We start from the raw sequence: 72,089 nt of genomic DNA, 5'->3' as shown, positions 1-72,089 counted from the left end.
TACTTCTGGGGTTGCAGGCTGCTTTCCTCCCCTTCTCAATGCAGACTCTGAGGCCGGTGCTTCTCACTCCACACTCATTCTGGTGTAGTAGAATTCTCTTACCACCCATTCAAGCTGTTGCCAGTGATCTCTGGGCTGGGCTGGCTGGGCTGCGCTGCTCTGTTGCTGTGGCTTTTTTCCAACCCCGGATCCTGGTGAAACATACCTTTCCCCCAGAAAGGTTCTAAGTTATCTTGGACTGGGAAAATGTATCACTCAGTCATTCTGTGGGTTCTGCCCCTCTAAATTTTGGCTAGAGTCATCATTTATTGGCTTTTGGAGTGGGGGCGGGAAGGAGTGCTCAAGAAATGCTGCCTTCATGCCACCATCTTGGCTCCACCCCCTAAATTAAGATCTTTTACAAGTCTCAGTTTGACTGAGGCAATACTTATTTAATAATTTAGGCTAGATAAAAATGAAGGAGAGAATGGCCTCTATTATTGAGTCAAAAAACAAAAAAAAATCAATCAGGAAGGGTAAGACTCTCAGGTTTCTAGACAAAATAGAAATCATTGCTATTTACATCCTGGGTCCAAACAATGACCAAATGGGGCTTAATCTGACATCTATTTTTGGCCAGTCAATGAGAGGCAGAGTGCTTTGGTTCTAACATATGTCCTTTAAGAAAGAAATGTAGTCAGTATAACCCAAGATATCTAGCCAGGTTTCACTGATCAAAATTTACATTCCTTAGAACAGAGTACCTGCCAGTAAACATAGGCTACCCTATATGGACAGAGGGAAGGGAAAGGAAAGAAGGAAGCAAACAAGAGAAAAAAAAGGGAAGAAAGGGAAAAAAGAAAAAATGAAGGGAAGGAGAAAAGGAGGGAAGAAGGAAGGAAGGAAGGAAGGAAGGAAGGAAGGAAGGAAGGAAGGAAGGAAGGAACTAACTGTACTGCTCAACTGACCATTCCAGTTGGATCCCCAAAGGGGCAGCTTCTACTACTCACAGAGGTTGCTGTTTGTCTTTTGTTCTCAAAGAAGACTATAACATCAAGGAAGTGATGCCATAATGTGCAAGTGAAGATGGCTCCAGGAGAGAAAGGAACCATGACTTGCAGCATTTTTCATTCTTCTCTACTATAGGAAAAGTTGTCCTGATTCCTCCTAAAGTGAGAGGTAGAGTTCTGATTCCTCCTTCTGGTCTAAAGTTCCTTGAAGAATTGAGTATTTCCTTAGTATGTTGAGTGATTGCCCCTATACAATTTTTCATAAAAATGACTGAGGAAGTCTATCTACAGGCTCCTCCTCCCAGGAATAGTTAAGTAGTAGTTGACTTTGTGGTGGGGACCAGGTATTTTTTAATTCATTCCTACCTTCTTCCTCTCTTCCTGATCAGACAATTTACCTTCCCATCTACTGACTCTATACCTATGCATCCTCCTAAGACATTATGTATTTTAGTCATAGAAATAGGGATTTGGCTATTGAAAAGAGAATGCTTCCATTTTTCTTCTCATCCTAATACTATTTGTACCTCCTTCAGCTGTTCAGTCATATCTAATTCTTTGTTTTCTCCATTTGAAGCTTTCTTGGCAAAGATACTGAAGCAGTTTTACCATTTCCTTCTCCAACTCATTTTTACAGATGAGAAAATTGAGGCAAACAGGGTTAAGTGGCTTGCTTGTCCAGGGTATGATAAGTGATTAGGTTTCATTTCTACGTTAGTTATGGGAAACTGAGGAAAGAAGTTATAGTGATAGAATCTGGCTTACAGGTGTAAATCAAGCTAATTTATATATTACTGGGAACTAGGGGAATCTCTCTATAGAGAGGAAGGGGACAGACTGGCACAGGAAGACAAGGGACCAAAGAATGAGCAGTCTAGGTGAATTAGTGAAGGAAGTGGTGCTAGTAGTCAGGTTCATGCATCAGTGTTATCCTTTTCAAAGTCTGACTACCAGATTGTGGGGAAGGGGAAGTTTGATAAGGAATTTGAACCCTAGTGGGGTGAGAATTAAATGTTTCAGATAGGCCTTTGACCTTAGCAATACCCAGACAATTGGGGACAAGGGAGGGACTCGTGTTTCTAGACATGAGATAAAAGGCCCTGATTTCATGTACCACTGGTACCCATTTCTATTAGGGACACCCCTCCTTAAGGATGTTTTAATAAAGGATTCACTTTGGTCCATTTATGATGGTTCTGAGTTCTAGGTGAGGTGCTTGTTTCTTACACAGGGTCATACAGACAAGTGGCTAAACCAGATTAGAACTCAGGAGGAGACATGACTCCATGCCTGGAATTCTATCTATTACATCACCTAGCTATCCTTTTTCTACCTACCTCAGATTATTGTGAGAAAAGTACAGTGTGATGTAGTTATTGTTATATTATGAAGTCATAGGCTAAATTATAAATAAATATACAGTGTTTTGGTATAGTTTTCAAACTTTTATGACATAAAAATACTAAGATTTTTGGAACACCTATATTTGAAAGGCAGTGTGCCAAAATGGATAGAATGTTGGTCTCAAAGTAAGGAGGAAGACTAGGTTCAAATAGAATCTCTAACACATCACTTAATCTCTAAATGTTCTAGGTGCTCAATGTTCTAAGACTTTAAATTACAAAGAAAATGCCTAAACTATTAACATGAAATCTTCCTCTATGTATATGTATATAAATATAATTATGCCATATACATATTTATTTTTGTATATCTAGTTTGGTCATATGATGGGCAGTTCTAAAACATACATTTATACATGGATACACATATGTATGACACTTATCTATAGTACATATATGTCTTCCACTATGATGGGCAGTCCTTAAATATGCACACACAAGTATGTGTATATATTCATACATGTATGGTTCTGATATATATATGCATAAAACACATATATGTCTGTATGTATTTATTTTTGCAAACATTTATAGTTATAGTGATATACACAAACATAGATGTCTTCCACTAAAATCCTCTGCTGGTAACTCAGTGCCACGGAGATGACTCTTGAGTTCTTGTGTTAATAGAACCAAGATTGAAAAACTTGGATTACACTTCAGTGACCAACTCTAAAAGCATCATATGAGGACCAGATAAGCTGAATTTTTGAGAAAGAAGCATAGTACTTGGTTCACTCTAGATGGATACTTACTTAGGCTATGGTAACTTTCAGAACTGGACCTGTCAGAGAGGTAATTCTTAAAGACTATGATGTGCAGAGCAGGTGCTAATCTTTATTGTGAGAAGTTTGACACTACTAAAAAAATGTCCTCTTTAAAATCCTTTCCGGCATAGAGGAGCTGCAACCTGCCTCAGTTCCTATACTAACAGATTGTGGAAGTATCTAAGAGTATATATAGTTGTTGTTTAGTGTTTTCAGTTGTTTCTAATTCATGACCTTTGATTCATGACCTCATTTAAGGTTTTCTTGGCAAAGACACTGATGTGGTTTGCCATGTCCTTCTTCAGATCATTTTAGAGGAAACTGAGGCAAATGGAGTTAAGTGACTTAGCCAGAGCCACACAGCTAGTAAGTATCTGAGGCCAAATTTGAACTCAGAAAGAAGAGTGCTCTTGTAATTTGGGAAAGACTTTATGCATGCCACCATTGGGTTTAAATGGTTCAGGAAGAGATAGTGAGAATTTAATCTTTAAGCCAAGTTACAAGCATACTATGACATCACTTCCTTGAAGTCACTGTCTTCTTCAAGCAAGGGCAATTTATTATTATTATTATTATTATTATTATTATTATTATTATTATTATCATTATCACTATTATTATCAAATCCCAATCTGACCCCTTTTACCTGTGTGACTTTGGTAAGTAATTTTACATTTATGGGTCTGTTTTCTTTTCTGTAAAATGAGGAATTTGGATTAAATGGTCTCTAAAATAACTTCTAGCACTAAATCTGTGAGTCCATACAAGGTCCCTTCCATTTCTGCCATTCTTATGAAGTAGGGTAACTTTTGGACAGAAAAATGTTTTATAATTAATATCTTCCCTCTGTACTGATTATGTGCCTTTTTTAACCAGTTTTTTTTCTGTTGGGCAATGGAGTTAAATGACTTGCCTAAGGTCGCACAGTCAGTAAGTATCAAGTGTCTGAGGTTGAATTTGAATTCAGAGCCTCCTGACTCTAAGGCCAGGTCTCTATCCACTGCACCACTTAGCTGTGTTCTAACTATGTACCTTAAAATAACACTGCTCCCCGCACCCCTCATTCCATTGTCCAAGCTATGAGATTAGGTCAATGAACTTTTAGTAAAGTACCTAGCCTCTCCCTGGAAAAGACTGTCCCCAGGCACAAAACAAGCCTAACAACAAAACAATGGATCCCTGCCTTAGACTGAAAGGATTAAATCTTTGATTTATCACTCTTCACCTGCATATTCCTAACTTCCTCATCTCTGCTCTCAGAGTTACTGTTCCCATCAATTTATACCTATATTGTCTCATCTTCTTGCCCCTTTAAAAATTCACTCACTCCTCAGTTGTATTGCTTGTCTCATTTTGGGAGGGCAACCCACTCTGGGAAGCGTGATCCACTCAAACAACTTCTCATACCCTGATGCCCCTATTTACTATTTATCCTCTGATTGTTGGTCTTCTTTTGGGAGGGCAGCCAGTTCTGGGGGAACATGATCCCCAAAATAACCTTTTATTCCCCAATGACCCTATTACTATTTATTTCCTGATTTCTTGTCTTCTTTTAGGAGTGCAGCCTGCTCCAAGAACGTGATACCTCAATCTTTCACACTCCTAAACCTTTCTTTACTACTCATTCCCTGATGGATCTTCTTCCTGTGGGAGGGCAACCCCCTCTTGGAGAGCAAGATCCCCCAGGTCACCTCTCATACTCTTATACCTTTCCTTATTGCTCATACTCTCATCCTGGCTTAGGTTGCTTAGGAATCAGTGGCTTCCAACTTTAACTCTTCCTTTCCTTTGACTTCTGCTACCACAGCAATACTTACATAAACCTTTTTGTCCCTAAAATTTCTTCTGTATCAAAGTCAGTTTTTTACATGAATTCTTTCATGTTCCACACCAGCATCACTTTGACTCCATGGTGTGTAGAGGGGAGTGGAGAAAGGCGGAAGCACATTAGTGCCTCACCCCATTCCAACTAGTTCATAAATCATCAATTTGATTTGTGGCACAAAGACAAGCAGGGTGGGGCCCCTGGCATTCAGCCAGAAAGAAATGATAATTCTACCATTTACAGTAAGTTCAAATTTAGAACACATCCTGGACTCAACAGTAGCTACAATATAGAGGTTAGTCAGCAGGGAACTGGCTTTCAATAATACCTTCCTGAGGACCATGGTTAGGGACTAAGACTTTGTTTCTATGTAAAGACCCAAGAATGTGACTGAGATTAGGGAGGAAATTATAGGTTCTGAAGTAGTTAGAGTTTTGGGGTCATAAAGGAAATATTTGTAATCCTGGACCTCAGGTTTGAAAAAGTTGTAAACCTTTAAAATATAGGACTAAAATAAAATGACAGAAAATATAGGTTAGACATGAAGTTTTATTTTCTAGGATTTACCATGAAACCTAAAAGTGGAGGCCTATATGGAGTCTAAGAGAGACCAGGATATTTATACTTGAGCAAGGATAAACAAAACATCAAACCTCCCTAGAGTTGGCAAAATAACATCAAAAAGTATCATCTGTGTTACTTAAAATTGTAAAAACCTTAAAAATATAGGGTTAAAATAAAATGACAGAAAATGTTTGACCTTAAGTTTTATTCTCTAAGATTTTAGCTTTAAACCTTAGAGTAGAGGCCATTACAAAAATGCCTACACTTCAAATGGGAAAGAGTTGATCTTTTATGCAAGAAAAGATGATAGGAAAAATTATTAATTTCCTTTGGGTGACCTAACAATGAAATTTGCATAATATCTCTTCCCAGAACTATTCCTCAAAGACTATCATCCTTGTACAATACTATGTGATCTCTTCTTGTCTCTTCCTGGCAGGACAAGTCTTCCAGCATCCTGATCATTGTCTTCCTCAGTTTGTAATTAACATAGGGGAAGATACCTTGGAGTCTTAATTTCTTACTCAATTACTTAATTTTCTTACTTAATTTCTTACTTAATAGTTACCAAGGTGACTAATATGAAGGCTGAGTACTCTCTAAAGAAATCAATCTTTTTTTTTTAACCAGGATTATAGTTTTCAGAATCTTATTATGCTTAACATTACCCCCCAATTTTGATCACAGCTGACGTCATTTTCATTATGTCAGCTATAGATCAATTAAAGAAGTGTAGAAAAAAGATGAGTGACACAATGGAGGGAAAGATAGCTTTTCTTAGAGACCCAAGGTTACTAAAGAATGGACAGGAAAAAACATGAGGTCTGTCTATAAGGGAGGGCATAGGGTTGGATGACACATTTACAGAATCAATGGGAAAGGTATAGAAATCAAAAGGGAGCAGTCCCCTTTGATTAAATAACCCATACAAATAAACACAAAACAGTAAAAGGAGAGTTCAGGTCCATGTCCTCTGGAGCCCTTTTGAGGCAGTTTTGTGATTTCAGATGTTGTTCCAGAGTTCCTCTTCAGGGCAGGTTTCTTATAGGGAGCTTCCTGTCTAATAGAAGAATTTCTTATTCCAACAATTTTTTTTTTGTTTTTTTGCAAGGCAATGGGATTAAGTGACTTGCCCAAAGTCACATAGCTAAGTATTAAGTGTCTGAGGCTGGATTTGAACTCAGGTCCTCCTGATTCCAGGGCCAGTGCTCCATCCTCTGCACCACCATCTAGCTGCCCCTTAATCCAACTTTTAAACAGGTCAAAACTCAAATTTTCAACACTAGAAGATAAAATTCTGGAACTTCTTAGATCATGACACTTTACATTTTTATTTGCCCACTGTCATGTTGAAAATGCATAAAAAATTCATTTCAAATAGAAATTAATCTAGTTTTGTTTTTGTCATCTTATTCCATGCTATTCCACTTAACAAAATAAACTTCCATAAAAATGAAGATTCTGCAAAAGTGAATTCTTTTTTTTTTAGATTTTTCAAGGCAATGGGGTTAAGTGGCTTACCCAAGGCCACACAGTTGGGTAATTATTAAGTGTCTGAGGTCACATTTGAACCCAGGTACTCCTGACTCCAAGACTGGTGCTCTATTCACTGTGCCACCTAGCTGCCCCAAAAGTGAATTCTTTAAAGATATACTAAATTAATTTTGAGCACGTAACATACATATTTGATATTCACTTTAGAACAGAGAGTATCCAATAAGTGATTTACAAATAAAGCAGGTTAACCTTTTACTAAAAATCTTTAACTGTGAAACTGAGAGAAGGGGAGAGGAAGGCAGGGAGATGCTGTCCCAGAAAGGGAGGAGAGTGCAGAGAGTGACCAAACAGGACCTAGAGACATGACAGCAAGCCTACAGGCAGAGACAGTTGAGAGTTTGATTCTACCTGTATCACATAGAAAATTGACATCTACAAAATACATAAACTGAGTCAGAGAACATCTAAACAAATTTTCATAACAGAGGAGCCCAAGATTGTCTAGAGAAAAGTCATTTTGCTTTCATACCCCTAAACACCATTTATTAAGACCACTTACCTAGACACCCTATTAAGGTGTCAAAGATCTAATAATATATCAGGCCACTTTTCAAAACAAAAGTACCACACTTAGAGCTAGGAACAAGTGTGATCAAATAGGCAATTATCATTAAAAAGGGGTTTATCCCTAAAATCAAAGGTAAAATTCAGTTAATATTTAATTACTAAATAAAGCAATTGAGTTGAAAAAGTGGTTGCCTCACCTTACTTCAAGACCAGTTTTGGTTAGGCTCAAAAAAAAAAACCTATTAACATGTTCCAGTTTTTTTAGGCATTCTATATCCAGCATTTTTTTTTCTAATTGATATTTTATTTATGAAAGTTTGTCAACATTCAACCACATGCATATTTATGTTACATAATTTCCTTCCAACCTCCCTTCCCATCCTCCTCCCCTTAGCAGCAAGCAGTCTAGTGAACATTGGACAAGTACACTTGTGTTTAACATGTTTACATATAAATCAGGAATTAGGACTAAGGGAAAAGAAAGAAAAGCATGTGTTAGAAAAAAACATAGGAGAAATTTTTAAAAAGTGAGCATAGTGCTCTTTCAGATTCTGTAGTTTGGTTTTTTTTTTTGTTTTGTTTTGATTTCTTCATCTGGAAATGGATAACACTGTCCATAACAGGTCTCCCTGGGTTGTCCTCTATGAACTTTTGAGAGGTCCTACATCCATCAAAGTTGATAAACTCACAATGTTGTTGTTAATGGGTACAATGTTCTTTTGCTTCTGCTCCCTTTGTTCAGCACAAGTTCCTATTATTCTTTCCATGTTTCTCTAGAGTCCAATCATTCATGTTTTCTTAAAGAATAGTAGTACTCCAAAACATTTATATACCATAACTTGTTCAGCCATTCCCTAAATAAGAGGCATCCCCTCAATTTCCAGTTCTTTGCCATTACAAAAAGAGTGAATGAATATCTTGGAACATGTGGGACTTTTCCCAATTTTTTATGATTTATAGGCCTAGTATTGGTATGCCCAAATGCTGGACCAAAGGGTATGATCAGTTTTAATTGCTCTTTGGGCATAGTTTCATTTTATTCTCCAGAATGGTTGGATTATTTCATAAATCTCCCAACAGTATATTAATGTTTCAATCTTCTCACAACCTCTCAAACATTGATTGTTTTCCCTTTTTGTCATCTTAGCCAATCTGATAGTGTGAGGTGGCACCTCATAATTGTTTTAATTTGCATTTCTCTAATCAGTGATGATTAGGAACATTTTTTCATATGATTATGTATAACTTGAATTTCTTCATTTGAAAATCACCTATTCATATCCTTTGACCATTTATCAATTGGGAAATGACTTGCGGCCTTATAAATTTGATTCAATTCTCTATATATTTTAGAAACATGACATTTAACAAAACCCCTAGCTGTGAAAATTGTTTCTCAATTTTCTGTTTTCCTTTTCATCTTGGCAGTGTTGGTTTTATTAGTGCAAAAACTTTTAAGTTAATTTAATTGCAATTATAATGTATTCATTTTCTTGTTTGGTTATAAATTTCTCCCCTCTCAATACTGACAGACAGTATTTCTTGATCTGTTCATTGGTTTATGGTATCACCTTTTATGTCTAAATCCTGTATCCATTTTGACCTTATTTTGGTTTAGGGTGTGAGATATGAGTCTATGCCTAGTTTTTGCCATACTATTTTCCAGTTTCCTCAACAATTTTTGTTGAATAGTGAATTTGTATCCCAGAAACTGATGTCTTTGGGTTTCTCAATAATAGATTGCTATAATCACTTACAATTATCTCTTTTATACCTATCCTAATCCACTACATTACTCTATTTCTTTTTTTTTTTGCAAAGCAATGGTGTTCAGTGACTTGCTAGGTAATTATTACGTGTCTGAGGCCATATTTGAACTCAGGTCCTCCTGACTCCAGGGTCAGTGCTCTAGCCACTGTATCACCTTGCTGTCCCCATTACTCTATCTTTTAACAAGTTCCAGGCAGTTTTGATGTCAGCTGCTTTATAGTATTGTTTTAGATCTGCTAGAACAAGGCCACTTTTCTTTACATTTTTTCCATCAGTTCCTTTGATATTCTTAACCTTTTGATCCTCCAGATGAATTTTGTTACTATTTTTCCTAGCTCAGTAAAATAGTTATTTGGAAGTGTGACTGATATGGCACTGAATAAGAAACGTAATTTGGGTAGAAATGTCATTTCTATTATATTAGCTAGACCTAACCACGATCAATTGACATTTTTACAGTTGCTTAGATCTGACTTTATTTCTGTGAAAAGTGTTTTGTAATTGTGTTAGTGCAGTTTCTGGGTTTGTTCTGGGAGGTAGATTCCCAAGTATTTAATGCTGTCTGCAGTTACTTTAAAAGGAATTTCTCTTTCTGTCTATGGCCTTTGTTATTCATATATAGAAATGCTGATGATTTATGGGGGGTTTATTCTATATCCTGCTACTTAACTGAATCTGTTAATTGTTTCAAGTAGTTTTTTAGATGATTTTCATGGGTTCTTTAAGTATACCAATATATCATCTGCAAAAAGTGAAAATTTTGCTTTCTCATTACCAATTCTATTTCCTTCAATTTCTTTTCCTTCTCTTATTGCTAAAGATAACATTTCTAATACTATATTGAATAGTAGAGGTGATAATGGGCATCCTTGTTTCACCCCTGATCTTAATGGAAATGCTCCTAATTTATCCCTGTTATATATATTTGTTGATGGTTTTATATAGATATTGCTTATTATTTTAAGGAAAGATCCATTTATTCCTGTACTTTCTAGTATTTTTAATAGGAATGAATATTGTATTTTGTCAAAGACTTTTTCATCATCTATTGGGATAATCATATGATTTCTGTTGGGTTTGTTATTGATACATACAATTATGTTGAGTGTTTTCCTAATATTGAACCATACCTGCCTATCTGATATAAATTCTACTTGATCATAGTGTATTATCCTAGTAATAACTTGCAGTAATCTCTTTGCTAAAATTTTATTTAAGATTTTTTTAAGATTCATTAGGGCTATCAGTCTATAATTTTCTTTGTCTGTTTGACTCTTCCTGGTTTAGGTATCAGCACCATATTGGTGTCATAAAAGGAATTTGGCAGAGGTCCTTCTTCTTCTATTTTTTAAAAATAGTTTATGTAGAATTGCAATTAACTGTTCCTTAAATGGTCGGTAACATTCACATGTAAATTAATCTGAACCTGGAGACTTTCTTAGAGAGTTTATTGATGGCTTCTTCAATTTCTTTTTCTGAAATGAGGCTATTTAAGTATTTTATTTCTTCACCTGTTAATCTGAATATTTTGTATTTTTGCAAATATTCATCTATTTTGTTCAGGCTATCAAATTTATTGGCAAACAGTTGAGCAAAATAGCTCTGAATTATCTCTTAAATTTCCTCCTCATTGGTGGTAAGTTCACCCTTTACATTTTTTGATTCAGGCAATTTGATATTTTTCCTTATTTTTTTAAATCAGATTAACCAAAGATTTATCTATTTTATTTTTTGTAAAATTAACTCTTAGTTTAATTTATTACATCAATGGTTTTCTTGCTTTCAATTTTATTAATCTCTCTTTTGGTTTTTTCAGAATTTCTAATTTGTTTAGATTTGTTAGATTTTAATTTGTTCTTTTCCTATTTTTTTTAATTGCACACCCAATTTACTGATCTCTTCTTTCTTTATTTTATTCATTGAGCATTTAGAGATATAAAATTTCCCCTAATATTGTTCTGGCTGCATCCCATAAATTTTGGTTTTATGTTTCATTGTTATATTTTCTTGGATGAAATGATTGATTTGTTGTTTGATCCACTCATTCTTTAAAATTAAGTTATTTAGTTTCCAATTAATTATTGGTTTATCTTTCCATGGGCCTTTATTACATATAATTTTTATTGCATATCTGAAAAGTATGCATTTATTATTTCTGCCTTTCTGCATTTGATTGTAAGGGTTTTATGCCCTAGTACATGATCAGTTTTCATCTTGGTGCTATGTGCTGCAGAGAAAAGGGTATATTTCCTATTCCCATACAGTTTTCTTCAGAGGTCTATCCTATCTAAGTTTTCTAAGATTTTATTTACCTTAACTTCCTTCTTGTTTATTTTGTTGTTAGCTTTATCCAGTTCTGAGAGAGGGAGGTTAAGATCCCCCCACTATTACAGTTTTGTTGTCTATGTCTCCTTTTAATTCCTCTAGTTTCTCTTCTAAGAATATACTACAGGTGCATATATGTTTAATAATGACATAACTTCATTGTCTATGGTACCTTTTAAGAAGATATAGTTTCCTTCCTTATCCTTTTAATAAGATCTATTTTTACTTTTGCTTTATCTGAGATCAGGAGTGCTACTCCTGATTTTTTTTTTTTTGCTGAAGCATAATGTACTTTGCTCCAGCCTTTTATCTTTACCTTGTGTATATTTCTCTACTTCAAATGTGTTTCTTGTAAACAACATATTGTAGGATTCTGGTTTTTAATCCATTCTGCTGTTTCCATTTTATGGGAGAGTTCATCGCATTCATATTTACAGTTAAGATTACCAATTCTTTATTTCCCTTCATGTTATCTTTCTGCATTTGTACTTTTCTCTTTCCTTTCCTCTAAGTTTTGCTCCCTTTCCCCTTTAACTTTTCTTTTAAATTTTAACTTTAAGTTTACTTTCATTTATATCTTCACCTTCCCTTTTATCAGTCTCTTCTTCCCTTTACTTTCCTTTCTGCCCCCTCTCCCCCAACTTCTGAGGAAAGCTTTTTAAATTGGGAATGTATGTAATTCCCTCTCTGGGCCAAGTCTATTGAATAGGATTTACTCAGTATTCATGTCTTCTTTTCTTTCCTTCTACCATAGTAAGTCTTTGTGCCTCTTTACCTGGTGTTATTTATCCACTAATGCCTAAACTTCTCCTAGTATATAGTGCTTCTTTTTCTGTTTTTTTTTTTGTTTTAATCCTCTGTCAAAATATACTCCTTTTATCTGAACTGACAGAAGTATTATTCTCAAAGACAGATTGATTGATTGTTTGATTGAATGATAAGCAGCATTGCCTCAAAGTCACTAGCACCCTCTCCTCTTCTGTCTCATTAGAATTATACTTCTCAAGAGTCATAAATTAGATCAAATTATAGTCATTTTATACTTTATCCCCTTTTCAAGTACCCTCTATGAACACACAATCCTTATGAGTCAAAGTATCACACAAAGCCAAATAATTTCATGAACCATTTGTACCACCCTCCCCCCAAGCATACTACTCCAATTGTAACCAAAACAGCAAGCAAAGCATATTTCTGCATGATGTTTCCATGTCCAGTCCCTCTAAGTATATCTCTCCCTTTTGTCTCTGTAGCACTCCAATTATAGCCCTACAGCCCTTCTCAACCAAAGAATCAAGTACACTCTCTCCCACTATCCCATTTAACACCCCCAACCATGGTACTAAAACCTTCCGTTATGGATTAAGATAAAATCACTTCCTAATCACTTTATTTCCAACCCTTTTAAGTACTTCCCACCCTTTGCCTCTATGGTACTACAAACTTCTAAGTATCTAGTAATGTAAAGTCATTTCTGATTTAATTATATAGAGAGCCTCTAAGTACTGTAAGTACTGGACACCCTGAAGACTCTCTTTAAGAACTTTAGCATTAATTGTAAGACATAGAAGATATTGGCACTGGACCACTTAGCAAAGGGTGCCTTCATCAGAGAAAGTGCTGAGTTCTATGAGCAAGGCAGAATTAAAATAGTTCAAAGGAAGCATGAGATATATATTTAGAGTAAACATCCCATTTGTTTACCTAGACTATTTGTGCCCAATCTATGACAGAGCATTCTGAGCTTGTATTAGTCTGATCAGCCATGCTCAGTCACAATATAATTTGTCGCAAATATAGTGATATCATTTTGGTCTTCTTCAATAGCGAAGGATAAGAGTCAGCCATACCCATATTCTTTAAGTACAATCTCTTCAACTATGTTCAATACTTTAACTATCCTAAGAGAAATACAATTCTCAAGAGTTACAAGGGCTATCTTCCCTTGTAGGGTTGTGTACAATTTAATGTTCTTGACTATCATTTGGTTTTTTCCCCCCCTTTCCATTTACCTTTTTTATGCATTCCTTGAGTCTTTTATTTGAAGTTCAAATTCTCTATTCAATTCTGATCTTTTTAGCAGGAAATTTTGGAAGCCCTCTATTTCATTGAATATCCATCTTTTCCCCTGACAGAATATGCTGAAGTTTACAGGGCAATAAATTCTTGATTATAATTCAAGGTCCTTTTCCCTCCAAAATATCATATTCCAGATCTTCTGATCCTTTAATGTTGAAGCTGATAAGTCCTAAGAAATTCTGATGGTATTTCCTTTGTATTTAAATTACTTCTTTTTGACTGCTTGCAGTATTTTCTCCTTTATTTGAGAATTTGGAATTTGGCTATTACAGTTCTTGGAGTTTTTTATCCTAGAGTCTCTTTCTGGAGATGTTATATGTATTCTTTTAAGGGTTTTTTTGTCTTCTTCTGAGGGCAGTAGGTGGCACAGGGAATGGAGCACTGCCCCTGGAGTAAGGAGGATAGGAGTTCCAGTCCAGCCTCAGACACTTGACTCTAACTACCTGTATGACCTTGGGCAAGTCACTTATCCCTTACTGCTTCTCATCCAGGGCCATCTCCAGTCCTGTTTCATATCTGGGCACTGGATCCAGATGGCTCTGGAGAAGAAAGTGAGTCTAGTGACAGCACAGTCCCCCTCATTCAAATTTATTTCATGTGCTTGTCATGGCATCCCTTCCCTGAAGTCATGATCTTCTTCAAGAATGAAGGACAAAGATTATTATTATTTAATCTTCTTGAACCAGGTTGTTTGCTTTATCTTTTTGATCTAGGTTGTTTGCTTTTTCTAAAAGGTACTTTATGTTTTCTTAATTTTTTTCAGCCTTTTGACTTTGATGGATTCTTGGTGTCTCACAAATTTATTAGTTTCTATTTCTCTAATTCTAATTTTTAGGGTTTTATTTTCTTTAGTTAGCTTTTGTGTTTCCTTTTCCAGTTTGTTGATTTTATTTTTTGAAGTTACCTTCTTTTTTCCATTGGTTATTTTCACTTTTAAAAGGAGTTGATTTCTTTGGTCAATTTTCTTTTTCCCATTTTTCTTCTTCCTCATTTCTTTGATTTTTAAATTCTTTTTTAAACTCTTCTATGAGGTATTGGACTTGAGTTCAATTCAAAGACTCTTTTGAGACTTCCCATGTAGGTAATTTGTCACTGCTTTCTTCTTCGGAGATGGCATTTTTATCATCTCTATCTGCACAGTAGCTTTCTATGGTTAGCACTTTTTTTTCTTAAGAACAATCCAAGCCAGCTTTATTAAAGATACTTTTCATAAACAATCATGGTAATTCAGGCAGGACATGGGCTATGATCTGCAATGGCATGCAACAACTTTCAAACACCTCTCCTCCGTGGACTACCAAAACATAAAGTCACTATAAAACCCAATGAAGAGTCTTTATTTTATCCTTTAAAGAGGGAAAGTTTAGAGTGAGGGTAGACACTTTCACATTGAGCCTATGTTGTTTAACAACTTTTCACGAGCCTACCCTGACTTTGAGGAAATGAAAACTGCAGAATTCTTAATTGGAAAAGATCCCCAATATGAAAGGAACTGCGGCTCTTTTGGGGAGGCCTCCTCTGGGCCATAATTCAAGTCCAGATTACCTGAAAGACTGGTATCAAACACAATTAATTTTGGGGTAGGAAAAGGAGAGAAAAAGGGGCAGATCCTGATAGGCCCCTAGGTTTAGAGGAGTCAAGTTGATGCTTATGGCAGACAGGGAAGAAGTACAAATTTTTGAAGTTATCCATTGAGGGTATCAATGATCTTATCTATGCATCTGGGGTATGTGTGAACCTCCTCTTGGTATTCAAGAGAAGTCCTCTCAGAAACTAGGAGGGGAAAAACACCCCACCTATTTCAACCCAGCTTCTGAGACATCCTATCTGTAACATCTGCCCCATCCCCTCAAAACAACAACAAAGCGTTCTGTGTGCTAACACATAGCTTAAAAAAAAGTAAAACAAAATTCTGCATTTTTATAAAACTTGATAAAAAATAGTATTTCAAACTGTACAGTCACCAGAAGTACACAGTTATCAAAAATTCACACAATTCACTTGGCATCTCCAGCACCTTCAGCTTTCTGTGCCTGGTCTGTTTTGGCATCTCCATTCTCTGCAGGGTTGTTCCCATCCTTTCCCTTTGGGTAACTTCTCTCCCTTCTTTGCAGGTGCCTTTTTGGGTTTGGGCTCTGGCTTTGGAGGAGCAGGTTTGGCGGACAATCGTGCAGATCTCCTCTGTTCGTCCTTAACCTTGGTCTTGTCTCCCTTGGCATCTCCTTCGCTTAGGCATGGTGGTGGCGGTGGAGTCTGGGCGTGGGCTGCAGCGGTGGTGGCGGCCTGTCCGGGGGTCGCTCCTGTCTCCTCTTCCTCCCGTTAGCACTCTTTTAGGTTGGTGGTCTGACAAATGAAGGTTGCATTAATCTCTCTGTCCAAATCGGTTCCTCAAAGACTGTCTTCCTTGTACATTACTGTGTGATCTCTTGTTGTCTCTTCCTGGCAGGACAAGTCTTCCAGCATCCCAATCATTCATTGTCTTCCTGAGTTTGTAATAGCTAGGAGTCTTAATTTCTTACTAAATGCCTAAGGGAGAATGCATTCTTTCCTGGATTAAAGTATAAGGAGGGCAAGACAAATATTACTTTCTAAATCACTTAGAGATACCATTCCATTTCCCACAATAGCTAATAAATCAACCTTTGACCAGAAATATAGTTTTATACCTTGCCAAGGGTCACTCAGAATTATCTAATGCAGTGTCCCTCAAACTATGATGTAATGGAATTTCTGATCAATTAATCAAGAAGTTTTTGTTAAACATCAACTATGGGCTATAAAATCAAAGAATGAAAAAAGTTCCCACTGTCAAGGACTCACCTGTGTTAAGGAGTTTGACTTAAATCAATAATTATAAAACAGAGAAAAAAATCAGAACTTAAGGTTTTTGTTTGGATTTTCCATAACCACAACATCTCAATTAAGTTTATCTATTTTTTTTTTGGTTTTTGCAAGGCAGTGGGGTTTAAGTTACTTGCCCAAGGTCACAGAGTTAGGCAATTATTAAGTGTCCGAGATCACAGATTTGAACTCAGGTCCTCCTGACTCCAGGGCTGGTGCTCTGTCCACTGCTCCACCTAGCTGCCCCTTAGTTAGTTTATTAAATGACATACAACAGTATCTTCAAGGGGCCTTTTTTTCCTCTTCCTCTTCCTCTTCCTCCTCTTTTCCTCCTCTTTTCTTTCTTCTTCTCTTTGACTTTCTTCTTCTTTTCCTTCTTTCCTTAGAAAATAGAAAAAGGGAGACCAGTTTAAAAAGTGGCAAGCCTGTCATAATGGCATCTAGACTATGGAGATGACAATGGGAATGGAATGAAAGAAGAAGATGCAAAAGATGTGATGGAAGAATAAATAGAGCTTGGTAACTAGATGAAAGTGAAGGAGAGAGAAGAAACACACAAACCAGTCAGCTGCCTGCTGACCATATTGAGCTCCAGATTAGCTGTCAAAGACCTGCCTCTTCTGCTCATTTTTCTTTCCTGGATATAAGCAGCCCTGAGATGGGCATTTTCATCCTTAAAGGTAGATACATGAGTTTGAGAAGTCAAAGGGTCCTGGGCTCCTCAGTTAATGCCAGTTGTATGATATGATATAAACCCTACATCTTCTAGAGCTCTACTCAGAGATTGTTCATTCTTGAAGAGAACTGAGACATCAGGAAGGCAATGCCATGGCTTGCAAGTGAATTGAATTTAAGGGAGGGAAGGTTGTGCAAAGTCGCCAGTCTCATTTTCCTCTGGGGTCACATGGGTCCAGTGGAAAGATATAGATCAGGATGACAGGAGATGACCCCCCCTCATAGAAGAAATCCTTCTGCTATGTCCTGACTAATCGCCAAAAGAGAGGACCCTTGAAGGAGTTGTTGGCCCTTGTGGAAACAAAATGAAGTTGAAGCAGTTGTTATATAATGTTATAAAATGACTCACATATGTTTTCCATCTCCAAAGAGAGAGCTGACAGACTCTGAGTTCAGACTAAATCTTACTTTTCTTCTTTGAAGCATGGTTAATATGAAAATTTGATTTGCCTGACTTTAAATATCTATAACTGGATTTGTTGTTCTTTTTTTCTCATTGGTTTTGGGAGAAGAAGAATTTGGAAAGGAAAAATTCTTTTAAAAAAACTGATTTTTTAAAAAAGAAACAGTTCATGCTATGATTTTTATGATTTGAGATTTTAAATTATATCCTGTGATTTTATATTTTAGATTGCATGAGCAGAAGGAGAAGTGAGGATATACTGGGAAGAAAAAAAGTTTACTAACCTAGAAACTAGAATGGAGAAAAAAAAGAAAAATTAGAACCAGGCATTAAACAGTAATTGGGAATGAGAACTAAATGGGCTACCCAGGCTTGGGGTGGGGGGGGGAGAGGGAGAGAGAGGAGAGAGCCTTCCACTCTGGGTCATAAATAGCTTGAGGTTATGTTTTTGTCACAGATCAGTCTTAGTTACCTTTCATCTTATTTTTGTTCTAGGGTTTAAATATAAATCTCCTGAGAGAACATAATAGGAGCTAGGGTTTACTGTCTGATGCTTTAAGTCTTTGGCAATGACTACTTTGGAATCTTGTACTGTAGCATTTCTTTTGTGTTGAGGAAAAAAATAGATGTCCTATAAACTCTTCTACCCTGTACATTGAGAATCCTCGCACTAGTCTTTCTGGGGACTTTCTATAATTTCTCTTATGGCTCCGAGGCATAAAGATAAAAAATCAAAAAGTATGCTAAAAAGAGATCGACTCCTTTCTAGGAAGGCTAAACTCAATTTATATTCTAGAGCTCTAAACCAGTGCAGAGGGGAAGAGGGTGTTCCTCATTCATTAAGAACCAGTTGTCATTGTGATGCACACACATACATATATCTATACAATATACATATTACATACATGCCTGCGTGTGTGTACATATATACTGAAACTTGGAATCCTATGTGTCTTCTCTATGAATTTCTCCCAAAGCACACAAATCAAGCAAATTCAACCAATATTTTTGCAACAACATTCTGTGTATGCACATCGTGATTCCTAAGATGCACAAATCACTTTGTAAGGCATTGGGTTGCAAAGATAAAAAAAACAAAACAAAATGGCATAGATCCTACCTTTAAGCTTACAATCTATAAAAGCTTGAAGGGTCAGATTTGAGGAGGGGTTGAGGAGAATACAACCTGTAAATAGATGAATATAAAAGAAGATGGGGGCAAAGAGGAAAGTCAGACAAAATTCTCTAGGAAAAATTAGAAAAGGAAAACATTCTAAACAGGTAGATAATGTCCTGGACTTAGAATCAGGAAGACTAAGGTTCAAATATGATCTCAGATAATTAATAGCTATGTAACCATTGACAAGTTGCATAACTTTAGTCTGCCTCAGTTTTCTCATCTATAAAATGTGTATTATAATAATAGCACCTGCCTCCCAGGATTATGGTCAGTATATAAAGAGGTCATATTTCTAAAGTGCTTTGTAAACCTTAAAGCTTTGTATAAATTTTAGCTATTATTAACAAGATGGTTCTCTGAAGATGTGGCACCTCAGTGGAACTTCAGGATAAAGAAGGATCTTGAATGAAGAAGGAGTATATACTCCTAACTTGGGAGGCAGAGAAAGATACAGCCCATGTAAATATAAGGAGGCAGGAGAGATGGTATGTGAAGTTTGGGAAACATGTGGAATCTACTTCTCAGGAGCCCAGAATTCTACAGTCTTTTCATAGAAAGGGTAGAGTTTGGAGAACACCTGATATACTCACCTCAAGCATGAAGGCCAAGTGCTGTGTAGTCACCCCCCCACCCTTACCCATATTGGCTCCAACTTAACCCGAGTCTTTTGTCTCCAGCCTCCCTGGACAGAATTTGGAATGTAATAATAATAATAGCAACAACTCTAAAGGGTTTAATTTAAATCTTGTTGTTACTGTGATATATAATTATATTTGGCTTTCATCATCCTGGTTGGCTGACTCTCTTACTTTGTCTCTGAATCTGTCAAAATTACTTGTGCTTGGAGATTTGTTCCCTTTCTCAGTCTTGCCACACCTTGCTCACATTCCCCCAGCCCCAACCCCAACCCAGTTTGTTTGATTGTTTGTAGGAAGGAATTTGTGCTTGGTAATTACTATAGATGTGAATGAGCCAGGGGAAAGGAGATACACTGGGAAGAAAAAAAAATCGGTTAATGGGACAACAGAGACAGAAAAAAAGGAAAGAATAGGTAATATGAAATAAGGGGAAAGAGAAGGAAGAAAAAGGAGATAGAGTTAGAAAGATAGAGACAGAGTGAAAGAGAGAAAGACACAGAGAAATAGAGACAGAGATAGAGGCAGAGAGACAGAAACAGAACTTTTCATTCTAGACCTCTTTGCACAAGGATTCATTTTTGCTACTGATCATTCATAGTTACCTTTCATTTTCTTTGTGTTCTATGACTGGAAATTCTAATCCAGTGGTGAAATTATTCTTAGGTTATTCTTAGGTATTCCTTAGGTTAGTAATTCTCAATGTGTGGTTTAAGGGCCCTTAAAGGTCTTTAAGTCTTATCCAGGGGATTGTTCAAGTCAAAACTATCTTCATAATAATAATAAGACATTTTAATTTCTAATATGGTAAATATTGATAAATAAATCCCACAAATTTTTAAGGTTATTAAAAGTTTCTTGAGGAAAGGGTTCTCATTTTTAAAATTCAGTTTTATTGTAAATTTCAAATTTCCTCCCTCTCTCTCTCTCCCCTTACTGCTCCCTCATCTAATATAAAGAAAGAAAAATAAAACCCATTACAAATATGTATTCAAAACCTATTTCCACATTAAATGTTCCTTCCCCACCCAAAACCCCCAAAACAAGAAAAAGTGAGAAAGTAAGGGAACTTTGAGTCCATCAACTCTCTTTATATTTCTTCATGAGTCCTTTGGAATTGTCAGTGGGTCATTGTGTTAATTAGTTATTAATTTTTTTAAACTGATAATCTTTACAATATTGCTGTATAAATGTGTTCTGCTGGTTCTGTTCACTTCATATCAATTCATACAAATCTTCCCAGGTTTTTCTGAAACTGTTCCTACTTCATTATTTCTTGTAATACATAGTATTCCATTACATTCATATAGCATAATTTGTTCCACAATTCTACAATTGATGGGCATTCCCTCAGTTTCCTATTCTTTGGCACCACAAAAAGAGCTTTTATTAAAAAAAAATTGTACAAAGGTTCTCATTAATTTTTTTCTTTTCATTTGAAAAAAATCATTTATTTTAACATTTGTTCTTTTAAAATTTTAAGTTTCAAATTCTTTCATTTTATGGATGAGGAAACTAAGGGTCATAGAAGGTAAATAATTGGCCATGATCACAGAGGTAATGTCAGAAATAGGATTTGAATGCAGGTTTTTTCCATTGTAGAATCACTGTACCTCACTGTTTTCCTATTGAAGCAGCTCCATAGATAACTCTTAACCCATCCCAAGCAAGTTTTCCTTACTGTGAAAAGAAATTTTTGCATATTCTTGACTTCTAGGACATTTTTACTTACTGACATCTATCTATCAATTATCTGGGATCCAGACCCTACCAAAGTTCACAAGACAGAAGTTTGTTAAAGTAGAACATCCTGGTACCTCCTCAGACTCCAAACAAATCACTATAGTATCACAAGAAGTTAATCAAACTTGAAAGAGAGGTAAATATTGTCACAGACCCACATCCTCAGGACAAAAGATTAATTTGTTTGATATTCCAAGTGACTTTTCTGAAGTAGGCAAGAAAAAGCTGATCAAGTGAAATTAGCAGCCTAAGAAAGAACTAGTAAAGAAGGTCCAGCTCTGATATGAACAAGAAAATTTGTAAGATAAACTGGATACCTTTCCTATACCTGAAAAAGGACAAAAGAGTTAGTTAACATTACCTTTTCTAAATGTCAAAATAAAAATTAGTTCTAAAAATTAATTATTCAGATTAACCAATTAAAACAAACATGCTTTGGGTATCATTTTTTTTTTGACTGAGAGTCCAGTTTGCATCTTTCTTTTAGGGGTGTTTCTTGTAAAAAACAAAATCTCAAACTTGGTTAAATTCTCATATCAATCCTCCTTATAAATTTGACATTCTTCAAGAACCAATTTGACTTCATATTATATATTAGCAATTATAGTATACCAAAGGAAGAGATATGATAGCCAAGGACCATATTCATTTAGAATTCCAACTTATTTGTACAATTTTACAAAGGAGGAGGGTGGAAGATTATTTGAAGTGAAAAACTTGTTTGCAAAAATCTTGATGAAAGACTCAAGTAGGTAAAACCATCGAATCATAAATTTAGAGATGAAGGAATTTTTGAGACTAATAATGTAGTCTAATAGATCATTTTACATATGGGCACAATAAGACCTAGCAAGAGTACGTAAATAAACATCTCTACCCTCAGGAAGTTAACTTTCTATATATTGGTGAAAATAGTACGTATAAATTAAAAATTAATACAAGGTAATTTGTAGGATGAAAGCACAAGCAGTTGGTATGTCTAAGAAGTAGAGAGGAGAAATGGGAAGGGAAGGGGAAGGGAAAGAAAGGAGAGAAGTGACATTGTCAGTGATTAAATAGGAATATGAGTGAATTAACTACTAGATCTCTCATGCTATCAAGAGGCTTCCTAGTTGGATGAGAGCAAGCTAAAGATACAGCATGCTTAGCTAAAGCAAACCCCAACATGAAAGGACCTGGGGATCCTGCTTTCAGAATGAACCAGTGGCATATAATGCAAGTGTCCTAGTGAGATTTGGAGTAAATACAGACATTCTGTAACTCATTCCAAACCACTGAGCAATTGAAGAGACAGATTGCTGCATTACCAGAGCTAGAAGAATTCAAAAGATAGCAACTTGCCAAAGTCAGTATCTTGCTCTTTTTCTGCCTCTGTTCCTTCCTGGCTGCCATCCGGTGACAGAGAATGGGGGAAACCTTGGGTGCTTCCATTCCAAGACCAACATCTGACTGATGGTGAATGGAGCTCTCTGTTCTTTGTGTCTTTGCATTTGTACCATCCTATGTTTAGGTGAAGCAGTCCTGGAGATGGCTATTGAGTTTCCATGTCACTCTGACAAATTGGCAAAGATCAGGAAACTTGAGTTTAGTGACTTATTTTCCAACCAACAAGAGCCCCGATGAATGACCCAGTCCAGGAGTGGTTGAGATGAAGACTCATTCAGTTATATCATATTTGGAAGTGAATCTGATAGGGTGAATTCTGTGCAGAAATTGCACTAACTTGGAGTACAATCTCACCAGGGATAGAGGTGGTATAAGGGAAAGTGTACTCTCAAGTGTTGGAGGGGAAATACTAGTATTTCTGTTCTTGCTATAGCTTTGAAGTAATTATCCCTTTGTAAAAATTATCTGATATTAATAGATTAAAAGAAATGGGGGTAGTGAAATCACTGATCATTAACAGTGGGATGAACATACCAGAATAGAGATTTAAATTGACTTTCCTAATCCCTCAGATACACTGAAGGAGAAATATAGCCAAGTTTGTTTTGGACCTTAGATAAGGATAATGGAATGGGTTAAGGAGTTTGATCCAGGGTACTCACATGGGTCACTCCCAAATATTGGAAATATTGAATCTAAACTAAGAAGAAGGGATTATTTTCTGGGACCACAAGGCATGGTTCACCTAGCTGCCAAGAGAGGATGATGGGTCAAGTTTAGCCTAGGGAACCATACCTAGAAAAACTAGCTTAGGGAGTTTCAGTGCCATGAAAACAGGGACTTAAGTAGTTGTCGCAGCAGAATTTTTTTTATCTCCTTGAATTTCTAATGATATTAAACTAGTTGTTTATATTTGAAATTGTATATATTCTCTTTTTAAAAAATATTTTATTTGTTTTTCCAACTACATGCAACAGTAGTTTTTACCAATCATTTCTTTCTGTAAGGTTTTGAGTTTTACAATTTTTCTTCCTATCCCTCCCTCTGACAGAAAGCAATATCATATAAACTCTATATTTATCACCATGCTAAACATGGATTATATCATACATGTTGTGAGAGAATAATCATATCCAAACAGAAGAAAGGAAACATTAAAAAAGGGGAAAGAAGACATAATACCTAAGATAAATTTTAAAAATTGAAAATAATGAGCTTTGGTCTTCATTTATACTCCAAAGTTCCTTCTCTAGATATGGATGGTATTTCTATCACAAGGCTTTTAAAATTGTCTTTGATTATTGTGCTGCTGAAATGAATATCCATCATGGTTGATCATGATCCCATGTTGTTGTTAATGTGTATAATGTTCTGGTTCTGCTCATGAAATTATTTGTGCTCTTTACCCTTTTAAATAAACCTAGAAAAATTTACTTTTGTGCATTTGTGAGACAGTGTTAAAGACCAGCTGTGAGTAGGAATAAAGATTCAGAAATAATTCCTGAGAGAGTGAACCTTGTGCATTTTACCTCTGTCTGCTTCAGTTTCCTCAACTGTAAAATGGGTATTATAATAATATCATCTACCTCTCAGAGTTGTAAGAATCAAATGAGATAATTTTCTAAAGCACTTAGCTTAGCAAATGGTTATTCTCTTCTCTGTTCTGTGGTCTGGAGACAAGGAATGGGTAGGGTAGAAGGTAAAGAGAGAGAGAATAAATACAGCAATTTTCCACAATTATGGTGGCATCTGCAAAGATATGGGCATGGGTTATATGAGATGGCCAGGCATAGCTTAAGGCTATGCTAAGGAAATAACCATAACAGTGAGCTCACAGAGTCACCAACGTAGTAAAATAATCACAACAATGAAGCATCTTTCTACCAGTGATTCAATTAAAGATCCGACTCAAGGATTATTTATTGACTACCTAGTATAGTGCTCTATACTAGGTATAGTGCTCTATATTAGGTGCTGAGGAGAGACAAAGATTGAGACACAGCCTCTCTCCCTCACATAGTAAGGGTAGAAAACATAGGCATAGATCATTATAATTCACCACATGAGAAATGCATTAGAGGCCACTCCCTATGGAATATTTATGGAGGGACATAAACAAGAATTTCAAAGAATGAGAAAGCATGATTTAGTTGCAATTTGTACATTATAGAGAATGACCTAACAATGAGAAAACAGATTCATTAAAATGAATTAGAGAAGGGCAAAACAAAATATAGCAAGGATTTTAGGGTGAATTGATAGACATGTAGTCTTTTTTTTTTTTTTTTTTTAGGATTTTGCAAGGCATTGGGGTTAAGTGGCTTGCCCAAGGTCACACAGCTAGGTAACTATTAAGTGTCTGAGACCGGATTTGAACCCAGGTACTCCTGACTCCAAGGCCAGTGCTTTATCCACTACGCCACCTAGCCGCCCTGACATGTAGTCTTGATGAGATGATCACCCCTCTCTCTGTCTGGTAGTAGTTTCTTTTTATTATTCATTTTTATCATCTAAAGTTCTAAAGTTGCAAAAAAATCCCTAAAAAATAAAAAGTAAAGTTCTGAAGTAATTCACAGATATGTTTGTATATTTTTCCTAATAATTACTAAGATTGAAAACCCCCTACTCAGTTCACTTCCACTACAGACTATTAAATATTATCTATTTAATAAACTAAAGAAGTTTCTTTCCTAGGTGGGGTTTTTTGTTGTGGCTGTTGCAAGGCAATTGGGATCAAGTGACTTGTCCAGGGTCATACCAGCTAGTAAGTATTAACTATCTGAGGCAGGATTTGAACTTAGGTCCTTCTGAATTCTATCAACTATACTACCTAGACATCTTTCTCTAAATACAACCCCTAATTTTCTAGATTTAAGGAAACATCAAGTCATTGTCTACACAATTTGTTAGCAGTGTGATAAATAATAAAATAAATATATAAATAATTATTAACAATATTTCAACTGTGAGAAAGATGACAGCCAGAGTTAGCTATATAATACTATTCTTGATTTCTCATTTCTAGAACTCAGTTCCTCTATTAAGTTTTTTTCTGATTCCTCTATTAAGTTTTTAAAGTTAGCAGCTAGTCTTTTAATATTCTTTTTTTTCTTCATGGGGCAACTAGGGGTGGTACAGTGGATAGAGCACTGGTCCTGGAAACAGAAGGACCTGAGTTCAAATCCTGCCTCAGACACTTAATAATTACCTAGCTGTGTGATCTTGGGTTAGTCACTTAAACCCATTGCCTTGCCAAAAAAAAAAAAGAATGTTTTAATGTTTCTTCAGACAAAAGTTAAAATAATTCTTTCAGGAATTAATTTCTTGTCTAGTCTTAATTACTGAATGAGAGCTGCCTCAGACAAACTGAGACCTGATAAAGACCTTAAGTTAAAAAGATCAACTTCTCCCATTGCATCCAGGGTCAGCTCCAGTCTTCCTGATCAATCTCTTGTAGCTGGACCCAGATGTCTCTGAAGGAGAAAATGAAGCTGATGACATTGCATAGTCCTCCCTCACTTAAATCCAATTTACTTTCATGTCATGGCAACACCTCCCTTCTCTTCAAGAAAGGACAAACAACAACATTCTCTTCCTCTTCTTTCTCTCTGTAACAAGCTACCTTGTTATAAGGAAAAAGAAGATTAAAAAAAAACAATCATCCAGAATGGCAGACTCTCAAAAATATCTTACTTTGATATCTAATTTAAGATATCTAAGCAAAATACAATCTCTGAAGGAAAGGCTCATGAAGCTAGTATTATAGAAGTATAATATGAAGTTCAAGAGAAAAGATTGTTACCGCTGGCAAGATGGATTAGAGAAAGCTTCCTGGAGAAGGGTTGAGTTGGACTTTACAGAATAAATAGATACTCAATAAGCAAAGAAAAAGATAGAAAGTATTCAGTTCACAAAGTTATAGATCATTAAAACTAGAAAGCACCTGAGAGATCATCTAATCTTCATATAAAAAAACTATGAGCAATGAAACAGGGATAAGGAAATTTAGGGTATGTTCAGGGAAGAGAGAGAGAGAGGTATAGGTTAGCTATAGGTTAATGTGTGGAGGGGAATAAATATTGCAAAGTAAAGTTGGAAAGTTTGGCTAACACCAAATTATAGAGGACCTCGAATTTTAAAAAAAGGAATTTGAACTTTATTCTATAGGCTAGAACCAGTGAAAGAGTTACAATGCCAGTAAAGAGTACAGCAGAGTAGTTAGAAGGGTGGAAGAAAAACCGATTAAAAAAACAACACAACAGTTCATCTAAAATCAAAGAGGATAGAATTCAACAATAGGAAGTACTCTGCAGAGAAAGCAAGGAGAAAGGGGTCTGAAAAAAATCATTGAATTTGGATGGAAAAGTAGAAAGAGTGCTAAATTTGGAATTTGTTGTTCAGTTGTGTCTGCCTCGTCATGACCCAATTTGAGGCTTTCTTGGCAGAGATATTGAAGTGGTTTGTCATTTCCTTCTCCAACTCATTTTTCAGATGAGGAAACTGAGGCAAACAGGCTAAGTAACTTGCTTAGGGTCACATAACTAGCAATTAGTGTCTGAAGCTGGATTTGAACTCAGGAAATGAGACAGCCTGAATCTAGGTCCAGGTCTCTATCTACTGTGCCACCTAGCTGAACTAGTTTTAGAATATATGGATTCAGATACTAACTTTGCTGCTCTCTACCCTTGTGACTTTAAGCAAATCATTGTACTTCTCTGGGTCTCAAATATCCTTATTTGTAAAATGAAGAGGTTGGATTTTTGAGATTTCCTTCTGGGTCTAAAGCAATGTCCTTGGGTTCTTAGGGAAGCCTGAATTGGGATCCTGGTAGCCTCTTTTTTGTGTTTCTTTTCTGAGTCTAAATTACTGAACATACCCTGAAGAGATGATGAAAAAGGGTAAAAACATCACTTGTACAAAAATATTCATAGCAGTCCTGTTTGTGATAGCAAAGAATTGGAAATCAAGTAAATGTCCTTCAATCGGGGAATGGCTTAGCAAACTGTAGTGTATATATGTCATGGAACACTATTGTTCTATTAGAAACTAGGAGGGATGGGAATTCAGGGAAGACTGGAGGGATTTGCATGAACTGAAGTTGAGTGAGATGAGCAGAAGCAGAAAAACATTATACATCCTACAACCTTGATGGACTTGCTCATTCCATCAGTGCAACAATCAGGCACAATTTGGGGCTATCTGTGATGGAGAATACCATCTGTATCCAGAGAAAGAATTGTGGTGTTTGAACAAAGACCAAGGACTATTACCTTTAATTTAGGGAAAAAACCAAACTGATATCTTATTATGTAATCTTGCTATCTCTCATACTTTATGTTTCTTCCTTAAGGATATGATTTCTCTCTCATCCCATTCAATTTGGATCAATGTATACCATGAAAACAATGTAAAGACTGGCAAATTGCCTTCTGTGGGGGGTGGGGGAAGGGAAGCAAGATTAGGGGAAAATTGTAAAACTCAAAATAAATAAAATCTTTAAAAGGAAAAATAAATAAATAAATGAGTGAATTACTGAACAGTCATAGAGCCAACCTTGTGTTTTTGAGGGATTGGGAGCTCCTGAGTCCACAAATAGTGCCAGTTACATTTCAGGATATGCCTCTAGAAACTATAATACTTTTTAGAGAAGACAAAGAAGGATAAGCTTAGACTATCCTACCAGAAGACAAGGACCTGGAGTTATCTGGACAATGCAGAGTGGAGATGAAGGTAAAGTGTCGATTGAGCATCCCCACAAAGTGCTTCATGCTTTAATATTTTTCATATTAAACTCCGAAAAGAGTATAACAATATTAAAATGTTACTGAAGTCTTTTTTAATGTGTATTTGTGAATAATTTATTTAAGCATTTCTTTTGAATCTTATATCTAAACTTTAAGTGATTTTCTCTGCATTGGAATGTGATAAACATATGATGAATCTCTGCCTAGAGAATGTGATAAGGATGAGTCTGAACCTTCTCTTAGAGGTCAGTCTTCCTTAGTCCCAGTCATTTGCATGGATCTAGAAATGAAGGGCACTTTCTTAGTAGATAGGGATAGCCCCGAGGATTCCAGCAGCAGTAGGGGAAGAACAATGGCCAATGAAAAGGCTCTAAGTCTGAATGTGGAGAATCATGAGTGAGCAACAGAGAGAAAGCTAATTTCGTTGAACTAAAAAGCAGAAGGGGAAGTAATAAAACTGAAAAGACATGTTAGCACAAGTTGAGAACAAATTTAAAAGTTAAACAGAAAATTCTATATTTACAAGTAGATGAATTAGGAAGCCATTGACAACATCCAAGTAAGAAAGAGAAACAAGATGAATGAATGAAAATAAATGAAAAAAAGGAGACAAAAGTAAGATGTTTTAGGGGTAGAAATAAAAAAATTTGACAAATGATTCAACAAAAAGTTTAACAATAATTTATTATAAAAAAGTAAAGTTTAAGACATGTATATATATTTATGTGTATATATATGTAAATATAAAATGGTACATGGTGGGGCGGAGCCAAGATGGCAACAAGAATGGATCATGTCTTAGGTGCTCTCTCACAAAACTCATAAGCTAAGGACTCTAACTAAACTTTCGAGAGACAGAACCCACAGAGGGACTCAGTAAGGCAGTTCTCCTACTCAAGGTAACCTGGAAAAGAGCAGAAAGGCTCTGCTCCCTGGGGTCAGAGGGGCGGCCCCCCAGAGCCAGAGCAAAAGAACTTCAGCCTCCCGGAGGCAGCCCCAGAGTGCTGGGAGCCACAGATCACAGCAGTGGGGGAGTCTCTGGAGCTACACCCCGGGGAGCACGGGGCACAAATTGGGGAAACAGCTAGGGGACCTCTGCCAGAGGGAGCACGTGAAGCCCAGCCCTCAGGGCACACAGCGAGCAGCATGGCCAGCACAGCCCAGATCCAGGAAACAGAAGCAGGCTGAGCTGGTAAGCAGGAGCCCCCAGGGCATGAGCCCATTGAACCTAGGGAGACAGAGACTGCAGAGCTCTGCCCCTGGAACAGGACTCTGGGGCTCTGACCACATTCAGATCCTGATCGCAGTCTAGGCCCCCCCATAGAACAGCAGGGCCCCCCCACCTCAGTCCCATAGCAGAGTGGGGCCCATATGGTCATTCACAGACCAGGAGGGAGGACAGAGCCTCACACACTGAGAATCTTGTAGGAGTGTCCCAAAAGCTCAGGAAGCACCCCAAAAAACAGGTTAAGGCTGGGAAAATGAGCAAGCAGAGAAACAAGAGGAAGATCATTGAGAAATATTTTGCAAATGAGCCCAAGAAGGATCAAAATATTCAGTCTGAAGATGAAGAAGCACAAGCTCCTGCATCTAAAGACTCCAAGAAAAACAGAAATTGGGCTCAGGCTATGACAGAGCTCAAAAAAGACTTTGAAAATCAAATGAGGGAGTTAGAAGAAAAACTGGGAAAGGAAATGAGAGAGATGCAGGAAAAACATGAAAATGAAGTCAGCAACTTAGTCAAGGAAATCCAAAAAAATGCTGAAGAAAATAGCATGCTAAAAACCAGCTTAGGTCAAATGGATAAAACAGTTCAAAAAGTTTTTGAGGAGAAGAATGCTTTAAAAAGCAAAACTGGCCAGATGGAAAAAGAGATAAGAAAACTCTCTGAGGAAAACAAATCCTTCAGACAAAGAATAGAATTCAGGGAGATTGATGAATTTGCCAAAAAATCAGGAATAAATACTTCAAAACCCCAAAAAATGAAAAATTAGAAGAAAATGTGAAATATCTCATTGAAAAAATAACTGATATGGAAAACAGACTTAGGAAAGATAATTTGAAAATTATTGGAATACCTGAAAGTCATGATCAGGAAAAGAGCCTTGACATCAGTTTCAAAGAATTGCTACAGGAAAATTGCCCTGATATTCTAGAAGCAGAGGGCAAAATAGAAATGGAGAGAATTCACCGATTCCCCCCGAGAAAGAGATCCCAAAAAGCCAACCCCTAGGAATATTATAGCCAAGTTCCAGAACTCCCAAGTCAAAGAGAAAATATTACAAGCAGCCAGAAGGACACAGTTCAAATATCGTGGAGCTGCAGGACTTAGCAGCAACTACATTGGAAGCTTGTAGGGCTTGGAATATTATATACCGGAAGGAAAAAGAGCTTAGAATGCAACCAAGAATCAACTACCCAGCAAGGCTGAAAGTCCTCTTCCAGGGAAAAAGATGGACTTTCAATGAACCAGGGGAATTTCAAATGTTCCTGTTGGAATGGCCAGAGCTGAACAGAAGGTTTGATCTTCAGATACAGGACTCAGGTGAAGCATAGAGAATGGAGGAGAAAGGGAAAATATGAGGGACTTAATGATGATGAACTGCATGTATTCCTGTATAGAAAAATGACACTGATAATATTCATTATGAACCTTCTCAGTTAATAGAGCAGGTAGAGGGAGCTTTTATAGTTGAAGCACAGGAGAAAGCTGAATTTGAAGCTAAAATATGGTGTAAAAATGGAGTCAATAGAAAAAAAGGGAAATGTAATGGGAGAAAGAAAAAGGAGAGGGGGAATAAGCCAAGATATTTCATATAATAAGATTTTTCTTTATTACAATGAGCTATTGCAATGATATGGAAGGGGGAAGGCAAGGGGGAATGGGGGAATCTTTGCTCTCATCAGAGGTGGCTAGAGAGGAAACAGCATATATAACTCAATGGGGTATAGACATCTGGATTAAGAAGGAGAGGGGGGAGACAGGGGGAAGGGGGGTGATATGAGTGATGGAGGAGAGGATGGACCATGGTGGGAGAGTGGTTAGATATAACATATTTTCTTTTTTACTTCTTGCAAGGGGCTGGGATTGGATGGCCTGTCCCGGACCAAAGGGCCAGGTGGATGCTGGGCCTAAGGGGTGGTAGGGGGGCTAGGGGCCTCTTGGCCCCAGAGCCAGGGATCTGTCTGCTGCGCCACTCAGCGACCCTACAGCAGAGTCAGAGTGAAAAGAGAGAGAAAATGTAGTACATGGTAGTGGAGAAATACGAAAGGAGGGAGTTGCACTCAGCAATGGCAATGGTGGAAAAATATGGAAGTAACTTTTGCGATGGACTTACCATAAAGAATGTGATCCACCCATGACAGAGTTGTTGGTATTGGAACAAAAACTCAAGTACATTTTTTATTATTATTATTTTGGGGGGTACAGGGTGGCCTGCCCGGGGCCACATAGCAGGGTAATTGTTGGGTGTCTGAGGCCAGATTTGGACCCAGGTGCTCCTGGCTCAAGGGCCAATGCTCTGTCTGCCACCTAACCACTCCTACCATTATTACTATTTTATTTTATTTTGGGTCTTTTTTTTTCTTTCTTTTGTTTTTTGCAGGGCAGTGGGGTTCGGGTGGCTTGCATGTTCACACGGCTGGGTGTTTGTTCGGTGTATGGGGCTGGATGTGGGCTCGGGTGCTCGTGGCTGCAGGGCTGGTGCTCTACCCATTGCGCTACCTGGCCATACCTACAATTATTACTATTATTTTTTTAATTTTAATTTTTTTCTCTCCCCTTACTTTATCGCTCAAGCAAGTCTATATTTATGGGGGAGAGGGTATTTCATTTACTCTTAAACAAGAATGTTCTATTAATGTAAAAAAAATTTGTACAAAAATGAGAATAAATATTAAATTAAAAAAATAAAAATAAAGCCATCAAATATAAAAAATAAAGAATAAAATGGTACATAAAAATGAACTAGTATGAATGTATATATATGTGTGGTATGTACATACATGGTATGTAAGTATAAATGCATGCATAGATATGCACACAGAAGAATGGACACACACACACACACACACACACACACACACACACACACACACACAGAAGAATAGATCAGTTCCATTAAATGTATAAATCTCCTGAATTTAAACTTGTCCCAAAGTCCTGCTTCTCACCTCCAACTTCCATAGACTGGAAGAATCTCTGATTTATCATACTCTGGTGTTTACATTTGGTGGGGCAAGCCATGACCTGCATCTATTTCTTTTTTCTTTTTTTTTTGTCTTAAACCTCTCAATGCCTTCTTCTTCTCAGGACACTGTGTCAGTCACCAGCTCTGCCTATCTTCTGGTCAACCTGACCAAAGACTGTGGTAAGGTGATGAGAAATGACACATGCAGTCTTATCAGTTAAGGTCATCTCCAAGTGACTCTTCCATTGAATTCTTTAAAGAGGCTCCCACCTTCAAATCATCCATATAACATACATATTTTGACAAACAATATCCTAAGGTACACAACTGTTATCACTTTATTACAAGAATATTAAATCAATGCTAAATGCTAATACATCAATACTAAATACATAAATACTAAACTAAGCAAATCTGAAATAACTGTGATTAGTTAAATGACAAGTGCAAGGGGTGGCTATGTGGCTTTGTGGATAGAGCACCAGCCCTGGAGTCAGGAGTACCTGAGTTCAAATCCAGCCTCAGATACTTAATAATTACCTAGCTGTGTGGCCTTGGGCAAGCCACTTAACCCCATTGCCTTGCAAAAAAAAAAAAACCCTAAAAAAATGACAAGTGCAGATGATTTCTAATCTTAGACCTGAGGTTCTTACCTTTGGGTGCATAAACCTCTAAGGATCTTTGGAAAGATTTTAGAGAGTCTGGGGACTTGGGAGGGAAACCATTCATCTTTATTTTTACTAACTTTTCATTTAAATTTAGTTTTCTTTTAATTGTGAAAGAAAAGTTAAAGAATTTTAAGAAATTTAAAATTAAAATTTTAAATGACTTCCCCTGACTGCTAAAGAGGTGTATGACACCCATCAAAATGTTAAGAATCCCTATTTTAGACAAATTACCAGAGGCAGAATAAAATGGTGGTTAACACACTGAATTTGGAATCTGGAAGCCTTAGATTCAGAATCTCACCTCAGACACTTAACTGTGTAATCCTGGGCAAATCTCTTTACTCTTCTCATAAGTAAAATAAAGGGATTAAACTCACCCTCTAAACTCTTTGATACTGTGACTTCTCCCTCACTTCTCCAGGTTTTCTGTTTCCCCCTTTGTTAAATGATGAGATGAGAGCAGACAATCTCTAAGGTTCCTTGAATTCTCTGAAATCCCCTGATCCCATGATAAACAGTTAGTGATACTATGTCAACAAATAGACAATAAAAGGTACAGGATATTCTTATAATTGGTATTCAGATGTCCATCAGAACCATCTCCAGAAATATAGCATGCATGTACTCAAAACAAAAAAAACAAGAATATCTTCTGGCAGGTAACCCTATTCCCTCTCCCCTTTTCCCTAATCACTAAGAAAAGGTCAATTCCAAAGATAAACATGTTCAAAATATCTTGGAATTGTCATCAGAAGAGTTTGATTCTAAACATCTAGTCTGTCTCTTAGGTGTCTTTCACACTTTCTATCACAGGTCTCAAACTTGTGAGACTAGGCAGTCGACCCCACTGGATGTCTAGATTTATCTCAAAATCCAGTGGACCTCAACTTCCCACTTCAACTCCAGTCTATCTAAGATTAGACCACAAAGGATTAATTCCAAAACTTATAACCTTATATAATCTATGGATAAGAAACTATAGCAGGACAAGCTTCTACATTCAAAGACCTATGGAGTTGAAATTCATTCTGAGGAAGACAGATGCTGAAATTCTTCCACTCCCTTGGCTCAGTCCCTGCCTTCCTGACCTTCTCCAACTGACTGACCCTCTCCCTCCTCAAACCTTCCTAGTGCTTTGTCCAGATTTTGTCCTGTCCCTTTGTCCTCTCATATTCTAACCTCCTTTATCCAGTGTATTAGCTAGCTCTCTCAGCTTGGGATCATCTGCCCACACTGGGGCAGCTAGGTGATGCAATGGTTAGAGCACTGGCCCTGGAGTCAGGAGGACCTGAGTTCAAATTTGACCTCAAATATTTAGCTGTGTGGCCTGGGTAAGTTATTTAATCTTATTGCCTCATCAAAAAAAAGACAAGAAATGCAATGCTACCCAAGACTTATTAGTGAGGATTTTGTTTTTGAACAAAAGTTTCTATCTTGAACATTTTTATCAAGATGAATCTTTATGTAACCAAGATCAAAAGAAATTGTAACCAAGATCAAAAGAAATGTAGTAAATTGGGAAACAATCTATACAACTAATGATTCTGACAAAGGACTCATTTATAAAACATACAGAGAATTGAGTCATATTTATTTTTAAAAAAAAGCCATTCTCCAATTGACAAATGGTCAAAGGATATGCAAAGGCAATTTACAGATGAGGAGATCAAAGCAATCCATAGCCATATTAAAAATTGCTCTAAATCATTAATTATTAGAGAAATGCAAATTAAAGCTTCTCTGAGGTACCACCTCACACCTCTCAGACTGGCCATTATGACCAGAAAAGATAATGATCATTGTTGGAAGGGTTATGGGAAATCTGGGACACCATTACACTGTTGGTGGAGCTGTGAATTCAACCAAGCTTTCTGGAGAGAAATTTGGAGCTATGCCCAAAGGACAACAAAAATGAGCATACCCTTTGATACAGCAATACCACTACTGGGTATATACCCTGAAGAGATGATGAAAAACGGTAAAAAACATCAGTTGTGCAAAAATATTTATAGCAGCCCTGTTTGTGGTGGCAAAGAATTGGAAATCAAGTAAATGTCCTTAAATTGGGGAATGGCTTAGCAAACTGTGGTATATGTATGTCATGGTACACTATTGTTCTATTAGAAACCAGGAGGGATGGGAATTCAGGGAAGTCTGGAGGGATTTGCATGAACTGATGCTGAGTGAGATGAGCAGAACCAGAAAAACACTGTACACCCTAACAGCAATATGGGGGTGATGATTAACCTTGTTGGACTTGCTCGTTCCATCAGGGCAACAATCAGGGACAATTTGGGGCTGTCTGCAATGGAGAATACCATCTGTATCCAGAGAAAGAGCCATGGAGTTTGCACAAAGTTCAAGGACTATTCCCTTTAATTTAGAAAAAAAAATAGATATCTTAAAAAAAAAGATGAATCTTTTCAAACTTTAATTCTTAGCGAGAACCATCTTATCATTCTCCATACTACAGCTTGACATCTTGAATTTTCAGTCATTAGGTATTATTTATGGGGGTTTTTTTTAGGCTTTTGCAAGGCAAATGGGATTAAGTGGCTTGCCCAAGGCCGCACAGCTAGGTAATTATTAAGTGTCTGAGGTTGGATTTGAACCCAGGTACTCCTGACTCCAGGGCGGGTGCTCTATCCACTGCACCACCTAGCTGCCCCAAGTCATTAGGTATTATGAGCAAAAAAATAATAATAAACTCTTTCTTAGGCAAGATTGCTCAAATTTTCTATTTTTTCAAAAATAGCTTACAAAGTTAGAAAATGCCGTTTTTTTAAAGAAGAGACCCCCTTCTTGAAAGGACTGAAGTGTCTTATATGCATCAGTGAATAGGGGTAAAAAAGGAAACATATCCCTTTGGAGAGGGGTCAGAATATTTTTAAAGACCTAAGGTCTAGGGGCGGCTAGGTGGTGTAGTAGATAAAGCACCCGCCCTGGAGTCAGGAGTACCTGGGTTCAAATCCAGTCTCAGACACTTATAATTACCTAGCTGTGCGGCCTTGGGCAAGCCACTTAACCCCATTTGCCTTGCAAAAACTAAAAAAAAAAAGACCTAAGGTCTATACAGTATCTAGATTGCCTTATCTTGCCATAAAACACAAAATGAGTCAAGAGCAAGGAAAAGCCTAGCTTTACCACCTGGACAACATCATTTTGGTGACAGGAATATACATTTGGAGGAGAGAACAAGGGTACAGAGATACTCCAAGTAAAAGGGAAAATGACAGTTTTAAAATAAAATTGCTTAAATCATGATGACTGGATCATAAAATTGGAACTATGTCTCTGATGCTCTATGTATAGCATGTCCCTAGCCACCATATTTGGTAGCCAAGAAACTCACTCATTTTTGAAGTGGACTAGTCTTTGGAAGTCATACAGTCATAGGATGTTAGAATTGGACCTGACTCTATGACAGAATAGAAAGATCACAAGTACTGGAGTCTGCAAACTTGTTATCAAAGAACTGGACCAGAACCAGTATAAAATGGAGAGACCAAAGGTTTTGGAGTTAGAGGGCTTAAGTTTTCAAATACTGCTTCTGAGGCTTGCCAAGGAAAATTTTCACTTCTATGATCCTCAGTTTCTTTATCTAAGAAACAAAAGGATTCGATTAGGTTGTTTTCATGGTTTCTTCTATCTGTTGAACCTCTTTACTGAAGCCCCGAATAAAGAAGTGATTTGCCCATGTCAATGGGAGAAGAGAGATCCCTCTCTGACTCAGGTGTCTGGACTTTCAATGTGGGATTCTTCTCATTGCCATTTAATATTTTCAGTATTTCAGGTAAAAAGACACTCCATTGGGATGAGCAATATATTGGACAAAATCAATGAGAGATAAGTAAAAGCTGAGAGGGAGGAGGATAAAATAATGACTATGATAATCAGATAATAAACAATTACTGGAAAAGCAATTCACCTTTTGGAGAAAAGGAGGAAAATGGCATGGTACAGACTTAGAGTTTAATCATTCCTTCCTTGAGTAGAGATAGAGATGTGTGTGTTTAACCTTGAACATGCTAGCATGATGAGTTGTTTCACATTCGGAGTCAATAATATTTCATCAACCAATCACTAACTGGCATATTTCCTTGTTCATCTGCCCAGAGTCACTGGGTGTTTCCTGTTGAACCTGAGTTGCTCCTCCAAGCCAGACCAACTCCCACTCCCACCCCCCACCCCTCTCCATATCTTTCCTTCTGGGCCTTTTCCAAGAAAGTACCTGTTGCCAGAAGGTATAAAAGTCTGGCTTCCCTGACCACAGCAGCCACCCTGTTGGCCTGAGAAGTCCACAGAAGTTGGCGGGTAAGTCTATCAAATGCTAATTCTTCTAGTTTCTCCAGAAGTGGTAATGACATTTCCCTACATTTTCTCAGGGATGTGATGGATTTACCCTGGCTTGGCATTTTCTTGGGTTAGATTTTCTGGCTACCACAAAAACTCCTTTCCACTGTAGTCAGAAAAAGAAAGTAGTGAGGAAGGGCTTGTTGAACCTGAGACTTAATTCATAGAATGTTTTAGAGCTGGAAGGGACCTTAGAGACAATCTAATTTAAATTATTCATTTTACAGATGAAGGAAATTGAGGCTTGGCTGTGACTTACCCAAGGTCACATAGCTGGTTAGTGACAGAGCAGGAGCCTGGGGTCTCTTGATTCTAAGAACAGAGTTTGAGAGCTTAGTCCTATATATGGAGACAAACTACTCTATTTTGAATACAGTGGTTTGAATACAGAACAGTCAGAATTCCTCCTTTCCCTGATTAGACTGCTTTAACCTGGAGGCTAGATATTACTTGACTTGCTTATTGTCCAGGTTGTACAGAAGGAATGCTCCTAATCTCTCTCAGAACTATGTCTGAAACTTTTTTCTGCTCACAGCCGGTCTCCATCAGGCATGTGATCATTTAGTTCTGAGTTCCAGATTGGGTCATATTGGTTTGGCTTATTCAGCACTACTGAATCATATTGTATATTTAATAAACCATTAGAGGCCCTAGATCCTATGATTAAGGCTAGAGAATAATTTCTAGCTTAGAAGGACTGGATCAATGCTTTACTTTCTTCTTGCTGCTTTTTATTCATCTTGAATTCTTTATCCAGTATGGGATGTATTGCCCTCCATCATAACAAAGCAGTCCATGGAGATCTTAGTTTGTATTTTCTTTTCAGTGTTTTTGAGACACTCTTTCAGTTTAGCATCCCAGAGGGATTCTGCTAGATCTCTAGTCATTTGTAGTTTGTTATCAGATTTCCTTTCCACTGAGTCACTGCTCAGGTAAGTTAGATAGCCTGAATTCTTTAATAATCATCTGAATCCTGGGGCCTTATCTGCTCTCAGATATTTAACAGTTTGCCTTGGTATGGAAGCTCCAAGATTTGACTAGGATCTTATCCTTCAGGCCAGCCTCTGGATCACACATTTTTCTGCTGAAGCACCCCAAATGCTTTGGTAAATAGTCACATGATCATAGATGTAGAGCTGGAAGGGATCTCATATGTCAACTAATCTAACTCCTCCATTGAACTGAGTCCTAGAGACTTATCCCAAACTAGTCAGGAAATAAGTAGCAAAACTAGAATTTAAATTCAAATCCCAAGACTCCAAAGTCTGTTCTTTCACTTGTACCATGATGCTATGCTAACCATGATGATCATGGGCTTTACTATTTCAAACAGAGGGAGAGCAGAGGATTGTCTGAAAGGCTGCTGGATGTGGTTAGGTAAAATAATTGGTTGTTTTTGTTGAATTGTTTCAGTCATCTGATCCATCGTGATGTCATTGGGACTTTCTTGGCAAAAATACTGGCATAGTTTGCCATTTCCTTTTCCAGCTCACTTTACAGTTGAGGAAACTGAAACCAGCAGGGTTAAATGACTTACTCAGGGTCACATAGCTGGTAAGTATCTGAGACTGGATTTAAACACAAGAAGAGGAGTCTTCCTGACTCCAGGGTCAACATTCTATCCCCTGTGCCATCTCACCACCCCATAATAATAATAATAATAATTGACATTTATATAATGCTTTAAGGTTTATAAAGTGTTTTACATATGATAGGGCAGATAGGAGGCTTGGTGAATAGAGTGTTGGACCTAAAGACAGAAAGATCTGAATTCAAATCTAGTCTCAGATACTCACCAGTTGTGACACCCTGAGCAAGTCATTTGACTTCTGTCTTAATTCACTGAGGAAGAAAATAGCAAATCACTCCAGTATCTTTGCCCAGAAGGGTCATGGAGAGTCAGACACAACTGAAAAGACTCAAGAGAACAAAATTACATATGCTATCTCTTTTGTTCCTCATAGCACCCTGTGAGATAGGGGCTTACATAGTTATCATCTTTGAGGAAAGTGAGGCCAGGAGAGCTTTTGTAACAACTAGCAAGGCAGAATTTGTTTTGCCCAGTTTTGTAGTTTTGTATTGAGGGATTTGGTTTTCTGTCTTGCTTTTTTTTTCAATTTAGAGGACAGATTAATTTTCAAAATGCTTGTTACTTGGGGCAACTAGGTGACCAGTGAATAGAGTGCTGAATTCACATTTTCTCTCAGGCACTTACTAGTTGTGAAACCTTGGGCAAGTCATTTAACCCTGCTGGCCTCATCTGTAAAATGGACTGGAGAAGGAAATGGCAAATCACTCCAATATCTCTACTAAGAAAATTCCAAATGGGATCACAAAGGATCAAATATACTGAAAAACAACTGAGCAGCAAAAACTGAAAAGGCTCCTTCAGATTGAAGGGATAATAAAGACTATGGTCCATTGATGTTCTTAGCCCTTGAGTCTCTATATTTCATTCTTGCCCAGAGTCTATTAATTTATAGAATTATAAGGTCAAGTTCAGTTAGTCTTTTCTCTACCCTATACCTTGAGGATACCTAGCTTTATTCCTGTTCAGTGGAGAGCCTGGACAGGTGGAAAAAAACTATGGGAGGAGTTTTTGTTATTATTATCCTCCTTTTACAGATCAAGAAACTGAGGCAGATAGAGGTTAAGTGATTTGCCCAGTGATGCATAGCTAATAAGATGCACTAGCTTTTGGACTTAGTTTCAGTGAGTCATCTACCTAATAAATATATAAAAATTGGAGGTGAAGAGGGAAACTATTCTAGGAAGGAGGCAACCTGTGCAAAAGACAGAAGATAGAATAAACTTCTCTTCCCCAAGGGATAGAATTAAGGAAGGAAAGTCAATGTCTTGTTCTAAAATTTGGTGCTTACTTAATTAAACAAATTTCAGACCCGCCTCTTCAGCCTACTGGCTGTTTGACCCTGGGCAAATTGCAGAGCAAAAAGTTCTGAACTATTACTTCAGAGATCATCTAGACAAACTGTTTCATTTGATAGATAAGAAAACTGAAACCCAGAGAAAAATGAATTGTGTAAGGTAACGTAGGTATTAACTGGCAGAGTCAGGATTAGGGTTCAAGTCATCCCTGTATTCTTTCCACTCTGCTATCATTAGATGTCCTGACCAATCTTTTTTGTACACCCACAAATAATAACACTTTAGAGGAGACTGTCCTAGAGTCATAAGTCCCTTTCCTGATCTGCTCTTCCCAGTGTCATCTCCCCACCATCCTGCCCTTTGGTCTTTTGAAACCAGTTTGGTGGTCCCAATTGTTAATGGTCCTCTTCCATCTTCCAAATGTTTTGTATCATTTTGTTTGTGTTTTGTCTTGCATGCTGAGTTTCACTGCCCTCCCCTCTCAATCCCCCAGAATGAAAGACACTTGAGGGATTATTTGATATATTTTTTAGTTTCATATCCCTTAAAATAATGCTTTATACAGAGGGTGTCCATAGGCACTGAACTGTGATTTCTTGGATATGAGGAACTCTCTCTACTAATGCAAGTCAAGACCTTTTCTGCCACAACTTAAAACCTTAGAGAAATGTATGTGCTCTGCTTGTCCTTTATTTTTTTTTTATTTTTTAATTTTTTGCAAGGCAGGGGGGTTAAGTGACTTGCCCAAGGCCACACGGCTAGGTAATTATTAATTGTCTGAGGCCAGATTTGAACTCAGGTACTCCTGACTTCAGGACTGGTGCTCTATCTACTGCACCACCTAGCCTCCCCTTGTCCTTTATTTTTAAAGAAGACCACAACATCAGGGAGGTGATGCCATGATAAGCACATGAATTGGATTTGAGTGAGGGGGGATATTGTGCTAAGTCACCAGCATCCCTATCTCCTACAGAGCCATCTGGGTCCATTAGCCAGATATGAATCAGGATGACTGGAGATGGTCCTAGATGCAAGGCAATTAGGGTTAAGTGACTTGTCCAGAGTCACACAGTCAGTAAGAGTCAAGTGTCTAAGACCATATTTGAACTCCAGAGCTCCTGACTCCAAGGCCAGTGCTCTATCCATTGTGCCACCTAGCTGTCCTTAAGAATTTAAATTACTTTACTCAGGGTCACACAACCAGTATGTTTCCGACATCCTAGTAGTGGAAACTGAAACCAATGCCTCTCTGACTCCAAGGCCAGTTCTCTAGCCACTATCTTCCACTACCTTAAGTCTTTCCAGGAAAGTTCACCCACTGTGTGCCAAATTATTGCTTTGAGTGACATAGAGAGGTATAAGAAAGTGTCTTCTCTCAAGAAGCTTCCACTCTAGTTGTAAGATACACACATAAAAAGGTAAGTCTCACACATAATTCACACTTAATTAGTTTATAAAAATTGAACTGAAGGTTCAAGAGTTACCTTTTGGGAGTACCTGGGTTCAAATCTGGTCTCAGACACTTAATAATTACCTAGCCGTGTGGCCTTGGACAAGTCACTTAACCCCGTTTGCCTTGCAAAAACCTTAAAAAAAAAAGAGTTACCTTTTGTAAGTCATCCAGTCCAATTGCTTTGATTCATAGAAGAGGAAAAGAAGTAGAGAAATAGATCACATAGTGGTTAGCGTGGATGGAAATTGGACTCATGTCCTCTGACTCCACAACAACCCTTGTCTCAAGACTCAGTCTGAACTTCCCAGAAATAGAAACTCTTGATCGATAGGGAGCTCTAATATCCTTCCCCAAAGATTATGAAGGACTAGAGAATATAGGAAGAAGAAGAGAGCTATATAAAGAACAAAATAATTAACAACATTAACTTTCTCTGAGAACAGCTACATAATGGGAAGTTAAAGAACCATATTGGAGTAAGGAATGTGGTTGTGGGAAGCAAGTATCTTACTGTCTCTGCCTTAGCCTTGCTAGTAAAAACCTCTGACAAACTATAGGAGTGTTTACCCTAGGCAGAAGGGAATCACTTTGTAATACCACGAAATCCAAGAAAATGGTAAGGAGGCCGCTGGGGAAAACCCTATGGGGGGGATATCAAAGTTGACATTAAGAAATATTGATGGTAATAATGTGAGAGAGTAGGAAGAGTAGATGAGCTGATGTAGCCACCATGGAAATGAATGCCTTCTAGATTAAAGACAATCCTTTTCTCTGAATACCTGTAATCTGGACCCATTAGGCCCTTGTCATGAACTGTTTGATGTTATTGGTTACCCCTTTGTGACTATGTCCCATCTCATAGGCAGAAGTTGAGCTTCTCAAGAACAAAGACTGTCCTTTACTTCTCTTTGAGTTTCTCACAGTAATTACTTAGTACGTAGCTGGTGTTAAAAAATACTGGGAAGATTTGTTGAGATAACAGAAGATCTGGGTCCTAATTCTACCCCAGAAACTTGCAAGTTTGATGACCTTGAGACTCTCTCATTCTCAGTTTCCCCATCCATAAAATGAGTATAGAAGTACCAGTAGCACTCACCTCATAGGATTGCTGTGAGGATTAAAATTTTGAAATGTTTGTAAGGCATTCTGTGAAACTTGAGGCACTATATAAGTGGGTGTGCTAATGAAGATGAGGAAGATGATGAGTGCTAATGGTTATGGATCTAAGTTTGGACTGGCCTCATATATTACTCCATCTTTATAGTACAAAAAACCAGTGGATTTGAAATCAGATGACAGGTTTAAATCTCTATTCTGCCACAGCTGTATGGCCTTAAACAAGTTGCTTTTACTTCCTTGAGCCTTAGTTTCCTCATCTGCAAAATGAAGGGGATGGCCTAGATGACCCAGCTCTAAATTTAATCTAAATTAGATAGCTAAATGGTTCAAAGGCTAGAGCAATGGACTTGGCAATCAAGAAAACCTAATTTCAAATCCAGCCCTAGATACTTACCTGTTGTGTGATACTGGATGTTATGTAACCTCTATTTACCTAAGTTTTCTCATCTTCAAAATGATGATATACTAGCACCTCCTTCCCAAGGCTGTCATGAGAGTAACAGAAGGTGGTATTTCTAAAGTGCTTTTGCAAACCTTAAAACTCTATATAGGGTGTCTCAAACCTAAGATTTTTAGGGACATTGTGCATACATATTAGCTGTTATAATAATTATTATTAATCCAAATCAAATAAACATTTATTAAACATCTACTAACTGCCAGGCATTGTGAATGAGGATACAATGAATAAAAAGAAAGACAGTCCCTGCCCTAGAGGCATGAAAGCCAGAGTGGGAAAGGAGGATGGGACACCTGGAAGTACCTGCTGGGTCATCTTGTTCCATGGAGTTGAAACCAGGCAGGGCAAAAGATGTTAAGTGGAGTGACATAGTAATGTTCTTCCAAGTCATTTCCTTTTCCCATTTTCATGTTCTGGTTTTCCTCTGCTTTCCCAGATACCTTTAGGGTTTAGAGACTCTTATAAGGGCTTGGTTGGCAAAGGTAATTCTTGTTCAATTGTGGGGGTTTCATTTCAGGATGAAGTGGTTTCTCCCCTTTGCCGGGTTCCTGGCATTACTGATCTTGATTCAACCTACTGCATCTTCACAGAACTCACTCCAAGCTGATGAGCTGGCCGATGGTAAATACCTCCTTTAAGAATATATGGTTGTGTGTGTGTGTGTGTGTGTGTGTGTGTGTGTGTGTGTGTGTGTGTGTGTCTCCAACCTAGCTTGGCACCAGATCTCACATAGGAATATTGCCAATCTATTATTCCCCGTGTGCTAGAGTTCTATGACTAGGTTAGTATATTTCTTTGTGAGACCTGCTTATGGGATAAGGCACTGGGATCATCTCAGGGGGAAACCAGGAAACTCCTAAGCTAAATTCCCTAACCTTCAACTTTCTAATTTAATTCAAACCAGTTTGATTCAACTAACATTTACTAAATTCCTATATTGTACCAGGCATTGTACTTGATGCTTGAAAATACAAAAATAAAAAACTAAACAGTCCCCAATCATTCATGGGTCTGATCCCACTACTGATCTTCAAGAAAACTTTAACCTGCTCCTGGGCTAGATTGCTCCCTTTAGGCAATCTGGTGGTCTTATGCTAGGGGGAGGAGGGAGTAACCATATTTGTTTTGGTGTGAACACCCATGCAGCCTTAGCTCAATTGTAACTCAGAAGGCCAAGGGTGTGTGCCATTTTGCCCAGCCCCTCTGTTCTTTTCAAATCCACAACTTCCCAGTCAATCAGACTATTTTAGTAGTAGGGAAAAAAGTAGATTTAGATGCTGTAGCTGTCTTGCAAGACCACAACTAAACTTCCCTTCTCTCTTTTCTCTACCACACCCTCTAAGAAAATAGCAGAAGTGCAGAAATCATCCATGAAGCTGTGAATAAAGCCAGGGTTCAAGTTAATAAGGCCTTCCTGGCTGGCCGGACCAAGTAAGTGAGCAGGGATGGGGGAGAGAATAGCAGAGAATACTCTCACAATCTGACAGTATATAGGAAATATACACCATCCTTGACCATCCATTGAAGAGCAGCATAATACTTAATATTTGGTAAATTTATTAAATACCTACCATGTGCCCCTCTAGGAAGACATACCCTCAAGGAGTTTATTAGGAGAGACATGTACATGTATAGACATTCTTAATTTTTTAAAAGTAATTGATCAAGGCACTAGTCATTTGGAAAGGCTTAATATAGAAAGTGAATCTTGAGTTGAGTCTTGAAGAAACCTATATATTTCCAGAAGCAGAGAAAGGAGTGAATTCCAGGTATGGGATTGGAAAAGTGGGGGTAGGACACCAGTTAATACATTGATACAGACATGGGAGAGGCAATATTTTGTGAGGAATAATAAGCAGGTCAGTATGACAGGACTATATGAAACTGAACAATGTGTATTGGGATAGAACAGGTAGATTGGGGTTTTAGATGCCAAACAGAAAAGTTTACATTGATTCCTGGAGATAATAGGGGGTCACTGGAATTTATCAAGTAGGAGAGTAACACAGCCAAACTTCAGAACAAAATTCTGAAGTCCCATAGGTATGTTTATCCTAGCCAGAGACAATAGTTAGGAAAAAAATCACTTGGGTAGAAGGAATTAGACTAGAAGGCTCTGGTCATAGTCTAGTAGAAGTGATAAGGGCTTTAACTAGGGCATGACTATTGGAAGTAAGAATCACAACATTGTCAGGTCTTCCAGGTTTCTTAGGAGATCATCAAGGTAATAATATCAAACTCAAATTGAAAATGAGGATGGTAAATCATACATAAAGGTCTCTGTGGATCTGTGACTTATTTTGTAAATGTAATGTTTTCTGTTTTATTGCCTTTTTGTTTATTTTGTTAAATATTTCCCAATTACATTTTAATCTGGTTCAGTCTGTACATCCTTGATTGTGGAAGTATGTTTGACATTTCCCTGGCCTCAGGTAGAATTACACCTGTGAGATAACCCAGATATACATTGTGATTTTCTGTTCTGTTCTTAAAACTCTCCAATAAAAAGTGTTTCTCTCAGAACTCTGCATATTCTACTGATGCCACTCCCGATTTTTAGCTTATCCCTAATCAAATAAATCAAAGTTTCTCTGTATCAAGTGTCCCAGGTTGCAGAGCAAAGGAGGGGGAATAAAATCCATACACACAAGGTGGTGTATCTGATCTGGAGAAATTAAGGAAAAAAGAGAAAATAGAGGTAATAGGATAAAGAAAGTTTCAGTTTTCAGAAATGGGTCTCCTTCTTCAGAGACTTAAGGGGAGTAGAGAGAGATTCCATGTCATATTTCAAGCTTAACCTGCCTGTTATAGGGTCAGACTTAAAAAATGAAACAAAAACAAAATAAAACAAAACAAAATCCACCAATCAGAAGACAAAATGAATCCTTGTCCTTGACCCTGTCATAAAGTTAGTCAACTAACATTTATTAAGTTCTTATTAATAGACTTTGATCTAAGTACTGGTGATACAAAGAAAGGGAAAATAGTTTCAGAGAAACCTAGGAAGAGTTGTGTGAACTGATGCCAAGTGAAGTGAGAACCAGAAAAATAATTTATACAATAACAGTATTGTAAAAACAATCAACTTTGAAAATCTTGGGATCTCTAATCAACATCATGACCAACCACAATTCTAGAGGATTCCTGATGGAATAGGTTTCCCACTTCCTGACAGAGTCAGAGTGATAGAGAGAAGAAGGGAATTAATTTTTAAAAACAAAGAAAAGCAAAAGCATAGTCCTTGCTGTCAAAAAGCTCACAAGGTAATGAAGGTGTTAATATGCAACCAATCATGTATATATATATATACATATATATATATATACATATATATATATATACATATATATATATATATATACACAGAGTAGATGGAAGGTAATCTTAGAAGGATGTTGGTGGTGGGGATTACTGCAAAAAGCTTCCTATAAAAGGTGGGATTTGGACTAAGTAAGGAAGGAACTCTGTAGGATTATGTATTTTAGAGTTGTGGCATAATGGAAAGAGCACTAGATCTGGAGTCAGAAGACCTGATTCAGTCTCAGACACTAAGTTGTATCACTTTGGGCAAATCATTTAACCCTGTTTGCCTCCGTTTCCTCATCTATAAAATTAATTGAAGAAGCAAATGGCAAATCCCTCCAGTATCTTTACCAAGAAAACCCCCAAAGGGGTCCCAAAGAGTCAGCTATGACTAAGCACCACAAAAAGAACCTTAGAGAGAATCTCTAATACTGTTTTGCAATTATCATATTATTCTTGGGAACTTCTTAATTGGGGACAAGATGGGAATCTGAGTGTAAGCATCTGTAAGTCAACACTCTTGATTGTTGAACTTGGATACCCTGTTTCTAAGGCTTAGGAAATACAGGTTTATAGATTTCTGATACTGACTCCTGCCATGTCATATATTTAGCAATCAATCACTAATCCCCAAGCAACGTGCTTGAATAAAGTTCAAAGAGTAAAACAATCCCCACTCACAAGAAATTGATATTCTAACAGAAAAGGCAGAGCAGTAATATATAAATGTAAATTGTATAAATATAAAGGAAATATGCAAATATCTCCAAATAGTTAGATATTCAGGACCTTGAAAAGCAAGGAACTAGTAGATGGGGGATCAGGAAGGACTTCAGGCAGAAGATGCTTGACCTGGGCCTTAAAGGAAGAGAGGAACTCTGTGAGGCAGAGATAAGAAGGAAGTACATTCCAGGTATGAGGAAAAGCTAAGAAGACACAGAAAGGTCAAATGAGGTGTCATATTAAGCTGAGAGAGAAAGCCAAATGAGCTGAATTGCAGAGTGAAGGAAGGGGAATAAAATCCATCAAGGCTGGAAAGATAGATTGTGTTCAGATTATCAAGCTTTAAAAGGCTAAATATTTATTTAGTGACCTGCTATGAGAGGTCATGTGCTAAAAAATACATCCTTCCCAAGATAAAGTATTAGTTTTTTTCCAAAAGCTAGAATTAGAGAACTAAGTGCCTGGTTCACAGTAGAATCAGAAACCACCAAAGTACCTGTTTCACAGCACTCCTCCTATGTCCTCTGGATGTTACCATTTCTCTTAGAGACAGAAATTTTGCATCCCAAAAAATATAGATCAGTAAGCCAAATCTTGGAAAGTGGGCTTGCCTACTTCCCTTGCCTAAGGTCATATAGAACAACTTGTCCTAGGAGATACCTGAAGCAAATGCTCCAATGTTGAATGCAGACTGACTCATTTCAGGGCTTCACAGATAAAATAGAGGTCCCACTGATACCAAGGAGGAAGGGAGTGGAGTCCCCAAGAGTGTAGGAAACCAGTCCATCTTGTGTAGCATGCACCACACTACAATCTATAATCTTACTGATGATTAGAACAATCCTAGCTCCCTTGGACAGGGCCTCTAATAACTGTTCAATCATCTTGTCTCCTTGAAGGGTGAAGACAGTCATGGACAGCACTCCCACTCCCCTCCAGCTATCCAAAAGCTTCAAACAGGCCACAGGTCAAACTCGGGAAGTCTTACGCAAGGCCCAGGTGTGGGAGGAGTGCCTCAGGATTCTAGAACGAAAAGCCAATGTGCACTTGGTGCCTGGTAACAATGTCACAGGTAACGCCCCTCTCCCCCATCCCAAATCAAGGGATTCTTGTATAGGGGGGAATGGAGAAGGTAGAGGACTCTTAGAGAAACAGAACTTGATACGGAAGGCCCCCTCCTCCCAGTAGAGTTACAGAATAGTCACAGGAGGAATCTAGGCAGGAGACCCAGATTAGTGCCCCTTCCTTTCTGATATTACTCAGATCTTTCCCTGACATGAACAATAAAGGAGGGCAAAGGAAGTTAGTCACAGAATAAATGGAAGGAATTGACTCTGGATTCAGAACTATGTTTTCTACCTGTATGACCTTAAACAAGCCACTCAAGCTAATTCCATTCCCTCAGCTAGGTGCCACATTGAACAAAGGTTAGATCCAGGTAGACCTGAGTTCAAATCTGACCTCAGCCACTTACTAGCTGTATGACCCTGGACAAATCATTTCAACTTGGGCTGCCTCAGTTTCCTCAACTGCAGAATGGGAATATTTTGCCTATTGCTCAGGGTTTTTGTGAGGACCAAATTAAAGAATATTTGTAAAATGATTACATACCACATTGTATGCTAAGTAGTAGTCTTTAAAAATTTTTTTTTATGGCAATGGGTTTTAAGTGACTTGCCCAAGGTCACACAGCAAGGCAATTATTAAGTGTCTGAGGCCAGATTTGAACTTAGGTCCCTCCTGACTCCAGGACTGGTGCCCTATCCATGGCACCACCCAGTTGCCCCTAAGTACTAGTCTTTTAATAAATCCTTGTTCAATCGACCTTCCCCTTCCCATCTATATAATGAAGATCCCAGAGTTTTCTTGTGGACTAATAAATCCTATTTGAAATTTAGGTTCTTCAGAAATGAAATTTACATTGGAACCATTTAGCTCCTACCATTCCCCTTCCTTAATCAAAAGAATGTGTAGTAGGCAGAAAAATGGGGAAAGGGAAAAAGTACCAACTGTTATTTCCAGGCATCTAAATCCCCATAATTAAAGCAAAGAAATCCCCTCCTAGTGGCATTTTTATGGCATTTTGAAGGAAAGATTAGGGTATTTTTCCCTGGATGAATCATCCTCTCAGATCCCCTTTGTGCTTGGGGAAAATACTTTTTACTATCAGGATAGTGTGATTCCCTTGGTTTAGGGAACTCCCTTTGCTAATGCAGGATAGTACCTTCCTTGAAATGTGATGGCTTAGGGAGTAGCCTGAGACACTGAAATGGTAAATGATTTGGTCGGGTTCATAGTATGATCGGATATCAAGTATATCAGAGGCCCATCCCTTCCTGACTGAAGCCAATTCTCTATCCAAGTTACCACTCACCTCCAAGAAATCAATCCTACCTAACCTCTATCTATAATAGACTGGAATGTCCTCCACTCTGAATCTCCCTGCATTTTGCAGGTATATAACCTTGAAGAAATCATTTCCCCTCATTGGGTCTCAATTTCTTTCTTTTCAGTAAAAGGGGAAGGGATTGAATTAGATGATATCTGAGGTCCTGCCTTTCATCTATGGTTCTAAAAAAGTGAAAGTGAAATGTAGTGTGGAAAAATATATTTCTATTAATTCACTCATGTCTTCCACTGCCTGTGTGTGTGCAAGCAGATGGGAAGCCAGTGCATTTGAGAATAGATTCGACTTGCCAAGACATCAGTAAGCCCCAGGAATATCTCCTTTCTAGAAGAGAATACTGAAGTCAGTTCAAACCAGCTTGAGAGCTGAGTGTTATAAATCAGAATTTCATTTCTTATTTTGCTGATTGGCTAGATTTAAGAAAATGATGATAATAATACAAATTTAACTTAGAAGAGTGTCAGGTGTTTTTTGTTTTGTTTTGTTTTTCCTACAGAGCTGACTGTTAAACATTCACCAACATACTACACTGGTTTGAGGGGATTGAAGGTAGTAGTCTAACAATACAATAAATAGCCCAACCTCAGAATGGAAAGGGGGGCAATACCTCAGAGCTTCTGAAAAGGTTTTTTTTTTCATTTACAGTCCCCAGCCCAGAACTGGTTATGCTTTCTAACGAGGTGGGCTGTAGCAATGTGAACCGACCAGTGAATTGTAAATGGAACTGCAAATACAGGACCATTAATGGAGAATGCAACAACAGGTGAATGGGGACCCAAGGGAAAGGTGTTCCTCCCTAAAACAGAAAAATAACTAGACTGCCCTTCCTCATAATCCACTTACCTTTTATAGCTCCCTCTGTCTTCTAACCAGGAACCAGACCTTCCAGAAAGTAGGGCTCAAGGGAAGCACTCAGGACCTCTTATGATAGTGGAGACACTAAAATGGAGTGGAGACTATCCCATTATTCCAGGCAGCTAGGTGATACAATGGATCATGCACCCAGGCCTGGAATCAGGAAATCCTGAGTTCAGTTGTGACCTCAGACTCTAGTTGAGTAAATCACTTAACCCTGTTTGCCTCAGTTTCCTCATCTGTAAAATGATCTGGAAAAGGAAACAGCAAACCACTCCAATATCGTTGGCATGACAACCCCAAATAGGGTCACAAAGAGTTAGACACAGACACAACTGAAAAATAACAATATTGCATTATTCAAAGGATTTCCACAAAAATAAAAGGATCTCAAAACCCATTTTTAAATGAACCTTAAAGTAAAATGATGCTCAAGGCTCCATTTCCTCCATCTAGTGCCAATACTAATAACAGCTGACATCTGTCTAGTTCTTTCATTTAGATTTTCTTATTTGATGCTCCCAACATCTCTTGGAATTAGGAGAAAGAAGGGGAGTGGATTTTTTTTTTTGTCAAAGTGGTGACACCATTTCTGCAGCTAAATCTAGGAGTTTGTTGCTCTAGAGAATTCCTTCTACCAATGCAGGGCACATGATCCCTTCTAGAACTTCTAGAACTTAGGTCTTAGATGCTTGGACCACTGAAAGGTTCAGCACCTTGGTCACACTGACAGAGTCAATAAGATGGAAAATTTGATCACAGATCTTCCTGGTCTCTGGGCAAGTTTTCTATCCACTGTACCTAGTTCTATGCAGGCATTATTATCTTCATAGAGATGGAGAAACCCAGGCTGAGAGGAGTAAAGCCAAGGTTTTGAATTCAGTTCTATTGATGCCACTGTATCTTTCTGTAAGATAGGATAGGATATATGAGATCATATTTATCTCTTTGATATTAATAAGTATTGAACTCCTCACTGAATTCAAATCCAGTATCAGACACTTACTAGCAGTGTGATCCTGGACAAGTCACTTAACTTGAATAGCAAGCAAGAAAGAAAAAAGTAGAGGGACAATTGGACTTGGAGTTAGGAGGACCTGAATTCAAATCCAGTCTCAGATACTTACTAAATGTGTGATCATAGACAAGCCACTTAACCCCAATTGTCTCAAAAAAAAAAAAAGATTCCTCTCTTTATTAAGGGTACACCCTCTACCAAAATAAATTGCAACACCTTCAAGTCTTTGTAAAAGCTCAACATGTATTCCTTTGACTTCAAAAAGCTCATCACCTTTTGCCAACCTTAGCCTCTTATATCTAGGGTTGGCAGATGACTTAGAGGTCATTAAGTTACTTAACAAATAAGAAAGCTTATTAACTTGCCCAAGGTTACACAGTAATACTATAGTAAATGGCAGAGTCAGAATTCAAACTCAGGTCCTATGACTCAGGTCATGTTCAGCATTCTTTTCACTGAATGATGCTGCTTCCTCCCAAGTGAGATGTTATATATTATGTGCTGGACAGTTAAGATGTGTTCCCCTCCAAATAAAATGACATGCCCCAGATCACAGAACTAGTAAAACAATAGAGTCAGAACTCATATTCTGAATTATCCTCATAGTTAACAATTCCCTGCAGTTATTGTTCTCGTGCCAAAACATAACTAAGGTAAGGCCACCAGAGCTGTGTCCTGGGGCAGAATAATTTAGAAGGAATATACAAAATTGTTCGGGTACCTACTACCCCTTCTGCCTTGCCTGACCCATCCCTTGTGCTCACAATTCAGATATTTCAGGGGTTACTCCTTAATGCTGCAGTCAGGAAAACTGGAAGGTGTAAGCAGCATGGGGAAATGAAAAGTACTGAATTTGGAGTCAGAGAACCTGAGTTTGAATTTTTGCTCTGCCATTTACCATTTGTGTGATCTTGGGCAATCTGTTTGACTTCTCTGGGACTATAAAATAAGGAGTTCAAACTAGGTGGACTTGAATGTTCTTTCTACTTTTAGTCTATGTTCCATGATTCTTCCTCCAACTCTTCTCCTGCATGGCCCACACTCTGCCCCCAGCAGAGTCAGTGACCTTTCCCTGAGGCTTTTGTTCCTTCTTATAGCTACCCCCCTCCCCAGTCTCTTCTTTCCACAGTAGTGGCTAGTCTTTTAGCCATATAGAAGCCTTGCAGCACTTCCTCCTCCCTGGCAAACCTCTTTCATTCCCTCCCCACAATTAACACCACCACCACCACCATTTGCTTCAGGCACAAAAAGTTCTACATGCAACTCTGTGAATTGCTATTCCTCACAGGCTCCCGTATTTGGAGCATCCTGGGAATCCCTTCCCCTAAAGCCCTCTCCTTGATTACCTAAACAGATCTAGCTAAAGCTATTAGGGACTGGATAGATAGAACTCTGTTCTTTCCTTCACCTCAGAAAAGACCCAACACTAGGCTCATCAAACAGAGCATTGGCCCGATGGCTGCCTGCAGAATATGAAGATGGGATTTCTCAGCCCTATGGGTGGACTCCTGGGAAGAAGAAGAATGGCTTTGTTCTCCCATTGGTAAGGAGGAGAATTTATTTCTTCACATGGAGAAATAAGAAAAAGAGACAGAGGATTGATTAAATGAAAGAGAGCTGGTGAAAGATGTTGAGATTGAGTAAATGACTGCCATTTTGACTTAATTCTGGGTAAGTTTTCCTAAAGCTCCACTAGGTGGAAGCAAAGACCATAAGCATCTTCTTGAACTAAGGTAGAGGCAGCTGCTCAGCTGGCTGCTACTAGAATGCTTCTGTGTTCAACATGGCAGATTGCCCCTCTCTCCCATCCTATCACTTTCATCCTGGGCTGTAACCTGAACTCATTGTATGCTATTGTTTTCCTAAAGGTTCCATCTATCTGCCATGTCTGAAGAGTTGGCAGTCCCTCAGGCACTTCCCTCCTCTCACCCAGAGCCCTTCATATTTTTGGTATTCCAAGGACCAAGTACCAAGTTCCAGAGAAGCCTAGTTCCACTATCCTTTCCAACCTTCAAACACCAGATCATTCACTTCCCTTCAATTGTGCTCTCTCATCTTACTCTTCCCCTAGGTACGAGAAGTGTCCAATCAGATAGCCAGCTACCTGCATGAGAATGATGATCTGGACCCAATCTGGTCATTGAATCTTATGCAGTGGGGCCAGTGGGTGGACCATGATCTTGACTTTGCTCCAGATACTGAGCTGATGGTTAGTGAGTACACCAAAGAGCAATGTGATGAACACTGCATCCAAGAAGACAATTGTTTCCCCATCATGGTAGGTATTTTGTGGAATTATCTTTCCTCATGTTTCAACTTTGGTTTTGAATGCCTTCCTTCTTTATGATGGAATGCCCTTTAATAATACAGACTCAAGAGTCAGCAAAACTGGAACACAGAATATCAGTTTAGCAGGGGATGGACAAAAGAGTAGATCAGGACCTTTCAATAGATATTAAAGTTTTTCCTAGTGAGTTTCCTTAAGAAAAAAGTAGGTGTGGGAAAGGGGTCCACTGAAACAATCAAACAATAAGAGCAACAAGATTCTCTAGCCCTGCCAAGAATAAGGAAGAGTGGTTATGCTTCATGTGACTACAGACCCCATCTGGAGTACCAGGCACCAAAGTAGAGAAAGGCAACTGATGGGGATGATGATATAACAACAACAACAACAACAACAACAATGGTTTTCATTTATGTTTTCATGTTTTCCAAAAGCCCCTACACATATCGTCTCATTTGAATCATGCAGCACCTCCATTGAAGCTGATACTATTATTCTCTTCCCTTCTAAGAAAGAGAATAGAGAGTTACAGAAGTCAGGTGACTTGTTCCTGGTCACACCACTAGTATGTAAGGCAGGGCTTGGATCAAGGTCTTCTGATTCCAAGTCCAGTGCTCTACCCACACAGCCTCTGATAATATGGAGGGTACCAAGAGTTGGGCAACCAGGATGAAAAAGGGCCTTGGGTTCATACCACAAAAGCTGGAGGAACTGTAGAAGAGAACACTCAAAAGGGATCTGAGGGCTGTCTTTATGCCTGGAGTCTAGAAGACCTGAGTCGAAATCCAGTCTCAGACAATTACTAGCTGTATGGCCCTAGGCAAGTCACTTCATCTCTGTCTGCCATAGTTTCCTCAATTGTAATAAAGCCCTACCTCCAAAGGTTGTTGTGAAGATCAAATGAGGTAACATTTTTAAAAAGTACTTAGCATTTTATAGAGTATAGTAGGAGATTATTAGTTTGTTTTTCATTCCTCCTCCTTCTTCTTATAATTGAGGCAGTTAGGTAGCAACAGGGAGGCCCTAGTTCATGTTGTGCATCCAACACTTTTTTCCTTTTTTTCTTTTTTTTTTTTTTGGCAAGGCAATAGGCTTAAGTGATTTGCCAAGGTCACACAGCTAGGTAATTAAGTGTCTCAGGCTGGTCTTACTGACTCCAGGTCCAATGCCCTAACCACTATCCCACACCGGCTTTCTGTACCATGCTGTCTCTCAGTGGGGTCCAGAAGTAACAGATAAGGTCAACAATTGTCTTATGAGTCCCAGGGCCCCAGATAAAAACTGGGGAAGAATCACATTGAGGGAGTCTGGAAGAATCGAAATCTTCCAAGGAAGAGAGCTGAAGAAAACAGAGGTATGTTTTGATGTGTCCATGAGAGGCCTAGATATGGTAAGGAACAATGGCTTTAAAATGGAGATAGCATCTACCTCCCAGGGCTCATATGAGGGTCACATGAGTTAATATTTGCAAAGTGCTTTGCCAACTTTACAATGTTTTCTAAATGCTTCCTCTTATTATTTGAAAGGGTGTCATATGTGAGGAGAACCTTGTTCTTCTTGGATAGTGTAGTGACAGGTAGAAGTTGCAAAGTAGCAAAAGTCAGTTCTGTCTGACTCTTCATGTTTCCATTTAGGACTTTCTTGGCAAAGATACTTGAGTGGTTTGGCATTTCCTTCTCTAGCTAATTTTACAGATCAGGAAATGAGACAAACAGGATTAAGTGACTTGCCCAAGGCCATACAGCCAGTAACTATCTGATGCTGGATTTGAATTTAGGTCTTCCTGACTACAGGTCTGGTACTTCTGCTCTGCCACCTAGCTGCTCCAAATCAAGCAAAAGTAGAATTAATGGAAAATAAAGAGTAACAATTAACAATGTTCACTAAAAGGGCAGGTGAGGTGGTGGATTCTCCCCATCTTCCCGTCCCCAGTAAAGATCTTCAAGGACTCATTAAATGAGCCCTTCTCTAGGATGTTGCAACAGAAATTCCTTCAGAATTGTGGATTGAATTAGAAAGATACTGAATTCCTTTTGACTCTGAATTCGTGATTTTTTTCATTGTTGACATTGCCTGCTGATACCCACTCCAATGACCTTGTCACCTACCACCTACCACCTATTACCTACCACCACCTACCACCCAGGTGGAGTTTGCTAGAATTACTGGAAGGGAAGGCATTATATCTGAGAATGGTGTCACTTTCCTTGTTTCTGCCAGATTTTCCTATCCTTCTTAGGGACTTCTCATTTAACGCAGCACCTCTGTCCTCTTTCCTCCCTCCCCATGGTGATCACAAGGACTCAGAGGGAAAAAAAAAAACCCAGAATCTTAGAGCTGGAAAATACCTTGACAATTCCTTATCTTTCAACTTCCTCATCTTATAGATTATTTGAAGAATTGAGTGACCTCATTCATAGGTAAGGAGCCTGAGAGGAGAGATAATTTGTCCAAGGTCACACAGCTAGTAAGTGGAAGATCTTATACTTGAACTCTGTAGTCTTTTGACTTAAAAAATCAGAGTTCTTTCCATTGTACTCCTACTTTCCCTTTCTCCTATAAAAGTAGTTCATTCACATAAAAAAGACATTCCTGTGCCAAAGGAATCATCATCTTTCCCTCTATTTATATATCCAAATTCTAGAACAAAATATAATTTTTGAATATTTTACAATAACTATTGTTTTTACATCATCTTCACAGTTTCACCTGCCCCATCCCAGAGAGTCACCCTTTAGAATAAAGAACAAAAAAAGAGTTTAGAAAAAACTCACCAACCCATCAACCTAGTTCACCACTATATATGTGGGACAACTAATGTAAATTGTGAACATCAGGATTTAGTAAACATGGTCTTTTGGGTAAAATTCCTAAATGAGTTAAATCACTCAATAGATCAGTACCTACCATGTGACAGGCACCATGCTAGATACTATGACTTTCATTAGAGGGAGGCAATTCATACAACTTGTATATAGATAACTATACAAAACCCACATGCTTTATCATGTTTATTCCTGGAAATGAGAGCTACTGACAGGATGGGATGGGCCCAGTCTTGCCAACCTGCTGAGAAGCTTCCTATTATCTTTCTTAGTTCCCACCTGGAGACCCCAAGTTGAACAAACAAGGACTCTGCATGCCATTCTTCCGGGCTGGTTTTGTCTGCCCTACCCACCCAGTCAGTTCACTGACCCGAGAGCAAATCAATGCCCTGACTTCCTTCCTGGATGCCAGCATGGTCTATGGGTCTGAAAAAGATCTCGCCAACAAACTGCGCAACACAAGCAGCCCCCTGGGCCTGATGGCAGTCAACGAGCAGTACTCAGACAATGGATTGGCCTTTCCGCCCTTTGAAAACAAGAACCCCAGTCCTTGTAAATTCATCAATGCCACTGCTGGGGTCCCCTGTTTCTTGGCTGGTAAGTCCTGTTAGTGTAGTCTCCATATTTTCCAAACCAGATGGGGGCTCATCATCTGATAAAAGATAGCTACTTCTTTTATAAAACCTTACTAAAAGTATATTTTCTTTTCTTGAAATTAGGACTGAACTAGGAAATCTAGGACATATGGTCTGCTCTACCTACTGAGAAGCAGAGAATGAGGGCCAAGAGAAAAGAAGGGAGGTCATTGTAAAGGGTTGATGCAAGGACAAGAAATGGGGCAGTCTACCATCTATAACACATAACAGGAAAATTCTCATGATGCCACTAGGCAGTCTTTAGGAGGAGAAAAGCCCCTACTGTTACCTTCTCACCTATATGCAGGGAAAATGGAAATAGGACAGATTACCCTGCAGGCACTGGTCAAATGCCCAGTTGGCCTTTTGGGTAGTTGCAGGATGATAGAACTGGAGCAAGATAAAAACTTAAGATCTATCCAGGAACCAGATTTTCCTAGGAAACTGGAAGTCTATCAAATTAAACCCCCTATTTGTGGATGTGAAAACTAGTATAGTGAAATTAAATGATTTCCCCAGGATCTCACAGCTAGTAAGTATCTGAAGCAGTTCCTACTGATTCCTGGTTCAGTGCCCTAACCATTATCCCACACTATCTTCTGTAACATGCTGTCTTACAATGCTGTCAGAAGGTAACAGATGAGGTCAACAATTATTTTATGAACCACAGGGCCCCAGATAAAAAATGGGGAAGAATCACATTGAGAGAGTCTGGAAGAATGGAGATCTCCCATGGCAGAGAACTAAAGAAAACAGAGGTGTGTTTTGATGTATCCAGAGAGGCCTAGAGACAAGGGTCTGACTGAAATAGGTTAAGATTCCTCTGGATCACTTGAGAGGATGTCTGGAATATATTGCAAAAGTTATCTTAGAAAGGAAGAAGATGAGATATAAAGAAAATAACTTCAGGCCTTTAGCCTCTCATGCTATTGTAACAGTCTTCTAAATGGTCTCCATATTTCTAGTTTCTTACCTTTCTAATCTACCTTCCTCATAACTTCCCAAGCAATATTTCCAAAACATAGATATGACCACATCATTTCCCTGCTCAAAAAACGCTCAGGAGCTCTCCAAACTTCAAAATTCTTGGTCTGATGTGTAAAGTCCTCTACTATCTGGCTCCCAATAATCTTTAAAGTCTCACACTAGCCTATTAGCCACTTCGTATATAGGAAATCTCATCTTCACAGGTAGGGCCTATACCTGGAATGATCTTCTTCATTTCTTCCTCTTAGAATTCTTGGCTGCCAAAGGATAGAGGTAATCCATTGGAGAGTTCAAATCAGACCACCGACACTAACTGTCTGAACCTGGGCAAATTGCTCAACTTCAGTCTATTTCAGTTTCCTCAATTTTAAAATATTGCTGTAAGGATTAAGTAAAATAATATATATATATATATATATATATATATATATATATATATATATATAATAGCACCTGTCACATAATAAATACATTTTTCCTTCCTTCAAAACACAGCTTAAGTGTCACCTCTTCCTAGAGGCTTTTATAAGCATTTATTCTCTCTGTTTCTTTCTCTTTCTCTTTCTCTCTCTCTCTCTCTCTCTCTCTCTCTCTCTCTCTCTCTCTCTCTGTCTTTCTCGTTCTGTCTCTCTCATTTTGTAATTACTTATCTTTGTGCATATTATACACACACATGCATTCATCCAGGTGAATGAAATCTCCTTGACGGCAGGGACTATTTTATTTTTGTCTTCATATTACTCTCTGCTATGTACCCTTAGACTCTAAAGCAAATCAAATGGAATTGAATCGAAATGACCTGGAAGTCATAAATGTGATAAGGCATCTAAATTCTAAGGTGATTCCTTTTGTTTCTCCTGCCTCCCCTCTCCTCCCTATACCTGGTCCCTGTGATTGTTCTGCAGTCCAAAAACTTTTTTGGTTTTCTTAGGTGACTCCCGGGCCAATGAACATACTTTGCTGGCAATCTTCCACACCCTTTTCTTACGGGAGCACAACCGGTTGGCTAGAGAGCTGAAAAGGCTCAACCCTCATTGGGATGGAGAAAAAATCTACCAAGAAGCCAGGAAAATTGTGGGTGCAATTATTCAGGTAGGAAAAGAGATTGCATAGTCACATGTTCTCTGTTCTAGGCTTTTTAAATGTAATTTTAATTTTAACTTTCTTTTCAATTGATAAACATACATTTTTTCTCTCCCTCCTATTGTTCCCCATTGTGAAAAAAAGGGAAAAGAAGAAAGCAAAATGCTTGGAACAAATATGTGTGATAAATTCCTAATTCCTATATTGGCCATGTCTTAAATATGTTTCTTATTCTGAATCTTGTGTGTCAGGAGTTGGGTAGTATGATTCATTACTAGTCCTCTGGAATAGTTAAGTCTTTCAAAACTATTTTTCTTTATGATATTATTGTTATTGTATCCATTTTTCTGTTGGTTCTGCTCACTTCACTCTGCAATAGTCCCTACAAATCTCTAGTTTTTATGAAAACATCCCTTTTTGTCCATTCTTAGAGCACAATAGAAATTACATTCTCTACCCCAGATGATAGACTTTACTTTCTAGTTCTTCACCATTACAAAAAAGGGTTACTACAAATAATTTTGTACACATTAGCCTTCCCCCCCCTTTCTTTGAATTCTTTGGAATCACTTTTGAAAGTGATATCACTGGGTCAAAGGGTATGTATGATTTGTTGACTTTTCAGTCATCATTCCTAATTGCTTTCCAGAATGAATGGCCCAATCTGTAAGTCTATCAGCAATGCTTTTGTGCACTTGTTTTACCCCTTTGCTCTAGTCTTCCTGGACAGGCATTTCTTCTCTCAGTTCAGCATTATATTCCTTCCTCCTCTTTTCTTTACCCCCTTTTCCATCTTTCCCTCCCCTATCTCATTCTTTTTATTTTTTCTTTTGCCACTGTCTCACCTCCTTTTTCAACATTCAACTTTCTATCACCAAATAAAACATTAGATCTGTATTCAGAACCATCTTTGTGTTCCTATCACTCAAGTTTTTCCCAGCTCTATTACTTACCAGCTGCAAGACCCTTAACCTCTCTGACCTGCTTTGTCCCCTACAAAATGGGGGTATTTAATATTTACTCTACAAATATCCTTAGTTCACATGCTATCTCAAATTGGAAGACATTCCTAAAAACCTTAGCTATGGGGTGGCTAGGTGGCACAGTGGATAGAGCACTGGCCCTGGAGTCAGGAGTACCTGAGTTTAATTCTGGCCTCAGACACTTAATAATTACCTAGCTGTGTGGCCTTGCGCAAGCCACTTAACCCCATTTGCCTTGCAAAAAAAAAAACCCTAAAAAATAAAAAAATTTAAAAAACCCCTTAGTTATTAGGCAGTAGTTAGTATGGTTGATTACTGATCCTCTGGCATTGATCAGAGTCCTTAAGTCTTCCTGAAAGCCCTAGTTAATAGGTTCTTTCCCTCTTCAAATGATTGTGCATTTATCTGTTTATATGAGCATCCACCACTATGACTGACCTTCCCCACTAAATAGAACATGAACTCCTTGAGAGTAGAGTCTGTTTTTCAACTTGTTGCACTGGATTGCTCTCTGAGGTCTCATTCAACTCAAATATTCTCCAACTATGGGTTAGAGTTAGAGAATGAGCTAGTGATTTCATTGGTCTAGGAAATCTGTCTAAGAACATAGATCCGCACCTTCCCTACAACTTGAAGTTTTAAAGTTTTGCCTAGAACAATGAAGGGTTAATCAGTTGACTAGGGGCACTCAACTAGTATGAGTCAGAGGCAGGACCTGAATCCAAGCCTTCTTGGCTTTGAGGTTGACTCTTAAACCACTCCATCATTCTGCCTCTGTAGGGTCCTATGAAAAATCCAGCCTTTTTGTCTTTTCTTCAAAAGAAACAGAAAATAGCTATCTTCTCTCACTGAAACCATCTCTTTTTGCTATCATCACAGCACAATCTCTGTTCAGAGACATACTGTGTAATTAGCTTGGTCAAAGATTTCCTCCCTCACCTAAAGGTCTCAGACTCCCCTTCATCTGATCTCCTTGACCTTTTTCTCTCAGGTTATCACCTTTGAACATTACCTGCCTTTAGTGTTAGGGGAAGAGCTAAACAAGGAGATTCCTGAGTACAACGGCTACAATGAATCAGAAGATCCCCGCATTGCTAATGTCTTCACCATGGCCTTTAGATTTGGTCATGCTGAGGTTCCATCTATTATCCACCGACTGGATGAGCATTATGAGCCCCTGAGCCCTGAACCAGAGCTTCCCCTAAATACTCTCTTCTTCAATAGCTGGAGAATTGTAAAAGATGGTAAGTGTCTACTTGAAGTGAGATGCATAAGTTTATAGAGCATTCATCTCAGGTGTTCACATAGACTGTTCCTGACCTAATCAGCCAGTCAGACACTGTAACCTGTCACTAAAATAGTGATGTCGTTTTACAAGAACCACTCAACTGCTTCCCTTTCCTACTTGCTCTAACATTCACCAGACTGCCCACTCACTCCCAACACTAGGATCTCAAGGGCATCTGACTTGATCATTCCCTTACTTCTTTGAGCACTATACAGGCAATGACTTCATTTACTGTTTCACAAACTATATCCCATAAAAGTCCAAATGAAGAAGTAATACCTTTCTAAGATAAAAATTCAGCAATAGTGATGTTTTTCCCCTCTGAGGTATTAAATGTGAAGTTATTTATATATTCAAAAATGAATTTTGAGGCAATTTTCAGTTTGTAATTAATTTTACTTTGGATAATGTATTGAGTACTGACCTTAGAGACAGGAAAACCTGGTTTGAAATTCTGCCTCTTATAATTCCAAGCTGGATGCTAATAAATGAGTCCCTTGCTGCTCTGAGCTGCAGTTTCCTCAACTGTAAAATAGGTACAATAATAGCTACAGCAGAACTTTTTTTTTTTTTTGCAAGGCAATGGGGTTAAGTGGCTTGCCCAAGGCCACACAGCTAGGTAATTATTAAGTGTCTGAGACTGGATTTGAATTCAGGTACTCCTGACTCTAGGGCCCGACCAGCACTTAAGGTTTCATCTGATGAAAGTCCTAAAGATTCCAAAGGCCAAATCACCTTAAGGAAGTATTGAATCAAGCATTTGCCTTGTTCTTTTTAAACGGTCTTTCCCTCTCAAATTCCTCCTCTGTAAAATGAGGGCATTGGATTAGAGGAAGACTAAGGTCCCTCTTTGGGGCAGTGAGGTGGCACAGTAAATAGAGTGCCAGGCCTAGAGTCAAGAAGACTCATCTTTTGAATTCAAATCCCTGTCTCAGATACTTACTACCTATGTGACCCTGGGCATGTCACTTAACCCTACTTGCTTCAGTTTCCTCAAAGTGAACTGGAGAAGGAAATTGCAAACCACTCTAGTATCTCTGCCAAGAAAACCCCAAATTGGGTCATGAAGAGTTAGACATTACTGAAACAGCTCTCTAGTCCAACCTATCACCTCATAGACAACATTACTGAGGTCCAAAGAGGGACTTGTTCACTGCCCACAGCTAGCAAGTGTCAGAGGCAGAATATGTATCAAGATCTTCCTATTCACAAGGCTAGCATGCTCTCTAGGCCATTCTGTTCCTGGTAATATATCTTGAATCATCCCCAGGATTCAAAATGTTTTTCCAGGACCACAGTTAAGGGTTCTCCTTCCATCCCCACATTCTTAATGACTGAGCAATGACTCAAGGTAACTAGAATGGAGAAGGAGGTTACTTTGATTGTATAGTGGTTAAAATGACCAGTTGTCAATCTATGTTCAATCCATAATATATGATCCCCAAGACAAAGTGAAGATGTTCCCTTCTCCCTGCTAAGATTGAGTTTTTTTTTTTTGTGATTTGTTTTCCTTTGAACCTATGGTGTTAGCATTCAGGGAGTATTATGTCTCTGGCTATATCATTACAGGTGGAATTGACCCCTTTGTCCGTGGCTTGTTAGTCAAGCCCTCCAAGATGTTGAAGCAAAATAAAATGATGAGCAGTGAGTTACGAGATAAGCTTTTCCAGCCAACTCAGAAGATCCATGGATTTGACTTGGCCTCCATCAACATGCAGAGAGGACGGGACCATGGGATGCCAGGTGAGAGAAGCCTGAATGTAGTCTATAAGAAGCAACCCTCTACTTTTATATAGGGTTCCTGAAGGTTCCTTGTACCAAGTTCAGTACTGGAAATTCAGGACATCCTAAAATTTCAAGAGCTGTTGTTGGTTTCCCCATTTTACAAAAGGAGGTAATTCCCTAGTCCAGTCTGGGTCTCAGTTTCCTCAACTATAAAATGAGGCCAGATTGCTTTTTTTTTTTAAATTTATAGGATAAAAGAAGCATTGCTTTAACATAGTATAATGAAAAAGATGATTACACATGAAACCACAGATTCACTATGAACAACTTGCTATTCCTTTTAAAAGCACAATTATTATGTAAATTTCCTCCCCCCTCCTTTTTTCTTTCCTTCCCCCCACTTCAGAGATGGCTACTATTAGACACAGTTTTATATGTATGTAAACACACACATATAGATATATGTTTTACTCATATATATGTGTAAAATTATTCTATATATGCTTCTATTTATTAGTTCTTTATTTAGAAGCAGATAGGGTCTTTCTTCATCTGTCCTTTATAGTTAATTTGAATATTTATAATAGTCAAAATAGTTTAGTGCCTCAAAGTTATTCTTAAAACAATATTGTAGGTGAGATTGGATTAGATGACTACAATTTCTTCAAGCTCTAAGATTCTATGAACTTCCACCTTAATCTGATATGATATTTTTTAAAATACCTAGCTCTAATCAAAACATGGATCAATTATGACTATGGAGGACTTATTCCCCCCCCCCCCCCCCCCCCCCCCCGTGTTTTAGTCAACTTTCTAAGGTGCAGAGACATTGCTAATCAGCATTGGTAGAGGGAATTTCCTCACCTGAGAGTTCTGAAAAATTGACTACACTGGGGGTTAGGTGACTTACCCTGTGCCACCCGGCTAACATGTGTCAGAACTGGGAAACTGGCTTTTCCTAGCATCAAGATCAGTTTTCTATTTACTTTATCAGGGCTGCTACTTATAACAGTTTGTATATAACAGGAAAACAATTAACTGTTATAGTCTGGGGTTACCGATAAGAAACTAAATTGAATGTGTTAAAAATGATTAAGAGGGATGGGAAAGAGCTCAAGAAAGGAGAGTGGGGATGGGGTGAGGTGGTAGAAGAAACTTATTTTTGTTGTTCTGGCCTCAGCTGCCCTCAGTACTAGCTGTGTGACCCTGCTTGCCTCACTTAACCCTGTTTATCTCAGTTTCCTCATCTGTAAAATGTACTAGGGAAGGAAATCACAGACCATTCCAATATTTCATCCAAGAAAACTCCAAAGGGGATCAGACATGACTGAATTTACTGAACAGCAATAAGACATTCTTATTCTGGATAGCAGCTTAATTAGGAACTTGTACAGAGCCATAACTAGGGTAGGCAACTTCTATTCCAAGGTAACAAAATTAGTTGATAACACTTGCAATCAATCAATAAACATTTAGATAGATACATAGATAGACATAGATATAGGTATAACAGGAACCCATCAGCAGGCTATTGTAGTAATCCAAGTAGGAAATGATGAGAGCCTGCCCCAGAGTGGTGGCAGTGTCAGAAGAGAGACAGAGCATTTATTAGAGAAATTACAAAAATAAAAATCAACAGGCCTTAGCAACAGATGGCATTAAGTGGATGAGAAATAGTGAGAAAGTCAGAATAATCACTAGGCTTTGAGCCTGAGGGATTGGAAAGGTGAGGTTGCCCTCCTTTAGTCACTAAAAACATCAGGGTTTACTTTCTAGTTAGCAAAAATTATTAGCTAAAATACGTTACTACCCTCTTTAATCAACTCCACTGTTTCCCTATTTTACCTTCAAGATCAAATAGAAAGAGCTCTTTATATCTGACCCTTAAAAACCCTTCCCAGCATGGTCCCATCCTACCTTTCCTTCTTATTCTCCTCTGCATACCCTGTGATCTAATGACCCCTGCTATCTTAAAACTATCTGTTGAATTCAAGACTCTGTCTCCCCATTCTAGGAATTTTCAATGGCTGTGCCCTTCACAGTGCTACTCCATGGTAAGAACTTAATAAATACTTGTCAATTGATAGACTATCTCTATCTTCTTCCTAATCCAATCCCCAGGTTACAACTCTTGGAGACGCTTCTGTGGCCTCTCAGAGCCCAAGACAGTAGAAGAATTGAGTGCTGTGCTGGGGAACAACCGGATACTGGCTCAGAAGTTTATGGATCTGTATGGGACCTCAGAAAACATTGATGTGTGGATTGGAGCCATTGCTGAGCCCTTTGTGCCAGGGGGCAGAGTTGGGCCCCTTCTATCCTGTCTCCTGGGGAAGCAATTCAGAAAGATCAGAGATGGAGACAGGTGAGTGCCCTCAAACTAAAGTGATGAGATAGAAGAAACTGAAAAAGTGATACTGGCAATATCATGGTACATAATGGAATAGCAGAAAGAAGACATGATTAGAAGTGTCAAAACCTGAGTTCTAACTTCCACTAGCTCTCACCTTGGACAAGAATTTTTATAATTTTCATAGGATTAGTGTTAAAACTCATTCCCTTCCTTTCATTTTTATTCCCCTTGGAGACAGACTTTTGTACTCCATAGGATGGAGAAAGGAGAGAACCTAGTAAGGGAAAGATTGTTCTCAAACTGGTTTCTTAATTAAGAGCTGTCTCTATCCCTTTTTGCCCCATTCTCAATATACACACACTCACACCCACAACATACCCACACACATACATCATTCCCTGTCAAGGAAGAATCTGCCATAGTCTTTTACTTAAGACCGATTTATTAACATTTCACCTTTATGCAAAAGCCTCCTGACTTCCAAACTAACACCCACTGAAATACATGGGTCCATTGGCAAGGGGATGTTTCTGAGGTTGAGTGAATTATAGTCCAAAATTATATACAATATGCTAGTCTGAGGACCACAACCCAAGTCTTTCAAGTCCATGAAGTACTGTAATGTAGAAGAAAAATGGCTCTGCTTTTGTTTATCTCAAAAGAGAGGATCAAGAGAAATGGGTAGAAATTGCAAAGAGGCAACCATTGATTTGATATTCAAAATCCCAAAATGAACCTCATAGCAAGTAGTGGGTTCACTTTCTCTGAATGTCTTCCAAGCTGAGGCTCAATGACTCCCGCTTAGTTGTATTGTAGAGAGGATTCCTATTCAGGAACAAATTGGTCCAGGTAACTCCTAAGGTCCCTGGCAGGTTAGAGGCTCTGGGGGGATCTTCTTGGTCCTGGAGACATGGGGAATTCCAGTTGAAGACCTTCTTTCTTCCCCTGTAGGTTCTTTTGGAAGAATCCTGAAGTTTTCACCCCACAGCAGCAAGCAGCCTTGAAAAAAGTCTCCTTTTCTCTCCTGGTATGTGATAATACTCACATCACAGAAGTCCCCATCAATGCATTCAAGGCCAACAGATACCCTCAGGACTTCATTAACTGCTCAGATATTGAGAAGCTGGATCTTTCCCCCTGGGTCTGTGGTAGGGCTTAAGGCTACACCAACAAGGAGATATCAACTTTCTCAAGTACATCAAGTGCCATTAAAAGGTGTCCCACCCTATTGTGAAAATATTAGGAGACATCCTGTTCTCCAGAGCTAAGGCCCAGCAAGCAAGCTGTACCCCAAGCCTGGCATAACAACAATCTTTTGTGCTCACCCTCTGGATAATCTCACTCTTTAGCAAAAATTCTATCATTACTGTATTTCTTTGACCAACACCAGGTGTTCTTTGAGCTGGGACAAGCACCAGACAAGTACTCATGCTCCAATCATGAAGCCCTAATGTGATTCAGACTTGTCTCATTGTTACTGTTACCCCTCATTGTCAGGGCTACAATTCACTCTGTACATTGTTCATTGTCCTAAGTATTGACATCTCCCCACATTGCCCTGGGGTGAGGGACGAGCATAGCAACACATGTGTCTCATTTAACTCCTTTGCTTATAAGCTATTTCCCTCACTTTGAAATTAAACTTCTACTTGATTCCTGACTCTAAGTCTTCAGCCTCCTCTATTCGACTCTGGCCATCCACAGGGTAAAGGTCAGTTTGGTCCAATTGACATTGCCCATGGTACTATTTTAGGAAAGTTAAAACTGACTCTTTAGACTGGCATTTAGATCTAAATGCCTGCACCATCTGGCCCTAAACTAGCTTTCCAATCTTTTCTCTCAATATTCCCAAAATGTTACCTCTGATCCAGCTAAACTAGTTGATCTTGATGATGGAAAGTGCCTAATACTTCCTGTTCCCAAGCCTATGCTCATCATGCCTCCTCTTGTCTTTCCTACTTATCAAAATCCTGTTTGACCTTCAAAGTCCAACCAAGTCTATTTCTTCATGAAGCTTTCTCTGACATTGCTAAAAGTTTGAATACTTTCCATTTTGCACTGATCAAAGACTCTATTTAGCTGTTTTTTTCCTTTATTTACTTGAGCATCTTTCTTTCTCTAGTTTTCTTATCTCCTTGGAAAGATCAGGGACTCTTCTAGAACAGGAAAAGAGGTCAAATTCATTCTTACATAGTAGTTGCTCCATAAATATTTCTTGATTGATGAATTGATTGAAGCTGTGATTTCAAAAAGGCAATTTTGCATCACAGACCAGATGCAAAGTTCTCTGGAATAAACTTAATAAAAAGTGAAATCCTCATAGACCAAATATTTTCTCTTAATAAAAACCTAAGAATTTCCAGGGAAGAATGCTGCAAACACACATGTTGTCCAAAAAGGTTACCAGATTGGTTGTTTTTGTTAAATCCATTTCTCATTAACTTCAGAAAGTTCAGTACAGGGAGCTTTGGAAGGTGTGGAGAGTTATGAAGGAAATGACAGTGGTGTTCAGATAAAAGGCATTAATTAAGGTTATTTTTAAGAAGACAAACCCAGGGACACAAGGAATAATCATAACTAATGTTTCCACGCCACTTTGAGTTCCACAATGTGCTTTGTATATATTGTCTCTTTTGATTCTCACAACAACCCTACAGGATAACATTTTACAGATAAAAAACTGAGGCTGAGAGATGTTAAATGACTTGCCTATAGTTACCCAGTTAATAAATGTTTGAGATGGAATTTGAACTCATACCTTTCTGATTCCAAGTCCAGAGTTCTACCTACTGGCTCAGCATCTGTGACTAGTGAGAACTGTGCAGAGTGATATTTTAGGAATTGCTTCTGATGAACCTAAAGCAGGAAGTCTTTAGCAATATCACAGACTCCTCATCTGTAAAATGTTGGAAAAGAAATGGCAAACCATTTCAGTAACTGAAATGACTGAATAAAAAAAGAATTACAAAAGAAACCAAAAGTTAAAGTTTTTTTTTTTAATCCAAGTTCATAGATTCCTTGAAATCTATTCATAGACCTGTGAATAGTGGTCAGGGAGAATCTGTGGACCACAGATTAAAAACCCCTGACCTAAAGCCAGAATTAATACCCTTTCTAGTGCAACTCAACTCCATACCCCAAAAGGCCATCTGCTTCCCCTTCCTCTCTTCCCACTTAGTGGTAGAGAAGACGCCACTGAATAGAGAGAGAAAAGAATCAAATTGGATGTGTCAGCATTATTATTCCTTCTTTGACTGTGAGAAACTGGTGAGATTTTAAGGAAAGGAGAATCATTGGATTTACCCTGTTTGGGGCACTATTCTGCCACTCCCCAAGACCTATAAAGCATTGCATTTTGAAAACCATAAATGCTCTATTACTACAGCTATGAAAAGCATAGGATTTTGAAAGCTTAATTTCCCTCCTAAACTGTCCATGTAAATGATGGAAAGGGAGGGAGTCCAGTAACAAGACATATAAAGCTAGAGTCTAAGCTCAGGGCTTCGAAGGCAAAACTGGAATTGAAGAAAAACAGGGCTTTGAGAGAATAAGCAAGCTAATACTTGTATTTTGCTTTGTCACATCCTAAGCCTTCCTATCCTTCTACAAGACCTCCTAACCACCTACTCCAAGTCACTGGTGCAGTTTTTTCTTCCATGGAAATGCTCTGAACAGTTCCAGAAGGCAGATTTAATACATGAATGATAAGTTTTCCCAAACTCTGGGAACCTGTCCCTTATCCAGGCCATGTCCTGTCCTGTTATCATGAGCATGCTTAAGGAAGGCAGTTCTGAATATGCCTTGTCCTCTTCTCACAACAATCATATGAGGAGAACTGGAGTACCCATCTTTAAGTGAGGAAAATGGGCCAAAAAGTTGAAGTGACTTTTCCAAGGTGGCAGTTATTATTAAGAGGAATTAAATCCATGTCTTCTGATTCTAAGTGAATGAGTCAACAAACATTTTGTTGAACACACTCTGTATTAGATGGAATGGTTTTCCTTTCTTTTCTTTCTCTATTAAAAGATACTTTTCTGACTTGTATAATGCAAAGTAAAATGAGCAGAATCAGGAAAACATTGTACAGAGTAATATTGTATGATGATCAACTATGGAACACTTAGGTCTTTTCAGTAGCTCTGAAAGAAAATTACAAAGGACTCATGCTCAAAAATGCTCTCCTTCAGATAAAGAACTGATAGACTCTATGAATATAGATCAAAGTATGCTTTTTTCACTTCCTTTTTTATGTTTTTTTTAATTTTGGTACTTTTCTTCTTTCACTACTGTGACCAATATGGAAATATGTTTTACATGATTGCACATATATAAAACCTATATCATATTGCTTACCATTTCAGGAAGCGGGGAGAGGAAGGAGGGAGAAAAATTTGGAACTCAAAATTTAGTAAAAATAAATGCTAAAAATTATTTTTACATTTAACTGAGAAAAAATAAAATGCTATTTTTTAAAAGATATTTTTCTTTTTTACAACATAAATATTTCCCAAAATACTCCCCTACCACTGAACCTTCTCTTGAAACAGAAAAACAAGCAAAACTGACCAACAACTACCTCTGACTACATATGCAACATCTTATGCCTATAGCATCCTGAACTCTACCAAGCAAAAGAGATAAATATTCCATCCTCTATTCTTATAGATCAAAGGATATCTTGGATGCCAGACTTTTTTCAGAGAAATTTGAAACATATTTTTGTCAGTTGTCTTCTACTCTTCTTAAGCTAGCTGCAGTGATTTTATTGCTGAGTGGCCCCCAAGATTTTAATGCTATATAATTTAAATTGTCTATTTTATTTTATATAATCTGCTCTTTCCTTGCTTAGGTAAGAATTTTTCACTTAACTACAAATATGAAAGATAATTCCTTTCACATTCTAATTTAATTTTTATGATGTGACCTTTTATATTTAGGTGTTGATGTTTCCTCAAATACCCTAATTTCACAATTTCTTACTCTCCTCAACACCCACAACCTACTCCTCCACTCTAACTAGCTGCACACAAAGGATAATCACACTCTCACACAGAGAATTGTTCCAATTCTCTGATCAAGAATTGTGAAATTCCTTTATTCTATCATAAGCTATTTTTCCATCTCTCCCTATTTTTTGGTTTATTTGTTTTGCAGTAGTATCTAACTTCATGAACCTATTTGGGATTTTCTTGGCAGAGATACTGGAATAGTTTGCCTTTTCCAAGCTCATTTTACAGATGAGCAAACTGAGGCCAACAGGCCTTAAACAGGATTAAGTGACTTATCTAGGACCAAACTACTAGTAAATGGCTGTGACTAAATTTGAACTCAGGAAGATGAGTCTTCCTGTCTTCAGGCCCAGTGTTCTATCCATTGCAATATCCAGCTGCCTCAACTGTGTTATTCATCTGCTCATCTAACTCTGGTCACTTACTATTACCTAGGATGAAATGTAAACTCCTGCCTGGCATTTAAACTCTTATGTAATATGGACTCAACTTATCTTTCCAGTTGCATTATGTTACTTCCCTTCACAAATACTGTTGTTTTAACCAAACTTTTCTTCTTGCTTTTCCTCATGTATAACACTTCAACTTCCATTGTTGTGACTTTTCAAGAGCTGGTCTCTATGTCTAGAATAACAGTTCTCCCTACCTTGGGAAGTCTCTGATTTCTTTCAAGAGTCACCTCTACCTTTCTTTGCTTCCTAGTCATTTAGTGCCTTCCCTTTCATCCTCCTCCAATGATTTTGTATCTCTTTTACAAATACCTATTTATGTATATATTTCCTACCCTTATTAGATTGTTAAGTTCCTCAGCAACAAGAAAAACTTTATCTATCTATCTATCTATCTATCTATCTATTTACTTATTATAAATAGTATATATTATTAAATATATATTTATTATATACATTTATTATTATAAATTATTATACAAATTTATTTATTAGGAACTCTCACTTTGCCATTTGGAAGGATGGCTCCTTGAATTCAAGGAGTTTAAAAATGAGGATGAAACTCGATCAGTTTACCTTACCC

General features: G+C 38.1%; 1 protein-coding gene and 1 pseudogene across 1 annotated transcript; one reads left to right on the top strand and one right to left on the bottom strand.

Annotated features, from left to right (window-relative positions):
- Positions 1-15,696: 15,696 nt before the first annotated feature.
- On the bottom strand, positions 15,697-17,255 carry LOC141511292 (non-histone chromosomal protein HMG-17-like; annotated as a pseudogene).
- Positions 17,256-37,519: 20,264 nt separating this feature from the next.
- LOC141513622 (lactoperoxidase-like) lies at positions 37,520-67,708 on the top strand. Its single transcript, XM_074223624.1, has 13 exons — positions 37,520-37,625; positions 44,100-44,203; positions 44,926-45,013; positions 48,508-48,680; positions 50,661-50,778; positions 53,302-53,431; positions 53,960-54,166; positions 57,270-57,594; positions 59,551-59,711; positions 61,677-61,929; positions 63,543-63,716; positions 65,820-66,060; positions 67,000-67,708. Exons 2-13 carry the CDS (start codon positions 44,101-44,103, stop codon positions 67,205-67,207), a joined length of 2,181 nt encoding a protein of 726 aa, XP_074079725.1. The 5' UTR covers positions 37,520-37,625; position 44,100; the 3' UTR covers positions 67,208-67,708.
- The last annotated feature ends 4,381 nt before the right edge of the window (positions 67,709-72,089 follow it).

Source organism: Macrotis lagotis, chromosome 2 (genome assembly GCF_037893015.1).
Source record: "Macrotis lagotis isolate mMagLag1 chromosome 2, bilby.v1.9.chrom.fasta, whole genome shotgun sequence".
NCBI lineage: Eukaryota > Metazoa > Chordata > Mammalia > Peramelemorphia > Peramelidae > Macrotis > Macrotis lagotis.
Note: the sequence above shows the minus strand (reverse complement) of the source record. Positions and strands in the feature narration are given on the sequence as shown.

What these genes read in the sequence shown, in the direction of transcription:
- LOC141513622 (XM_074223624.1), top strand. Translation starts at nt 44,101, where the DNA reads ATGAAGTGGTTTCTCCCCTTTGCCGGGTTCCTGGCATTACTGATCTTG. An exon ending in GCCTGGTAACAATGTCACAG is followed by an intron (nt 48,681 to 50,660) that starts GTAACGCCCCTC and finishes TTTCATTTACAG; the next exon opens with TCCCCAGCCCAGAACTGGTT. An exon ending in TTGTGGGTGCAATTATTCAG is followed by an intron (nt 59,712 to 61,676) that starts GTAGGAAAAGAG and finishes TTTTTCTCTCAG; the next exon opens with GTTATCACCTTTGAACATTA.